The sequence below is a fragment of the Motacilla alba genome, chromosome 4 (assembly GCF_015832195.1).
Source record: "Motacilla alba alba isolate MOTALB_02 chromosome 4, Motacilla_alba_V1.0_pri, whole genome shotgun sequence".
NCBI lineage: Eukaryota > Metazoa > Chordata > Aves > Passeriformes > Motacillidae > Motacilla > Motacilla alba.
In genome coordinates, this window is record NC_052019.1 from 41,619,705 (window position 1) to 41,691,793 (window position 72,089).

Consider the following 72,089-nt stretch of genomic DNA (forward strand, 5'->3'; position numbering starts at 1 on the left):
TGTGCCTCTATATATGTATATATATGTATTTACATATATATATGATGTGTGCAAGACAGATGTGTTTATTTATAATACACAGATTTTCTGGTTCCATTTTTGTGCCACAGAATTATTTCTAAGCATCTTGGATGGATATAGTAGACCTGAAGAAGGATTCAGTGGTTCAAGTTTTGCAGTTCTAGCAGCACAGTTCTCCACCCTGCAGCTGGGATCAAACTGTACAGCACAGAGGAATTTCTGGGCAGATGGATCTGCTAGTTAGAGGCAGAATCCTAAACTCAGAACTCTTAAATAACTCTATTCTGCCAGTTCCACAGGCAAAGCCTTTAGAATTCTCCACTCATATTCCATCAGCCACAACAAAAAAGCTTGTACTGTAGTATTATTAATCTTTGTAAATGTGTTCAGATATTTAAAAGCATCTTCAGATATTTAAAAGCATCTCTTTTCACCTGAAAATTCCCCTGGCAGCTTCAGAGCGAGCATGCGATGGGCATTTCCATAGCACCTCACAGCCACATTGCATCCTCAGATAAGGATCAGAGCTTTAGGCTGGTGTGCTCCCATTCCATACAGTCTGACTGGAATTCCATTTTTAAGCAAACATTCCAAAGCATATTTTATTACACTTCTGTTAAAACATTTCAAATTTAAATGACAACAAAAAGAAAACATTTATTGCTGTAATACATAATAACAAGTGGATATTATTATTTTTAAGTACTTTAAAAACCCTAAGAACTAAAATAGTTCGATGATTACAGAGATATTAGTATGTGATTTTACAGTGTTTTAATCTATATTCATTTTATACACAAAATAAAGTTCATGAAACAGTAAGCAGCAACTCTGCTATGCATGTGTATTAGCTACAATTATCAGCCTGATCCATAAAATGCTGAGCACCCTCATACTTTGCCCAGTCAGTGTGAGAAGATGGCCAGCAGCCTTCTAGGATGGGGCCCAAACAATGCACTGGAAGGAATATGTGATGGCAATGACAATATTTTAATGGACATTTTCTTATGGAATCTCTAAGAAAATTAATTTTCATAGTCATTGATAAGCACCAGCTCACAACACTGCATGTGGCTGCATCACTTGCACATTACATTTCCTGACAAACTGCATATACAATACATCTAGAATTCTCAGTATAGAGAGAACTTGTAGCACTTACAAATTACCACAGGGAAAATACAGTTTATAGTAGCATTTCCAACAGTGACATTGCAACGTTACTTTAGCGATTATGCTCCTTATGCGAAGGAAAAATAAAAAGTAGTCAGTGACATACTTCCTGAAATTTTAATACTGGCTTTCAGGTGTTAACAATCTAAAGTGCTTTCATATTTCATACAGTTTTAAAAATTTTCAATTTATAACAAAAAAAAATCCAAATATTTATAAATTTATTCTATACATTTGTGAATGTACAATTTAGTCTATTCCTGTTTCCTCACCAAAAAAATTGGCATTGCCATCTCCCAAATCTCTCTTTTGAAACCAAGTCTGTGAGTTTGTTCCTTGAATATAAGCATCCAGAAAATAGCAAATTCCAGGGATATCACTTGGAAAATTTGGTGGAAGCTCCTCTCTTGAGCGCGGTGTGAAAACAAAACCTGGGTATTCCTTTAACAACCTAAAACAAAAATTAAACATATTGATTAAAATCAATCACTAAGAACTGCAGATATTCAATAATTCTTCATGTTTGGCAGGGAGAATCCAACTTAATTTTTATAGTTATTTACTGGAAATATAAAAATCATGTTTACATGGTAACCTTGATAACCTATTAACTTGTGCATCAATGCAAATAACAGTATCTCTTCTTTTTTTGTCTTGTCAATGTTTTGCATGTAGGTGCTATGTTGTTGTAAATATTTTCAAAAATTATTTAATGCTGAAAGCTAGGTCATATCCATTCACACATCAAATGCACCATAATTAGTATTTCAAAGAAGGGAATACTGTGAACCTTATTAATTAAACTATTCAGACCCTCTTATCAATTCTAATACTATTTGCTTTTTCACAGCTTGGAACAGAGACTGCTAATCTGTAGGGATAAATGTTGATAACTCTTACCAAAGCTTTCAAACAATTACTGCAATATACTGGAGTTGTGCAAGATGACAAAATGTTATCAACATGTCTTTAGAACTGGTGAATGAATCATCATTAAAAAAACACCAAACAAAAAGGAGGTTAACACCTCATACACTCAGAAAAAACCAAAAATAAAACAAAACAAAACAACAAATTCCACAACAACTGTAGTTTACCCATTAATCAAATTGCTTATTTTCTAGGGGTATGATTCAAAATGATTTTCCACATGAGTGGAATGGAAAAACAATCACTGTTGGCCAGCACTGCTTACGTTGACACACATAAGCACTGGTGATGCTATTGTTATCTCTGTGTTTTCAGAGTGCATGATCAAAAGGGTTACTTTCTCTGTGCTCTAATACCTGTGCTGGTTTTTCTAAGTCACCTATCCAAGATCATCTAAAGCTTGGCACCATCTATATCACATAACACATGCTGCAGGAGATGTTAGGAAGGATCCTGTGCAAAATTCTCTGTGTGCTGCTCGATGCAGAACCTTGCCACAAGGCATTATCAGATTTGTGGCAGTGGGTACAAGCTGAGTAGGAACAACGGAACACAGTCCAGGCTACAGTGAGGGTAGCAGAGCTTCCTTAAAAAGTAATAATAATTTATAATTTTCCTTATTTTACCCAGCCAAAAAAAGCAACAGGAAGATAACAGACTACTACAGTAACTACTGCAGGTGGACATTTTACATACTGCACTGTACCTGTAAGTCGTTGGGCTGACATTTATTTTTCTAGGTATACTGCAAGATTCAAACTTATTGGCAAGGGTCACATTATTTCCAAAAAGGCAATAACGAGGCATTTTAACCCCAACAACTCCAGCAAAGACGGATCCAGAATGAAGGCCAATACGCATCTTTAAACAAAAGAAAGAAAACAGCACTATTAGGTAAAATAGAATTGGTAAGGTCAATTTTATAAATTATTCTTCATTAAAAAAAAGAAAAAAGAATGAGCTACTAAATTAAACAGGGTTAGCAGAGTCTCCTTAAAATAGCTGTACTCTAGTCATTGCTGCTCATGGAGAGGGAACTAGCTGAACTTTATCTTGCACTGCATTTTTAGTCAATAACCCTACCATATCAAAATATGACTGTGAACTGCTGTGAACTTAGCTCATACTCAGATTTTCTCTGACAACTCTTACTGAGCTGCTGCTACTTTCTGTGGTTCTTTTTGGTGCTTTTTTTGAGCTATGTTCTTTTTCTCATGTTCATTATACATGTGTAGAGGTGTTTTCTTCAGAACAGCATTCTGACTAAATAATGGCACGATGTCATTAAATGTCAGAAAGCTTGTATGTCTACTCTGCATACTATTTTTTACATATCAAGAGAATATCATACCAGTACGAAAAAGTTGCAGTTTCTAACTTTGACTGTAAAAGCAGGAAAACCTGCAACAAAACCAAAATCCACCCACATTGTAAAGATGGCTGAAATATGTTCATTAAAATGCAAGTCTGATTCAAAGTATGCCATTTGCAGTCACACCTTTTTTTCTTGGCAATTGATATGTAAAATGACAGTAGATTGTGTGACAAATTTATTGCTTTGCACAATAGACAATGTTTTCATGAAGCATTTAAATAAAATAGATACATGCTTTCCTTAAAAATAGATAGTTTCCTTCTAAGAAGCTTCTCTTAGGTAATTACATAATATTACATTTTATCCTTATTTTAAAATAGTTTTTAAAATGTAGTAGAAGCATTTGCATGTAAATTATACATCTGTTATAATATTGCCAGGATATTTCCAGATTTTTTAAGTGTAATTTAATTTGATACTGCAAAATACAAAAAGAACAACATTTATTTATAATGCAATACTGCTTTTCTGTGTGATAAATGTGGAGCATATAATCCTCTTAATAACCATTTTCTTTTTCTTGAAGTACAAGTATTCCTTAATCTAAAATTAAAAAACCACAAAACCACTAAGCTTTCTGGAGGAACAAATGAACAGATAAATGTTAAATATTAGCAAATGAAAGACATAATGAACTGAAACACCTCTATTAAAAATAATAGGATGCCATTCCAGGCCATTTGAACTACATTGAAGGTCCCCATCATTTTTCATGCACACAAGCCTTTCTTTTTCTTTCTCAGTAAGAGATAATCCTATATGAAAATTTCAGTACATGTGTAAGTTCTCACTGAAAGGAAGCCATAAATATAATTACCACTGAATTTAACAGTTGCTTTGACAGCATTAACACCATTATTTTATGGTGGTTCAGTATCTTGACTGTGAAACAAGAACAGCAATGGAATCCTCTAAAGATGTGTGGATTACTACAATCAGAATGTCTTTGGGCACTCATATTCATAGCTTCTGCGTCAAAAGACCTGGAAGTCTAATTTGGAAAGAGGATTAGTCATTTCCTTAGAAAAGAGACTATTTCATGCCACTGACAGTTTTATTGCTACTGAGACAAGAACTGCAGCATGTCAGACTGCACCTATTCACTTCACTGCATTTGTCTTTTGGGTTGATTTTCAGATCTCTATTTTACCTTTACCGCTCCACAAAACTCTCATCCACAGATCTAAAAAGGTCAGCTTCTCCAGCCAAAGTCACTTGATTCCCCAAATTCTCTAAGTTAAGGCAATGATGTGAAATTTCCTTGAGACAAAATCCCAGAAAGCAACTAAACAAACAAAAAAGCTCAGTTTAACCAAATAAAATACAATAAAATATATGACCTTGATAGGCTCTCCATGGGGAGACACCACCTCGTCTGACAGTTCCATCATCTTCAGGGCCATCAGTGCTATTTGAACAGCATGCGTTTCACTTTCTTTGTGTAAGCCTCCAGCAACACAGTAGGCATCTCCAATAGTCTCCACCTAAAACAGGCATATTTGTTCCTTACTCTTAGACTGTTTAATAAATATAAAAGAACTGCCTAACTTCAGTAAGATTTGTAGCTACATACAATTCTTGACTAAGTCTTAGATTTCCTGCAAAATCATTTAAGTACCGGACAAATCCTGCAGTATCATGCAAAAGGAAAAAAATTGGACAACTTTTATTTATTGCTGGGCATAATTCTAAAATAGTTTTCCTTTTTCAGGCACCCCCAGCTACATTAAACACCTGTTTACTCCAGAGTTACAGCACTGTCATTGACATTGATTTTTAAAATTAACTGTTAAATTTTGATGGGTTTCTTTCTTGGCTGAATGAACAGCTGTTTGTGTTCACTTTTTTTGTTTCTTTGTTTGTTTTATGATTTATTTTGTCTTTCATTAGAAAAAGGTTTATAGCAAGATAATTTTTGGACCTCTATTATCTTCTGTCCCACTTAGTCTTAATTTCCTTTCCTGCCCCAGAATCCCAAAGAAAAGCAATGAATTGTGTACCTTGTAGACATCTAGCTCTCCACATTGGTAATCAAAGCGAGTATAAAGCTCATTAAGCATGGTGATAACCTGCATAGGTGAGCATTGGGAACAGATGGCAGTGAATCCAACAATGTCAGAAAAAAGCATTGTGACATTATTAAATTTCTTGGCTTGTACAACTTGTCCCTGCCACAGCTGCTGAGCAACCTCTCCAGGAAAAATTGAAAACAGAAGATCTACAGTCTTCTTCTTCTCTTCTTCAAGTGCTTGATGGGCCTGCTCAAGGGTTGCTTTTAGCTTTCCTAACCTCTTCTTCAGTCCATCCTGGGCTCTGGCCTGCTCTCCTATCAGAACAACATCTCTTAAAGCATTGTGAATGGGAATATCAGAGAGATACAATCCACGTCCTGTAAAATCTTCTAGTCTGTCCACACAGGGAGATCCCAAGAATAGAATGGCACTGGATTCAAAAATATAGATCATTTGGCCTTTAAGATCCATTACCTGAAACAGTTAAAGAAACAACAATTCATGCAAAACATGATGGCAATGGTCTAGAAGGAAGAAATTTTAGAGAAAATGCATTTTGCTAAAATGTAAGAAAATCAAGACTGATCCATAGTCCTTAAAGTTTTCTTTAGTTGATTAGAGAAAACATGGCTCTGAATCACAGAGCCATCAAGTAAGTTTATTTTTATTTAGTGTTCTGGTGCAAGAGGACCCCAACTTAAGGATAAACACCTAATTATGTCTGAGTATCAGTTTATCTTAGGGAGAAAAGAAAACCAAAAAGAATAATTTTGTGTATTATCAGCAGTTGATACAATGTGTTACTACATGGCCTCTGAATTTCTAGTAATAACTAGTTCATGCACCACTTTTTCCATAAGATAGTGAGAAAATCTGCTTCAGTTTTATCACAGGATGTTCAGTACTCACTGAAATTTAAAATTAAAGGCAGAAATGGCTAGAATATCCAATTTTAATAGTCTAGAAAAGAAAAATATTTTGTGTGGTTTTAAGTCCCTTCTGTAGTCAGTTGTGTAATGTGAAAGGTGATGCAGAGTTTAGCTTAACACAGCTCTGAAAGACCACTTTTTAAATAAAATCTGTTCCTTACAAATAGACATTTGCATATGCAAGTACATGCTGAATCAAAGCCAACTATACTACCCCTTGTAACCATTCTAGTCCAGAAATAGATCTGAGATGAAGTAGCTACAGCTTTTAAAAGTAGCTACATTTGTAACTGGGTAAAACTTAACCATTCCTCATTGAAGTTTTTAGAGTGCTGAGTCTGAGCTGGTAATTCATCCTGGAGTGCCTCAGGTGTAGATAAGCTGGGAATTCAGCTGGGAGCAGGAACGAATAAAAACAGTCATTGAATACTAGATGTTTTTTATTGTCCCAGGTCTTTTGTCACAGACCCAGCTTCAGCAAAGATAGTTGTAATCCCATCAGCTGCACCTAACTGGAACCTTTGGTGATTGTATCTGATGAAAACATCAGAGTATCAAAGATACCAAAACACCAAAGGCTGAATGGGCACAGAAAACATCTGTTTATTTTCCCCAAACCTAGAGCTGTTCCCAGATGACTCAGGGGCACTTTATTAAAGATTTTCCTGACACTGTCTTTGTGCTGAAGATGCCCTTACTCTCAGCAGCATGGTGTATCACTGGCTTTATGTCAGTATTCCAAATTATTGAAATAAATCAAATTTGTAGTCAGATTTTACTTCTGTATAAGCCCTAAAGCAGAGTTTTGACTGAACATTGGCTTCAGAATCTGAATTCAACTGCCCTAATTAAATGATTGTTATACAGTTGTATCAGATGTAGAAAATGCAAAATGCACCATGTTTTGTGGCTATTTTACCTCCATCTGATGAAAACAAATTCTTTGTAGAAGTAATGGTGATAAAAAGTCTCTTACCATGGATGGTTTCATATCAGTATTATCCCATCTTCTAACTCGTACAGTAAACTGCATATTTAGCATGGTCATTATTGCACTAAAAGTGCAGCTTACTTTGGGGGTAAGAATTTCAAAATACTCTTCAAAATTTGGCTTAGCTTGAAATTCTCTCCTGGTCAAAAGTCTTCTTATCCCGTTTCCAATTTGAAGAACTGACATATCCTTGTCAAACATAAAATGAAATGGGAAAGTCTTACAGAACACAGAAGCAGGAATCACAAGTGAAGACTGTGGTTTACATGGAGATAAGGAAGGTTTTGCACTTTTGACTTGTATAGAATACAGCAAATAAGGCTGATTAGCAAACTCAGTGCAGTCATTATGGAAACAAGGAGGCATGAGCATCACTTCCACCTCAGTTTCATACAAAATATGAGCTGCTGCTTTAATGATACCAGGTAGAATAAGACTTGTGATTTTCTTAGGAAAGAAATAATAAACATTTAAGAAGTCCTGATCTTTCTCCAGGCATAATATGGAGGCATCTTCAAGTCTGTCCTTTTTTCCTGCTTCTTGGCTGTGGCCACTCTGCTTCAGCAGAGTAGTGAAACTATTCAAGAAGTCCTTAAGGGTGCCTCCAATAACCCCTAATATGTGTTCATCCTCTTCATAGCATATTTTGAATAGCTCTTCACCAAGAGATTCCCGTAGAGACTCCACGGGAACACCTGCACAGAACCACATTTTAGTCAGAACTGCACTCATCATCCTGAATCGCATGCTAACCTCCCCACCTTTTTTCCAAAACAAGCAATCAATATCCTTCCCTGATATGGCATTGACACCTGAGGGCACTCTCATTTAGGAGTCCTGGAAACAACACCTGGAAATGGGGGGACAATTGGTTGTGGTTTAGAAAGATCCAAGATTCAGTGTTCTTTGTAGAGATGTAGACAAAATGGATGCAAGTTTTGGCACAATATTCAACTGAACTCCCTTAGTTTGAGCTAAATGAGTAAAACAAGAAGTTTAAAAACTAACATACAAATAAAATAAGATCTGCAGATCTATGTGTAATGCAGTACATTAAATGACCCTGGGAATATTCTGGAGCACTGAGGCCAATTGGCACTGAATGGCTCACACCATTGCCAGTGAATTTGTTTTACCCAGATAGCTGCATGCAAACTGACTGTTGGAAATGTTCCATTTCTCCAACTGTTACTGGGAATCCTTTGAAAAAGTATTGTCTCTCACAGACCAACTGTGTGCCTGGACCTGTTTAACAGTTTAAGTGTACAGAAGACCATATTTCAGGTCCAGGAAATCTTAATTTACGATAACAGATGTAGCCAGAGTCACATATTACAAATTATAGAGTTCTCTTCTGACACACAACAGTCTTCAGAAAATGAAGTACATATTAGTAACAAGACTAATTTATATAAAATATGTGATTATACATATATAGAGAACAGATATTCTATTTATATATATATATTTTATTAAACAAGCTTAAATTACCTGCTGCATTAGCATGATCACTGATTATTTTTTCAAAATCTTCTCTATCACCAGTTTTTCTGCAAAGATCATAAAAATATAATAAAACCCCTAAATTATCAAGATAAATGTGGCAAAGACAGTAAGTACAGAAGTTAACTTGTCTTTAAAGTGTATAGACCCTGTTCTGCTGATCAAATAGGAAGTTTTTAATTAATTCAAAAGGGGTCTTGGTAGGATCTTATATTATCTTATGTATTTCTGGTAAATTAAAAGTTTTGTGGTCTGAGCTCAAATTATGGACTTCAGCCAAATGCTATTGCCTGTCATTGTAACAGTCCTGGTTTTTTTGTTTGGTTTGTGTTTTTTTCTTGAAGCCAAAACTACATTTCCTAGCATATTGTAAAATATAGTTGGAATTTATATTCAAGCATTTTTTGGAATTACAGTGCATTTAATTCAAAAGAGGTCAGAATGCATTTCTGCTTTGAGAGGAAAAACAAGTAACTATTAACTACAAAATTACTTGTTCATTGGTAGTAATGCAGATATTTGACATAAAACTGCAGCCCTCTGAGTTCTCTGAGGACAATAAATGTCAAACTGAATGTTTGACTCCAAGTTATGAGAAAGACATATAGCTTAGATTAATCTTCATATAAGTAATAAACTCCTGATACATGCCTTCTGAATTTCTTCACTTGGAATATCATAGGTATATTTATAGGCAAAAGCAACACACACATTTAGATTTGTTTTACATTGGCATTATTGCCTCCTTCAGAATATCACAGTAATTTTTTCTTTTCAACTGATACTCCAGGGAAGCAACACATAATTAAAGAATGGGAAAACATTCATAGCAATAAGCCAGTCAGCAATTGCAAAGCACATCTGACCTGCTATCTTTGGTTCAGTCAATGTATGTAAAGTGCTTTAAAAATATCAAGTATAATTTAAAAGATACACTGCAATTATCTATTCTTATCATGGTGAGCAACAGTGTAGTTTCCAACTTGATTATTTTTCTTCACTTCAGAAAGCAGATTTAAACTGATGGGCTTATTTTTCCAGATGCATTCGATAAACTGGATCCTCAGTGTATCATGAGATGTGAAGAAATTCTAACTCTCTACAAGGCTCAAATGATTAATATTGGATTAGTACTAAGAAGTTCTGAAAATTGAGATGAGTTCCTCAGAAACAGAAACCAGAAGCCAAGTGAGCTCAGGAAAACATCCAAGTCAGTATCAGTAGTGTCTGAGTGTTCACTGTATCAGAAACCAAATTCTTTTGTATAATACTAATTGTATTTCAGATTCTTTCCCCAGGATTTTAGAAACACTGGGCTAGATCCATATACAACTGTATCTATTGTTCCATCTGTCAAGCAGTCTCCGAGCTCCTCCAAAGACCTTGCCTGCTTTGCTTCTCTGTACAATTTGCCCATTAAGTCAACTTTGTGAGTGATGTAAATATTTGCGAATATTTTAAAATAAACTAAATCATTACTAGCTAACATTACATGAAATGTTACACACCAATTTGACAAGATAATTGAATATAAATTCCAGAAGTCTTGATTCCCGGTCACCACCCCATTCCTGTCTGAAAAACATTATTGCAGTGAAGTTAGTTACCCATTACACTTACATACCTGGTTTCTTTTATTCTGTGTTTTGCAAGTGTTCTCTGCAGTGCAAGATTTAGCCTTTCAAACTGGGGAAAAAAATAAGTATGTCATATGTATCTATGTCATTGCTGAAAATTTAATCATGAGGTAACATTTTTATACACAGTATTTCTTTGCCACCCTTGGGACTAAAGTTTTTTTCAAGACAGTATTGTTGTTAGAAACAGTATGACACTTTTGTGGTTATGGGGTTTACTTTCTGTTCGTCTCTTCAGCTCCAGTACCACTGTAATTAAAATTAAAAAGTTAAGCCCCTCAGTAATTAAGCCCTTCAGTTCATGTGCACCAGTAGTAGCGTATTTTAAAAACAGTGATGTTCTTTAGCTCCAAAATTTCAGATGGCAATAAAGACAGTGCTGCTAAGAAATAAGTATAACTAACACATCTCTATTATTACAAATCCCACCCCCCAAAAAAACACTAAGTACTATGAATATAAAATTATTTTAAAGAAAAGAATAGTTTTCACTGTGTATGCCACAACATCCTCCAGATGAAAATCTAGTCATTGTAGACAGCCTTTATGAAAGGACTCTCTAATAAAAGAAACTTTAGGGCATAATGAATATTTGCCTTAAAATACTTCAATCCCATGATTCCATATCCCTTCTGCAGTTCCTAATTGGAACAGATGGAACATTTTCCAAATATGTGTATTTCAAATTATTAGGGCCTATAAAACTGTCATATGTATGTAGTCTCTGATATTCAAACCCCAAACTTCCCACACAGACAGGATCATCAAATAATACTATACTGGCATGACAGAACGCAGCTGTGAGGCTTTTCTTTGGTCCTCATTCCCTGAAGAAACTAGCAGCTTTCACTGCATCTTTTACTTTTTGCATTTCCAGGAGTTTGCACAACCAAAGAAAATATCACGTGAAAGAAAGGCATATTCTGGAAATATTTTCCAAGGAAAAATCTTAAGTGAATTAGATACATATCTATGTATATACTGTATACCATGTATATGAACACAACATAAATGACATCTGTGTAGAAACTAATACGGTAAGGGGCTTGCCATCCAATCCATTACTTATAAACGAGCAATGTTCTCCATATTTCTGTGAAGAAAGAAGCAAATTAAACAACAACATGCACTACATTATATCCCAAATTTAATCAAAAAGTTGTCTGGATGCACTTTGTCCTGGACTTCCAAGCATAGCTCGTTGGCTTCATGAGAAGTTCATGGTTCAACAGGGGTCATGATGCAGCCCCACTTTGGAGTTTCCAGTTGGAAGGAAGATGATGTTACACAATGGCATTTAAGTAAGGTAAATTTTCTAAGCAATGAAAAATATGTTTCTTAACAAGCAAATACCTTTTATGGAAAAATAGGATTAGGAAGATGCTTAGGGCTTGACCCCAAATCAGCATGAGGAACAGACTTGGACAAAGTTCTGATGCATATGATTTGAATAATTGTAAATAGCAACAATGATAACCTTGAATTTCAGTGGTTCCTAGGGTACATGCTCGTAATATCTTCACTTTACCAAGCTTTGTCCCAGATGATGAACTAGCCTTTCATCATTATGTAATAGCAACTGCATTCATTTATACCATTTTTTAAAGAGGAAAAGAAATACCAGGTATTAAAAATCCCACCAACAACGGTATACTGGAAAAGCAATACAGCAACCATGACACCCTGGAAAGGGTGCTTTGCCAGTTCATTTTTGGGTTACAGGTCTTTTCCTTTATAAATTTAAAGATCAGTTTAAAGGTTTAAAGGGATGCATTCCATCTATATAAATGCAGCAGAGGTAAAGAGATCTGCATAACCAGATCTGCAAATAGATTTAACAAAACTCCAGCACTCTAAGTAAGGTACATTGAATGTCCAAGTAATGGAATTGTAATTAAGTGAGTGTACAGAATTGTCCTTTTGCTATTTGTAGTCCCGATATGTCAGTCAGTTCCTTCAAACCTCCCACTGAATTTGAGACAAGGCCAAGAGCTGGATGTCAGAGAGCTGCATTTTTCATGTTCTTTTTACAGAGATAAACCATGGTATTCATCTCCACTCAAGCAAGCCTGGGCCTGTTTTCAGTTAAGTTGAACAGAGACATAAGAATATCTTTGTGGTAAATATGAACAGTAATGGTTTTAAAAATAGTATGACAGGAGGTTAGTATCACAGCAGATGGAAACATCTATTTTAATTTTTTTGTGATAATGACTAATGCACTTAGCAGTTTGGATTCAGTTAGGTGAACTGATGAGATGACCACATAATTTACATAATTAGGTAACAAGGCAGAATTTCTATTACTACATCTCTATGTTAAAAAATGGTACAAAAATAGATGGATTTAAAAAGAACAATTAAAAAGATCAGTGGAAGGTTGAAAATACAAGGTAAAAATAAGGGAAATAAAGTGGAAGGAATGGTGTGTACAACACAGATTGTGGCAAAATTATGTCCAGGAGGAATGGAAGTGGATTTAAACTATGGAGAACTACATAAGAACACAAACTTTTAAGTCAAAGCAACTTTCTAAGGGCTTACATCTAAAGGCAGGCATAGAATCTTTTCTAACATTTATAGTTGAATGCTATTAAAGTTTTATTTAGTATCTATTTACCTCAGGAAAGATTAGTTTGCAGATGCTTTCAGTTAGTGTGTGCAGGTAGACTCTACTTCTGCTCGTTTTCCTTTGTGGAAGGTTTCCTTGACCATCTTTTTCATGGACTTCTTTGCAGATGGGCAAAGCTGCTCTAGAGCTGTTTTCTGTGCAGTCCTTGTCATGTTCCTCAGTAATGTGACCTTGAGTCAGTAAGGAGAAAGGACATTCTCCTGTGATCTTCAAGTCTTTCAGTTTTGTACAGAACATACTGTACGAAGTCTCTCTCTTGAGATTAGGAGTACTTAGCTCTATGTTTACTAACAAGAGCAGAAGATGTCAGAATAATAAGTTGATAAGGCAATCACTGTGGAAGGTTATTGGTAGCTATAAATCACCACAGGAAAAATTTTCTGCCCCTACAAAACAAGAAAGAAAAAAAGAATTACAAACATTTATTTTCTCTTTTAAATTCTGACAATGTGCTTGTTTTATTTTAAGTACATTAAAATAATGGCTTTTTGAGGATTTAGCTCAGGAAAGCACTTACTCTTGTCCCATTTTAAGCATATAATATCTACTGACTTCAGTGCTTTGGGTAACTCAAGCTGCGTGCATGGTTACATTTTGTACGAGTTGAGACTCAAGTGATTAAGGTAGAGGACTTGTCTTACTGGACACATATTTAGTCACATTGATGGATGAGGTTTCTGAAAGAGTGGAATTCCAATGAGGAAACCTTTTTGATTCTTTATAAGTATCCATTGAAAACTATCTCATATGGTACAATGAAACAGATTAGTTATGAATACTCAAATCTAAAATTACTTGATGCCTAAGATATCCTTTATGTAACAGAGAAACATATGACTTAAGTTAGTGTGTGTACTTAAACAGTAAACCATCCAAGACCAAAGGTTAGAGTCTCTTGTAAAAACAACTGACTGGTGACAGCTCACATCTTGGGAATTTGACCACACAACTGCAGTTGCTTGGAAACAGTAAGGGATTTTTATGCTTTTGAGGGTGGTATTTTCCAAACAACACATTAAACTTTTAATTTTAATAATGGTTCCATTTGTTACAGGGCCAAAGCCCAGCTAGAATTTAATCTGACTACTGCTGTAAAACACAAAAATGTATTTACAAATACATCAGCAACAAAAGAAGAGTTAAGGAGAATCTCCATCCTTTACTGCATGCAGGAGGAAACATAGTGGCAAAGGACAAGGAAAAGGCTGAGGTACTCAGTGCCTTCTTTGCCTCAGTGTTTAATAGTGAGAACAGTTGCTCTCAGGACACCAAGACCCTGTGCTGGAAGACAGAGAGCAGAATGATGCTTCTATAAACCAGGAGAAAATGCCCAGTGGCCAGCTACACAATTTAAGATACACAAGTCCATGGTGAGATCACACCTTGAACCTTGCATCTAGCTCTGGGCCCCTCACTACAAGAAGGACATTGAGGTGCTGGAGCATGTCCAGAGAAGGGCAACGGATCTGGGGAAGGATCTGGGGTGCAAGTTTTATGAGGAGTAGCTGGAGAAGCTGGGTGTGTTTATCCTGAAGAAAAGGAGGCTCAGCCAAGACCTAACTGTTTTCAAAAGGAGGCTGCAGCAAGTTGAGGATCAGTCTGTTCTCTCAGGTAACAAGTGTCAAAGAAGAACCAGCCTCCAGTTTTAACAAGGGAGGTTTAGACTAGATATTAAGAAACATTTCTTCAAAGAAAGGGTGCTCAAAAATTGGAACAGGCTGCGCAGGGAAGCAGTAGAAACATCATCCTTGGAGGTATTTAAAAGATGTGTAGATGTGGCACTTAGGGACACAGTTTATTGAAGATGAAGATTTATTTTGGTTAGACAGTCTGAAAAAGGCTCTTTCTTTAATTTTCTATTGACTGTATCTCATTGAATCACATCCTCTCATCCTCATATAATACTCTTTAAAAATAATCCTTGAGAGCTTTTGGTGACTCTGGAAGCAGCTAAGTATTACATTTTTCTCTCTGGAGATACAACAACTACTTCTCTCAAAGGCACTACGGTTTTAATAAGCCTGTGCACGACACCATTTGTTTCTGCCCCTGGGACACCCTAAGGGCGTTTGGGGTCACACTGCAACTGTATCAGGGTTAAAAATAACTAATTCCCTGATACAGGTTATCAGCTGCTGCTTTTGAAACAGCTGGAATGAATGGCACAGCAGAGGAATGCTGCAGACACAGCACAAATGGCACGGATAAAAAGAGAAATAGGCAGGAGCTACTTTGATTGGACCTGCTGCTGAGAAAAATATTTGGCAGAAAAGCCCTTTCTAAAGCATTCTGTAATACTGATGGTGTCAGGCCAGGCTCTAGGGGACATCTATCAAAATTAACGCCTTATTTTAAGAATCAATAAACACAATGCTAAGAACAAGGGGCTGAGGAATGTTTACATAACATTTTATATTTCTGATTTCAGTTTTTACACAGAAACTCATTTGTTTCTGCTGCATGGACATCAGCAATACTTCATTTTTTTATTGCTGAATAACACTGGGTAGCAAATAAGGCAGTGAAAAATTTAAAGCAAGAATCACATTCCAAATACATAAATATACATAATACTTTATACTGTAAGTGTTGTTATAGATACATAGATAGATATTTTTATTCAGAAGCCATTACATACCACATATTACTACACTAAGAAAGAAAAGCAGAAACCCCCCATATTTTATGTAGTTGGACTGATGTGTGTACTGAAGTTAAATACACATATATACTTGCACAATTGTCAAACCTAAAATGGATCTTACATTTATACTCAGATGCTTTGCTGGATTTGGGCCTTAAATTTCAAGATAAATTTTGAATTAATAAAATAACTACTAAAATTTCTTAGGTCAAGTATATCAGCAGTTTAAAAGGAAAAAAAAGACTCTGAAATATATTTTTGTAAAAGAATGTAGAATTAAACATTTTAAACATCTCCCAGGGAATGCAACACTGCAAATGCATATGCTGTTATTGAAACAGACTTAAGAAAAAGTTTCTCAGTGAAGAATAGAAGAGTGAATTAATGGCTAAATTAGATAGCAACAAATGTGTACTGCATTTGCACTAACCTAAGAACCAAGAAAGTGAATGACCTCATCAATTATCAATGAGTTTTCAGTTTCTTTGGATGTTTTTTCTTGATGATTAAGTTATTTCTCAGTTTTTAGAAAACTATAATCTGGAAGTATTTACATGCTAGCATATTGTATATTAAGTAAGTCACATTTATTGTGATAGGAGAAATACCCAGGCAGGTAGAATCAGTTCAGAAAAGGAAGTGATGCCATTGTTTTACACCTGAAGTCTCCAGAAGCTGCCAAGTAGGAAGAAGAGATCCCAGAAGATGGTCATGGGACAAGACTTTTTCAGGGGCAAAATGGGTACTAATGTGAAGATCCCTGAGTTGACAAAGCTCCTGGACATGCAGCTACTGTGTCTGCAGCTTCTTTTTGTGATGCCACCCTGTGTGCTGCAAGACATCTACATTCAGCCTCATCCTGCCCCGGTGGGGACTGGAATCTTTGCCCTTGATCTGCAGACTACTTCGGGCTCCTGATAGTTGCTAGTTATGAATATATCATAAATTATTTGGAAGAATGTGGATATCCATGATGTTTCTAGCAGTAATACGGTTGTACAAAACCCATATCAGATCTTTAAAGTCAAATAATGAAGACACAATTCCTAAAGAGAGTTTTCTGTAGAACCATTTTCTAAGCATCCTGAAGTTCTTGTTTTCCCAGAAACAAACTGTATGGCTCTTTGATAACAGAGATCTCAGTTCAAAATCATTATCAATTTAACAGGTATAACAATTTTCAAGCAGTGGTCAGTTCAAAACTCTTCCTGACCTCTGCAATGACAAAACCCCCTAAATCACATCTCTAAATAAACAAAGTGGAAAACTTAATTCCATGACACTTTAGAGGATTCAAATACTGAAAAAAACGCTCTGTGTCTTCTTTAATTAAAACATCAATTTTGCATCTGGTATCCTAAGTGCATCTTGCACTTAATTTAAGTAATGTTCAGAAAAAAAGTCTATTGTATTACAGGAAAATCTGTCTCACTCATATGGTAATTAGACAGTGATGTTAAAGGTCTGACAGGAGAAAGATGATCAATTCCCAGTGTGGAGATTACAGAAGGAATTTCAGCAGTATGATGGACCTTAAAAAGGTATGAGAAAGATGATACTATACATCACAGGTTAAGTCAAACATCTGCAGATGTGTTTCAGGAATGAGGGACACCAGCCCTCCCACTGTTCACCATGTCTTTAGATGTTTTCTGACTATAACAAAAGAAAAAAAAAAAGAAAAATGAAAACAGTTTCTGTTTTTCTGTTTTTGATTCCTCTCCAAACATGGTTTGAGAGAGGTCATCCCAGGGGAACAGCAGTGTCTAATGTGAATTCTCCATCTCTGCCATATTAATTGATGTTGTAGTTACCTTGGGAAACAAATTGAAAATTAAAATTAAATAATCTGCTGTGAGATCAAACTACAAGGAACCAATTTATTTAGCGTCTCACTGAGTACAACATGGCACTGTGCCACTCAGAAAAATGAAGATAACTTTACATAGTATAGTCATAGCTGCAGAATAACTTAACAGTGCTCAAAATGCTCTGTACAAACATTTTTTTCTAAGTTTACATCTATACATGTCTCACAGTCAAAAACGCATTCCTCTCTGTTTATTTTTACTGTCTGCTTCTGAATATTTTCTTTATTACAACATTTCTTGACATTGTCATGCAATATAGATCAATGAATCAATCATACAGTAAAATCCCTAATATTAACACAGCCATTTATAAAAATTAAGCAATACCACTTGTCAACAGTACTAAAGGTAGTTTATAATCTTAATTATGGACATGACACAAAAATTAAAAGCAATATTAAATACTTTTATCTTTTGACAAGCAGAGTCCTTCACTCAGAATAAGACAGAATATGGTATGACGGTATGTCATTTTTAAATTTTAAATCATACCTATCACTTTGTTAGGTGAACCGCTGCATGTTGAGGAATAATTTTAAAAAAAATCTGTTTTGCCAGAGTCAAAAGATATCACTGACTGAATCTAACTTTCTCTAGTACAAGAGTGATTGCAGCACGTGCAGGAATGGTGTGGAAGCCTTTGCCTCCACAGAAGCAGCTATTAACTTCTGCCTTTATGTAAGAACGGGGTTTGCTATTCCCACTCACCTCTGATCTCTGTGGGGTGCAGAAATCATTGCCTTTTGCCCCTTGCCAATCAGTGCCTCTGAAGAGAGCAAGGCAGGAACTGTTCTTTTTTTGCACAGGCAAAACACAGCCAGCTTCTAGTGAGACAGGTAAGGATCCAGCACCCTCCCTATCATGAGTAGCAGCTCATTTCTGTTTCAGCTCCTGTGTCTTTCAGCTGACAAACACAGCTAAAATAACTAAATATTATAATTTTGTCTTAGTAATATTAAGTACAATATCTGCATATTATTTTTTCTATTTCAAGTGCTGTGGATAGCAAAATCAAAGCCCTGGTGATTGGTCCATTTCCAAGGATCTTAAGGTTATTTCTAGAATACTAAGAAGAAAACACCACAAGTCCAAATCAATATATAAGCTCATACTTTAAGAAGTGAAAGTAAGTATTTATTAGTCTTATTAAATCCTGTTCAAATAAGTTAACCTTTCATTGTTTGCTTCACTGTTAGTTTAAACATGTCCTGGGTACATACACCTTCAAAGCATTAATTTGTTTGGATATTGCAAAGCCAAGGAGTTGAGGTCTAGAAACCCCTTAATACATGTGACCATTCAATCCTAAATCATTACCACCTTGTGTAGACATAGGCTTTACTTAATTTACAAAGTAGTACTTTTCTTTCCTGAAAGATTCTAGGCTTTTTCACAGTACATATTTCTGCTACCTGAGCAAAGGCAATAACTGATGAAAAGATTGTTATCCCTTCTACAGATCAGGATCCGACATGATATGGAACAGTGGACTCCACAATAATTTACTGGTGCCCAAGAAATTACTAGAATCAGCAACCTAAAATTCCACTCCAGTTTCCAAAATGAATATGCCTTGCCAGGCATTAACTTTCCTGCTTGTTCAGCCAAAATCTCTACCCTCCTTTCTTTCACGTCAATCCTTGTTCCAGTCTATCTTTACCTCAGAGCCCTTTAAGAGTAGTCTTTTACCATTTTGTTCCTCAAAGCACTAAAATTGCCATTGTGTGCTGTGCAAGCCCCATTCCAGTGTTCTCACCCTCTGTTTAGGGCTATTTCTAAGACAAGTAGAGACAAAATGTTTCTGTAAGTCACAGCATACCTTTGATAACAAGGAAATACCATAGCACACCATAGAACTTACTGAATTAATGAAATTACAGTGATTACAAAATGAAATAAAAGATAGTAAAGCAGCTATGATAAAATAATACAAATCAGATCATACAAATCATTGTTTTAACAGTCCAAACAAATTAGTAAATCCAAGTTCACTGTTGTAACTCATCCCAGTGACTGTCCTATATGACTATATAACTGCTTAGGGCAAGTAAAAAATCTAGACCTTGCTTATAAGAAATCCTTCTCCCCAAATAATGTGGTATTTCCTCATCTTTCCACCTTTTTTTTTTTTTCTGTATAAATTGTTTTAAGAGGCAGAGAAACACAATCAAGTGTTTTCCTCTGTGCTCCAAGTTGAATAGATTGTGATTTGCAACATTAGACAGCTACCAAGCCAGGAGTTTAAGAAAATAATTACCTTTGTTTTCTGAGAAAAAACAAATTATCTATTTTTCTATCTTGTCATCATCTTGAAAACAAGTTTCACAGAATACATGTCAACTTTTAAATTACTAATATTTCTTATTTTAAGGTCATGAGACAGACATTTCTTCTGCTTAAAAATATTAGCATTTGTGTAATAACACCAAACACTATATATTAATATTGAAACTAATGTTCTTGAATACAGGGCAAAACCCTCATTTTAAAGTATCACTGAATTTCTTATACTGGTTTTGTGACTGACTCATTTCCCTGTAATGGTCTGAAGCAAGTCCCTGGATCCAAATATACCCCTGGGAAAAGCCCAGACTCCAGATGTGAAAGTTATATTGCAGCCACATCTCTGGTTTCAATTAAAAGCACAGGGGGAACCTTAATTACTACACCCATGTTTTGGCATGTAGCTAAAGGAAAGACCGATTCCCAAAATGCTGCTGATAAAATACATATTTGACTTTTTAAGTATCACATTAAGTACTTTCATAGGGTAAATATTTTCCTGTGCTAGGACCAAATAACAGGGAGGCATGCTGAGAAGGCAGCGTGGGAAAAATATTATTTTCCTGTGAGTCAAAACCTCTGTGAAAACACTCCCCAGCAAGCCCAGCAGGCAGGCTCACAGCACCTGATCCTCTGCTCCCTCCGTCACACGCTCAGGATGAAAAGGCAGCCCTGGACTCCAGCACATCCGCAGCCCTGGCCCGCAGCATGGCTGGAACCCCAGCTGAGCAACCCCCGAAAGCCACGGCCCTCTTGCACCGCAGGAGCACTGGAGCGGCACTGCTCACGGCCAGTTTCACTGAGGCAGAGATAAAGATACCTCAACAAAAACTAGAGACCTGCTGTATGTAACCGTGATGCATTATTCAGGTTTTGGGCTGGCATTTTGGTTTTGCTTTTTTGAGAAATCCCAATACTGAACTGACATAACTGATGAGACCTCGCATGATCCGGCTGCCCGGATGAGGAAGCACTTGAAGAAGAGGAGCTGCTGCAGTGAGGGCAAGCAATCCAAAGCATCTGGAAATTATTCTCACACTTTAAAAGAATATATTTTTAAATATAGCATAATCTACACTTGCAGTCCCTGGAAGTACAATACTTTTTATCCATAAAACTTGTAAGAGAAAAGCTATGAAAAATAAATTTATGTCTTCTTTTCAAGAATTAAAACTCATCCTGAGGACATGCAGTGGTCGTGACAGTCTGCAGGAGTTAAATGTAAAGATCAAAGTGTTGCCCACAGCCAGTGGAATTTAATTAGAATCCACAAAAGAAGAAGCACTGATGGTCTAGAACATGAAGTCATTTTTAATTGTTGTGCTTACTGATTCCTTTCAAATACCTACTTACAGCTCAATCTCTCAAATTTAGCAATGCATAGCACTTTACTCATTTAACTTGACCTTTAACTTTACATGTCTGCAAAATCTGATTTTTATTTATTTCGTAGATCAAAAAATGCTTTTAAGGAGCAAATAAACTAAAAAATAATAGTAATTATTTTGAGATAAAAGTGAAATCCAGTAACCTTTATCCCATACCATTAGTGAAATCTTTAGCTAGCATTCATGACTTAGCCAGCATTGCTGCATCTCTTTTTTAATAAATGAAACAACAAACTGTTTAACAACTCCAAATTTCTAAAGCACGAAGTAACTTCTCGTTGAGTACCATGGTCCGGATTAACTGGTAAACATCTTTCAGAGATGATAAAAAATATCCCCTACTTCTTGAAAGACTCTTATCTTGCTGAGATTTGTACCTGCAAGTACTCCTGCTGAAGCTGATGTAACAGTTTACGCAACTGACATACAGGTTTACATAAATATTATTTTCCCAAATACACTGGAGCATGGTAGAGCAATATAAAACATTGATTGTAGTGTCTAAAGACAGGGCATATAGTTAAATATTCCCTTTGTGTTCACAGCTTTAAATTATAATGAAAAGCAAGTTTTATAAATAAAAGCAGTAAAAGTATTATAAATAAAAGTACTAAAAGTTTCCATGGACTCCACAGATCTTAGAGAAGTGTCTGAAAACTAGGTCTGTAGAAAGAAAAGTGTTTCATTAGCAGATTTCAGTTGCAGAGTTTTCTGACTGGGTATTTGCCACCTGTCACTTCTGTTTACAATGCCTACAAAATCATTTTCATGCTGAAAATCACTGACAACTACCTTTCATATTTATTCAGAGCTAAGCACTCAGGCCAGCTCCTGTTGAAGTCAACAGCAGGTTTCTGGATATAGCAGGAATAGGATTAAACCCAAAAGGTCTGTCACTGCTGTCACTGAAATACTGATTTGCATGTTTTCTTATTTTTAAACAAAATATGACCTTGGCTTTTTAATGTTGGGTTTTTGCAGCTAAGTGTGCAGATGCAACAATCACAGAACTGAGGTCATTTAAGATTACAGAAAGGTTAAAAACTATGCATGGGAAGGTAATAACAGGAACTTGTAATTAGCAAAAATGGTTTGTCCTGCATATTTGAGGTTATGTACTTGTACTTTTTCTGAAAAAAAATATTGATTTAAGATGTGTAATCAACCCAAATGGATGGTTGAAGGGATGTTTCCATAGCCATCATACAGATACTGATTTGGCTTTAGGTAGGTCCCTGCCCAAAAAAAAAAAAAAAGCAGCTCTGAAGAAGCAGAGAAATCAGCTACTTCTCCAATTGTTCTCTTCCATGGTATTTGCAGAGCAGGACCAAGAGGCACCTTCCTTTTTGATTAAATGCCTACAGATGGTTTCTGCTGCAAAACATGTTTAAAATTAATTGGAATTGCTGATTTAGCCCATGTGCACTGTAAATTATCACCTTCTTTTTTTATTTCACTGATTGGCCTGTCATTTTGCACACAATGGTACAGGCACATACAGTTATTCATAGCCCACCTCTTTCAAAATCTGCTCTTCTAAAAAAGATTTGAGTACACAAAAGCATCTTACCTTTGAAAAGATTATCAGCACATCCAGAGAGACTGAATGCTCTAGGAATACATTACAATACCACTTTGGGTATCTTGTTTAGGTGCTTTCTGATACTCTTCTGCAAAATACAGCAGATATGATATGCATTTAAAGCAGAGAAAGGTAGGTAAATACATGAATTTCTATTGTCCTTAAAAACACAGGCTTCCTTTTCCATTAAAATGATGAAGCTAAGTAAAGATGACAGCTTCTGTAAAATATTGAGCTTGCACGTGTGGTATTAAGAGAAATTAATCTTGTTAATCACAACAAATAAGCACTTAATGACTAACATTAGCCTGTTGTTAGTGTATACCATTTGTGTAACAAAACTAAAGATTAAATAAATCCAGAGGCAGATTTTGGCTTCCTGTTGAATGTTCAATCTGAGATGCTTGTTATTGTCTCCAGTGCAATCACTGAAGTTACCACAACTATTGCTCTTTCAAATCCTTCCGTTCCATTTATTCAACACTTCTTTTAAGCATGTGAATGAAATCAAATTGCACAGAGTGTTTTTCAGATTACTTTTGCACAGGAAAAGTCAGCACATGTAAATGAGAGCAGCAGGGAGAAGGAATGCAAGATTAACTCAGAGAGAACTGCCATGTTCACCACGTATTCTGTAATATCTTCCCCTTGGCCCTGGCAGCAGTTTGAGGGGAAGAGTGAGGGGCAAATGTGGCCCTATGGAAAAGTAAACTGAAAATATTTATGGGAGATTCAGCTTTGACATATCTAAATCATAGCAAAGATATTGAGACGTAGAAATGTGAGCTCCTTTATGAAGAAACTTCTCAAGTCATTAAAATGTAGCTTCTGGTTTTAATAATAGACACAGTGAAAATCACAGGATCATTGAGGTATTGATCATGACACCAAGGAAAATAAAAGATTTATAATGCTACATTTCCAAATCCTCACTAGTGACAAACAATAAAACAGGCATATCCTTATAGCTAAAATATATAAAATAGTAGAAGCCTTGGTCAGTGCTGCTCCTCCAGTTAGAACAGATACATTTAGAAAGACTTAGCATGTTTCAAGCTATGCATTATACAGATTCAAGTATATTAGCTGTTGAATTGCAGCCTCTTGTAACAATACCAAAGTTGAATATTCAAATAGAACAAAAATACTATCCAGTTTTTTGAAACTCTGTTTCAGTTTGGGAACAACAATTGGCACAATCTTTGTGCCATTTGTGTGTTAATAAAGAAGTAAAAACTTCCTATATTATTTTCTAGTATTTTGTTTAAAATGGCATTGATTTGGAACATTGATTTGGAACATAAAGGCTAGATGTCCATTGTTACCAATTTAAAGTTTCAGTTCACAATTTTACATTTTATTTTTTTACGGATATTTCACTTTTGATTTACACTATGTCTATAAGGAACCTCTTTTCTCTCTCCATCAGGCCTTTTGAAATACCAGTTAGTGCTGCACATGTTGAGATCCCAGGATGGAAGGATTACTTAACCAGCTTCCTTCAAGGCCCTGACCTGCATTCCAGTGAGGCAGCATGGAAGTGCACAGGGGTCAGCAGCCACCCATAAACACAAGGAGACCTTCCTCCCACTGCCACCACAGAAGGTAAGGAACTGTACGGGCACCCAGCTCTTAGTTCAAGATGTGGCAATTTATGATTCAGTGCTGGGAGGCTTTGGGCTTCAGTCCTCATGCAAAATGAGGACACAACACAGCTAAGCATCTTGGTCTGGAGGAGCTCCCAAACAGGAGCAACAGACAAAGAAAAGTAGCAACAGAGTCATCTCAGATTACTTTGTTGAGAACCTAAACTAAAATCAAATGTTATTGATAAACATCTTTGTCTCAACACTTCAGCTACCCACAGACCTTAGGTTCACTTTAAGTGTAGGGACTGTGCCACACCAAAGGTCCTTCAAGGACAATTTCCCACCAAAATGTTAATGAATAACATATGAATTCTGTATGTGCTGTTTTTTAAATCTGTAAAATGGAAATCCACCACTGAACACCTGTTTTCTTTCATTATATTAAGAAACTACATTCATTTACTAAATGGAGCCATATAACAGGATGTCGTCAACTTGCTGTGTTGCATACTAGTTCTGTGAATAACAACTCCAAGCAGAAAAGAACACAATTCAGCTGTTTCAGAGGTGAAAGAGCAGAGCAACTGGCTAGTGAACTGCAGCAGAAAAGCTAAAAATGAACCAAAATCAAATTCTAGCCATATCAAGTGCATATGTACTCAGAGGAGTACTTCAAATAGGTTTTGAATGTTATTTCAGTATTATCTTGAAGAGATAGACTCCTTTGCCTAGACAGTTAAAATTATTGTTCTCTGGACCCTTGAAAAAAGAAATCATGTAACAAATAATGGGTTCCACCTCTGTACTTGTTTACATACTCAGAAACAGGATGCTACATTGCAAGTTCCCCATTTTCTGAGGGAGTAAAGGCTGAGAAGCCATGAGAATAGCTGGGGCAGACAGAGGGAATGTGATGCACGAGTTCCTGGAGGATGTAAACCACAGACTTAAGTTTAAGGACAAAGAAAGGTAGTATCTCCTTCACAAAGAATTTCCTGCCAATATGAAGACAACATTTTTAAAGCATTTTGGCATTCTAGAGCATTTTGAAGCACCACGAATCTTGCAGAGTGCACTCTCAACAGGTAAAAATAACACAGGGAGGAAAGAAAGGCTGCTGCACTTGCACTGTGTATAGTCTTCCTTTATATCGGGTCAGAAATATTTGACATTTCTGCTTACACTTTAGGTGATGTGGAAAATATAAAACATTTATTTTAAATACTTGGACCTGACAAGCTTTAACAACACACAAGCACTAACTTTACAAGTATCTTGTGACAATGGAGAAATTAAATTCTCACAGTACCACAAGTACCATTGCAGCATATTCACATTTCAAACCTTTGCTCTGGGTTTTCAACTCTGTTTCTAACAGGCAACTAAATCCCACGATGCCCATAGTATGTTAAACTGATGTTAGGATTGCATTCCTAAGTAATGCAGTTTCTTTGCTAAAAGACAGAGTGCCAAACCTAAGTTTAAAGATCGAAATGCATTTATTAATATTTTACTAAAGATCATGAGTGTTTACCATTACTTTAGTGTAACAGTTGGGGAAAAAAAAACACTGAGTATTTGTCATATAAACCCATATAGCTGCCTTTTTGAGCATATTTATTCCAGCATTAAATAGATCAGCCATTTACAACATATTAACTTACAACAATGGCAATAAAATCTAACTATTTTCTTAGATGCCTTTCTGCCACTACCACTCTCTTATTTACCATCTTATTTTTCCATATACCAATTTCCTGCTAACAAAATTCTGCCCACAACACAGGCAGGGATAGATATTCTATTTTCGTTTTTGCTACAGGTAAATCATACCCCTGTATCCTTTCAGTAGTCCTTGTTTTTCACTGTTTCAAAGCCTATTTGAAAAGATACTTTTTCCTTTTAATTCCCCTCTATCGTTTGAACCCATTTTTGCTTAGAACTTATGATTACTTAGAACTTCAAATAACTTTCAAAGAGAAACTCAAAGGAAGATATCATGAAACCGCATTTCATATATTAAGCAACCATCAAAGCCAGTTTTTATTGGCATTTCTGAGTCCCTGTCTCTAATCTGCTACGAGAATAGTCAGTGACATGATGCCCACCCACCTCTATCTCATGCATGGTATAGCTGCACACTTCAAACTGTGACTAGCCATGCCTCTGTTGGTTCTAAAATTTACTGTTGTTATGGTCAGTGACTTTTTCCACATATAGTTGACAATCATGCTGCCTCTCCCACAGATGAGGAGCATGTGACATACAGGGCTAAGTCCAAACCTGATCAAAGATGATACTAATTTTCAGATCAGCAACAGACTTTCAGTGTCACACTACAAATGTGGTCTCTGTCTCATGAGCACATCAAAAGGTTTTGCAAACTGTGCCTAACTTGAGATGAAGACTGGTGTCCTCTGTGTTATTTCTTTGCCACCACACAACCAAATGTTTTTGTCTTCAAAGGGAAATATATTTCATTACCTTTCAACATCCATGAAGGTCTCACTATTTAGTCAGCAAGATCACGACTTACGAAAATTCTTAAAGAACTTCTATTTACACTTAAATACTGGTATTTAACCTTCTGTGAGGTCATCCTTGGGCAGGTTGCTTAGCAGAGAAATAGTGCCATTTCTCTGATACCCTGCATTCTACTCTCTCTCTCTCTCTATTGCTGTTGGTAGGCCTATTACTTGCTTATTTTAACCGAGAAGGCTCCAATTAAGACCAGGGCCATACAGAAATACACAGCAAAAGATGATGTCTGACCTGAAGGGTTTGCCCTATGAATGGCTAAGACAGAAAAATGGGATATTAAAGGAGCATAACTATGCCTTCTTTATAAGTGGGGGAATAAGGCATGCTAGAGATCACAAAAAGAAGACAGCAGCCAGGCTAAGTAGTGAATCCAGATGTCTTAGCACAAGTTAAGAGATTGCACAAGTTTGTTGGGCAGTTTAGTAGATCTGAGTGATTTAGGAAAGTCATGTTTGACCTTATAAAAATTGGCAGCCAGATTTTAAAAGCAGCAATGGGATGAAAACACTTTACATAGTAAAATTCTAATAGATTTTGCAGGTAGGATTCATAAAAGGATGCAGGTGCTAAATATACATGCAGAACAAGGAAGGTATCCTCATACTAAATCTTCATGGCAAACACACAGCAAGTTTAATGTTATTCTGTTACTTCTGAAGGCTTCATAATTCCTTAAAGGAAATGCATTTCCCCTTGGCTGGTTTTTAATAGCATGCAACTTGTTTGGGAACTTTAACTGTATCAAAACAAGCATTTCATCCAAGCTATAATTAATTTTTTCTGTCACAGTTTTTGAGAAAAAAAAAATTAGTTCCCCATTGACCAAAAGCCTTGCTAAGTTACTTAAGCCACAACACTCTCTCTCTCCATAACATTCTTCCCATGGGGAAATTCTAAAATCCTACCTCTAAATATGCCTCGTGAGCTCTAAGGACTAAGGGCTCCATTTTCACTAAAATTTCAGAAGTGTATCAGTCCACCAAAGATTTCTCTCATCATGAAGGCAAATGGTTTTGCACTTTCAGCTTGCCAGTGCAAAGAGACAAGAGACAGCTATGAAGACAATTTCAGCAAAAACAACAAAAAAGGAGATTTAAAGTTAGATTGATACATGCTTTCTCTGAAGACCTGGAAATTTTGCCATTTTTAGCATTTCTATTTAAAACAGGAACGGCAACGAGTATTTTAGGGTCCTGGATGCCAGCAGTCAGGGCTAGGGAGAAACACAGCTATTCGTGTAAACAGATCCCCCCACCATTAACCAGAAGGCAGCACCTGAGCATATTGTCTTGTGTTTTCAAATCATAGAAATCCTTATGAGCAAACATAAAATGCCAATTTTTCCCAGTAACAAACTAGAAATGTTGCTGAGGTGTTCCTCTGTATTCAGGCTTTTACTAAAGCTCTTTTGTGTGTGAAGAGTTTCTGTATTTGCCGAGGAGGGCAATCAGCTTTCCCTGAACAATTTTTGCCAGTCTGCATCTGTATCAAGTGCCAAGTGAAATGCAAGGTTAAAATGAAATTAAATACAGATTTACTTTGGTTAGCATTAGAAAGGCAGTCATCACTGCACAACACACTTCTGTCTATTGAGAAACTTGGTTTTTTGCTATTATTTATTAAAAGTGGAGAGTTTAGCAGCAACTACTGTACATGGCATCACAGAAACCACAAGTTTTACTGCACTCTCTGGAATCAGTGACATTCAAGAATTACACCAGGAGGATTCCCACAAAATACATTTTTTCCCAAAAGCATGATGCATTTTTGTTCTGAATAACTCAGAACTGGGTTGAGGAACAGATTCACTTAATAAATGTATGTTTCTTTCAATGTCCATTTGTGGAGGGGGAAATAATCAAAGAATTTTAGCATGCGGCCTTCTAACAATAAATTTTAACTTTATTCCCAGGGAGGCAATTGGATGACTTGCATGGGATATTCCCTGCAGCTCTCTAATACAAACAGCTGTCCAAGGGCTAGATTCCACAATGCTTGATAACATCTTTGGAAGTGGTTCCAGTCTCCTCCAAGATGATACACACGTCCTGTTTCTAGATTACAACTACACAATTGAAGCTCTCTTCCTGAGCCACTGCATGGCTGACCTATTTTCTGTATGGACTTAGCTGAAACAATCAATGGGCATAGCCAAGCGTGAAGTGCAAGGCATAGCCAAACCATCCCAAGGGAGGGTTCCAGACAGCTCCATGCCCCACAGCCCCCTGCAGGAGTGCAAGTCTCCAGGCATTTCTCCCCTTGCCTTAGGGCAGAGAAAAAGTGGCCTTGTCACTCAAGCAGGGACAGCACAGCATTCTGTTCACAGGCAGATACAGATGCATAGGAAGTAGAGACAGGGGCTCTCATGAAGGAAATACCCTCTAAGAAATAACACAAGACCACAGCTTGGTTATCATCTGAGCTTAGTGCCCCCCCTGAAAGGAATTACCCTCCTGGGGTTGACTTGCACAAGGGGGTTCATTTGAATGCTTCTGCTAGCAGGTCACCATTCTCTTGGAACAGCTACTTTGAGTGTGAACAGTGAATATGCAAGAAGAAAATCAATTCACAAATTGACTTTAAGTAATACAAAGGAACTAATTTAAAGAGTCAGAGCAGTAAAATCAAGAATAATGTGTACCACAACACTGCCAAGTTCAAGTAGCTGGGAGAGTGCTTAAAAGTAGCAGTAAAGGCCTGAACCATGGAAGGGGGCATTTGAATCAAATGAGAATGTCAGTTAAAATACAATTAATCTCAATTAAATCTGAAAGCAGTAATATTCTTAGCAAGGGCATCTATTCCACTTAACAAAACTATCATATAACAGGAAACATTAATAAAAAACAACTGGAAGTGAGTATCACAGAATACTATGCTCTGATGGCTGGAATTCTCCTAAAGACTGAAGGCCTGTGGAGGCCCTGAAGCTCACAGAAGTGCCTGGGGTCAGAATCAATGAACAGGACGTGGTGAGGCCTCTCCGTGGTGAAGTACAATTCATCTGTAGGGATCGTATTTGCTCTGGCTTAGGTCATGAAGCAGCAGAACAGTGAAACGTGCACTCCTACAAAAAGGCATTCGATATCAGCTTGCTCTCAACACCACATCTACAAAAATAAATATCCTGTGTGGTGAGCCACTTCCTAGCACTGACCTACAACTGCCATCACCCGATTAGGACAACCAAAAAAATGGAAGAACAGCATGTCACCAAATGAGCTGCAGTCAGTACCTATGGCACAAGTAAAAGGCTTACCTATAGATATTAACATGTTTTTTTCAGTTGTCTCAAAGCATGTGAATCTATAAACAAAAACCTTACACAAAATCAGCTTTTTCTAGGAATTTTTGCTGCCTTTATTAGTAAAAATTAATTTATTGTTTACATCATAGCCCTAGTCAATTTAAGCACATGCTTAAATCCTATTGTAATTTTAAAATTAAATAGATACTAACATTCTGCCCTGAACAGTGTTGATTTGTTGAACAAAAGCCAATGCATTGAACTGACTTAAAAATATAATATGTTTAATGACAAACTTGAACCTCCATGTGTCATACAACTACTCATGGAAGACACCGAATATACATCACACATACAATATACAAACATCATACAGCCGTATCTCAAATGGTGAAGACATGCTAGAAAGAATATTCAAAGTAATGTCAAATATGAGATTTGGCCCTAATTTAACTTCAAATGCTAAAAATCTTAATTGCAATGGCAAACATCAACATAAATGAGTAAATTTTAACACATGAGTAAATTTTAACACACAAAGACAATAAAGGTCTTCAAAAAGTAAATAGTACAAAAAGTGCAAGGAATCCCAGCAAAGAAACTCTCATGGCAGGTCTCCAATGGCGCCCAAATTTCATTTGTTAATAAAATGTGCAATCTGAAATGTAATGATTTCTAAATAACATTACAATAAAATAATTTAAATCATGTCCTGTAGTTTCCAGGAATTTTTTAAAATAAGATTTCTTTTTACCCATACAGAACTTCTCTTAAATTATTAAGCTTTTATAAAGAAAAAATATTTTTTTTTCTTTATAAAAACCTGTTGCTAGTCTACAAAGTAGATAAAAAATACAGCCAGTACCACCTTATACATATTTCCTTGTGGATAATTTAGAATGTAGCATATTCTTGCTTAGATTACTGAGGTGCTTGATTTTTCATTTTTGGGGATTTTTTTAAAGTACAATATGATTTATAGGATTTTTTGTTAACTACTCATTTCAGTTAAAAGGAAAATAGCTGTGTTTGCTACAAATTCTATCTTGGCTTCTTGGACTACTTATTCTGAGTCTTGGTATTTTTTTTTAGAATTTTAAACAGATGGCATTCATACTCATAATAGCACTGATATTTTATCTTTTGTAGCATGACATAACCAGGTTTTTACTGCTACTGATATTTGGCATATTAGATTTTATTATCAACTCTTACTTATGTTTTGATTTCACTATGGGATCTGTTTTGAAACAGACTATCATAGAAGGCTAAGGACAGATTTTTTAAAGAAAGCATTAATCCCAGTAAAACAAATATACTCAACTTGAGTACTTACTTTTATGGACCATGACTTCTCATTTTTAGTGTTTTATTAAAAATTTGATTAATTTGAGTACTCAGCAAGTGAACCAGTGGAAGAGAGGGCAGCGAGACCTCGGTGAGACATTTTATTGGTGTCAAAAACTGAAAAAAAACCACTCTAGAACTAAATTCCTTACCTTCTCCTCCAATGTTTGCCTTATGATCTTGCATTGTCATGACTCACAATAGCTGCAAGCTACATATTTCCACAGAAAAAGGAAGTACAACCAGGAAATGTGGAAATCTGAAAACGTGCTTTTCTTCTCTCTCCTTCTATACTTTTTCTGCCTGATTTGGATCAGCATGATTTCAGCAAATACAAAGTTTTTATATCACTGTTACAGTACTCCTCGTGCTTCCTGACAGTCACCTGGTTCATTTAAGGTTCTTGCTACTGGCAAAGTGAAGAGAACAGTCATCAGAACGTATGGCCATATGTAGCAGCCCAGAGCAACACAATCCAAGCAAGAAACTTCTCTACAATTCTCTTCCCTACAAAGACAACATTTGTAACACATTTGCATTCACTCTCTGGATGCCTGAATTGCTTATCTTCTCTGATTAATTATGTAAAGTGGTCTGTTACAGGAATCTCTTCCCAGTACAGCCTGTCACCACCTTTTGTTCCTGACCCTAGAAAAGTATTAGACCATTTATATGATTTAAAGTGTATGTTTCCTTACGACTACTTTTTGTAGTTTAGAAACAAATCATCTTAATTCTAACTACAAGAAAAGGGAGTGGCTCCATTGGGAGTTTTGTCTTAGGAAAAATTCTAAGATTAGACCACTTCCAAATAAGTAAAACACTGTGTTCTATTCATACAAATATAATTAAACTCTTACACTTGTTATGAAAAAACTTCCTTTGTTACATTATTCTCTAGCTCTGTATTCTCAGACTTAATAACAGAAAATCCAAGTGAATAAAAATGTTGGTTTTCCTACTAGCATTCCAAATAGCAAATGTCTGACCATCTCTCTTTAGAGCAAGCCACATGCAGCACAGTGTAACCTGTAGTCCAGTGGAAGTGAAAAGCCCAAATACAGCATTACAGACAAACTGCATCCTGGCTTATGACTTTTTCCCTGTTAAATCATCCTTCAAACTTAGAAAGCCATCTTACTACATCCCCAGAATAAGTGACCAGCTCTGAAAATAGAGCCATTTTAGAAGCAGCATTAGATCAAGCTTGAGACATAAGATATTTAAAAGATGCATAAAAGCATTCCTTTATATATGAGAGAAAAAGTTTTCAAGTGTCTCATGATTATAGATGGTGATGATTTTATTAAGGGAATACTAAACATAGGCTAGTAATGCCCACTGAGCTTTAGCCACAGAAACAAACCTATTCCCTCAGAAAAGGGATTACGAGCCTAAAGTCTTGAAGAAATGGAAAGAAGAGGGAGAAAATTGACTGAAAAACTGCTAATCATCATGAATGCAACACAGTTTAGGGGTTCATTTATGCTTCCTACGAGAAAGAAATAATTAGAATAGCAGATGCAGAGATGAAGTTATTGATAGAGCAGCAAGTATGTGATGAAATATCAGCTTGGTGTCTAATTCATGAGGTGGAATGACATAAATTGCTCTGAAAACCGGGTAAGAAACCTTACCTAAGCATAACGCAGTAACACCAGCCTGAATGGGTTTAATTAGCTCGACGAGCATCAGCAGTTCGCGAATTCTTAGAAAGCCTCACAATGCACAAAGGCCGCCGGAGTACCGCTCGTGGCTGGAGCTCTCAGCGGGCTCCCCGAGCGCTTCCAGCCCCGAAACGATCCCTGTTTCGCTCCCGCCCATGTCTGGCTCGGGGCACGGCGCACACGGGGCTCGGGGCGCTGAGGGGAGAGGGCTTTCCGCGACCCCCGCCCGCTGCCGGGGCTCAGCACCGATCTCCGCCCGGCCGGAGAGAGCCCCGGCCCCGGCCGCGCCCCGCGCTCACGGCCGGGCGCCCCGTCCCAGCGCTGTCCAGGGTCCCCGCCGCCCCTCTCCGCGCCCCGGGCGCCGCTCGCTCGCTCCCTCCCTGCCTCCGTCACTCACCATGGCGCGGGATGCCCGCGGCCGCAGCCCCGCCGAGGGGCTCTGGGCAGGCGCCGCTGCCGCTCCCCGGCGCCGCCAAGGTGTATTTGGGGAGCGGGCGCGGCGCGGCGGCGGCGGGGCCCGGCGGGAGGGGCCTCCCCGCGGGCCCAATCAGGGCGGCGGCGGGGCGGGGGCGGCGGCCGGGGGCGGTGCGATGGGCCCGCCGGGCCGGGCCGGGCAGGGCAGAGCCGTGCCAGAGCCGTGCCAGAGCCGTGCCAGAGCCGTGCCAGAGCCGTGCCGGTCCCGTTGAGCGCCGCCGGCGCGGAACGGAGCGGAGCGGCCCCTGCGCGGGGACCGCCGGAGGCGCGGAATGCCGGGGCTGCGAGCGGGACGCGGGCTGCCCGGTACCCCCCGCCCCGCCGGTGCCCCCTCGCCTTGCGGCCCCCACGGGTTTAGGCTTCAAGAAATGTCAGTCGGCGCAGTCGGGAGCTTCTGTCTGCGGCTTCCGCGCGAGTAGAGCCTGTGTCACTGGGGGCACGGCGCTGTGGTTACTGACGTCTTTTCCACACCAGTATCCTTCCACATACCCTTCTGTTCGAAAACGTGTGCTGCCATATTTGTTTTATTCGCATTTTCTCTAGCACGGCTTATTTTTACTTATTGCTAGGGATATTCCGTGCAATATGTGATATATACCTTTTTTACTGTAGCCTTGCGGTGCTACTATTTAAGCTCATACCTAAGCAATGAAAGAAGGGAAATGCCTTTCCAGATAAGCACAGAATAAAAAGAATTGTTTCTACAACATCAGCATATCAGATGGCCAACTTCAATTTAGAGCATAAATTCGTAAAACGCTCCTTGTAGAGTTGCCCAGGTCTGAAATTGTGCTCTTAATTCTTGCATGCCGCCAGAATGATAAGTCAGCATATTTTAAATCATTACCAAAGCATTTTCATGGTATTCTCACTGGATGGAACCAATGGATATTTTTTGGAAGCCCAGGAGGATAATAATTTTGTCGGGCTTGGACAATTAGCAGTGACTGAGTTCACAGTAGGAACAGTTGCCTTATCAAGTCACATGGAAGCAAACAGAAAATTTCACCAGGAAAAACAGCTGTTGTAAGCTGAAGGATGAGTTTGGCGGAGGACCATACCTACACAGCAAAAGAGGAGGGGTATTATTTCTTGTGGCTCACTGACTGTTGTACCTTAATAAGCTTGTGTGGAAGCAAGTGTCGAAATCAACCAAAACAAAAGTAGCAAATCTCCAAGTGGTTTTGAACAAACCAACTTTACACAAGAGAGGGTATCAAACTTAAGGTGTGAACGTTTTGTTGCCTCCCTGTCAGAACTGAAAGATGGTTTAATAAATATATCTGCTTCACACCATGCTTCCCTGCTTGCCATATTAAAAGAAGAGAAATCTGTCAGCTAAAGAAGTGATTAATTCCTTCAGCCACCAGTTAGTCAACTGAAAATAATCTGCCAAAGCCCAATTTGTTGCCATTTCTGAAGTCATTGACAAGCAATATGAAACTTCGGTGATAAATAGCATAGGACTTTGTGTACCTCATAAAAATACTGTATTAATAGATAATGCATTGATGCAGTGTCTTGCCTTCAAAAACAAAAATTAGTCTCATGGCAAGGTGTGGCCCCTCATTTGCAAACTACCCTAACTCTCACTTTTCAGTCTCACTTTTCTTGCCTCGGGGAACCAGACATTTCTTGGGAAAAAAAAAAATAAAGTAGAAACAGCTTCTGAGCAACTGATAGAAGTGAATTCCATTATCAGGTTTCAGTACCAAAAGGAGTAAGAGCTTCTGTTGCACAGAGAGTTCCTATTCCAGGATGTGCCATGCAGATTTAGATACGATGACCACTGCGGTGTCAACCTGCTGTGACCAGGGTGACAAACAAGAGCAGGGCAAGAACAGTGAATGTGGACATTTGGTGAGGAACTGAATCATCAGCAGACAAAAGTCTCCCATAGTTCTTGGAAAGCCACTGTTCATCCCTGTCACTTGTTATGTGTGTACTAGCAATAACTTGCAAACCTGCACCAAATAAAACAATGAACATGCTTATGAACAGGATCTTTGCAGTGAATATTTGAAAGAATAGTATGTCAAGTTATATTAATTGAAGTATTAGTACAAGGCAGTATTCATTTTACTTCAGTCGTTGGAAAGTTAGTTCTCCAAACAAAATTAGCTTAGATAAATTCCTTCCATAAGATCCATAAGATCCTACAAATACCAAAAAAGATATCACGTTTTATTTAAGGAACACTTATGTCACACTTTAAAATGGCAACATTTTCCTAATTTTCTTCTATAAAATAAAGTTCTTTTTTTGACCAATAAGATGGAAAGATTGTATTATATGTAATGGTGCTAAGATATATGTATAATCAAATATAAGGGCATCATAATTCAGAGCATAATTAACACTCCTAAACTGCCATTTACTGGCATCTGCTGTATTTAAATCAAGTTCTCAAATCAGATGTCTTCAAAGAGGCACCTCTCAAATGTATCATCTCCCCCATGGCAACTGAAATTTCTGAAAATACAGAAAGCTGCAGCCCAGAGCTGTGGTGCTGAGCAGCTGATGGCTGAGCCTGGATGGCTTCAGGCACCAGCATCATGGGGCTGGAGATGCTGGCAGATAACAGAATGGCAGAAAGAACGAGGTTGGAATCACCTCTGGATTTGAGCTAATCCAACCCTGCTTCTCACAGCAGGCTGAACTAGAACACGTTGTTCAGCATGGTGTCCAGCCAAATTTCTAGTGTCTTCAAGGATGGAGATTCCATAACAACATATTTAAACATCACGTTCCAGTGTTTGACAACCTTCACAGCAAAAAAAAAAAAAAAAAAAAAAATTCCCATATTTAAAAGGAATTTCCTGTATTTCAGTTTGTGAAATACACATCCTCCTGTCTTTACACAGGATGCCACTGGGAAGAGTCCAGTTCCCTATTCTTTTCTCTTCCATTAGATATTTATACCTGTGGATAAGATCTCCAGGAGCCTCCCTTTCCTTAGTCTGAACAGTCACAGCTGTGTCCTCCTCTCCTTGTACATCAGATGCTGCTGTCCCTTAACCATTTTAGCAGCCCTTTGCTGCACTTGCTGCAGTAAGTCCAAATCTCTCCCTTGGGAGAGCCCAGGGGAGCCCAGGCTTAAACCTAGAAATTCAGATGTGCTTTGCCAGTATTGAGTGGAAGCATTACCTCCAGCCACCTGCTGGCTGTGCTCTCCCTAATGCAGGCCGTGTAATGTTCATGGCAGCCTAAAATGATCCTATTTGCATTTACCACTGACACTAGAAATTGCACTGCTGCAAATGTGCAGTGCTCCAGGTAGAAGTCTGCTTGGCTGTAGTGCTCATTTATGTTTTCGCTTGTGAAGTCAATCTGGTCAATCAGAGTCCTCATGAATTCCCTGCCTCAGTTCACCTCTAATTGGTGAATTATTGAACCCAGGGGTGATGTGACTGTGCTTTGCATCTTTTTCAAGTAATGGACAAACTAATTCTTGCCTTAACTATAATTCATGGCTTTGTAGCTTTGATTCTTTTTCTTTCTTTCTTTTTTTTTTTTTAATACATCATGCTTCTTGTTTGAAATTGTAATTTCTATCCCACTGTGTAATGATGCATTTTCAGGATTGCCATGTAATGGTGTTTGTTGGAGTCTCCCATGAGAAACACATTACCTTTTCACTCCAGTGCAGAGGAGTTGCACACAACACAGAAAGGTGACAGTGACAGTCACCTAATCCACGGCACAGGTAATCAAACTGGGGTTTACACAACAGGGGGTGAGAAGTAAGCTTGAAGATGGATGAAAAATTTGAAAAACTGAAAAAAACTCTGTATCATTCACTGTGCATTTTTAAGAACCTTCTAAGATCAATCTAGGTGCCAAAAGGTGTGATGCCATCTGAAGAGTTAATTTAGTCTTGTACTATCTAAAAAAACACATTAACTGAGATTAATTGTGTGGTTTTGATATCTCTGCCACCTGGTTAATATTCTCTTACTGGTTCTTGCTATAGGAAGTTGAAAACACTGTGGAAGACATACTACCACTGATATGCCTAAAGGCATCTTACCAAATTGCATCAAATTCAGAAGAAGTTTCAGTGATTTATCCACACCTAACTCAATATGTCCCTGTCTGGACATGTTAAATCCTCTCAGTTAGAAATCACTCTTACTTAAGGTTCATAAATTCCTTCTTCAGGAATGTGTCTCATGCTGTTTGAAAATATACAAAAAGGGTACCAATGCTAGATGTTTTACCTTCAGTCTTTTTCACTGAAAGACCCCCTTTTCAAATAGTACCTGCCATTTTCACAGTTATTCAGCCATGATCAGTCAGATCTGAGTATTGATCAGGATTAATGTCTGTATTTTCAACAAAGAAAGTTTTGCAAAATTTCAAGTCTGCCTTGAAGAAGGGTTTTTTTCAATTAATTAATACAAGCACAGGTTCCCTCTTCTTTCATGGACTTCATACACCTGCAAGCAAGCTTTCCTGGAACACAAACTTTCTGAGGACAAAAAGGATTTTTTGTTTCTGTTGCAAGTTTTCTTGGTAAACTGCTGTTTCCTGGAGGGTAGATTAGATTTACTATGTGTGTTCTAACAGTATGTCTGTATCACAGTATTTCTGTGTACAGAAACACAGTCTTGTGAAGTTCTCACAGTAAATTACCATGGAGAGTCACAGGGATGTTACAGAAGTTGTAACAGCAGTGACAGATAAATAGGATTCTTGGTTTTCATTTTCATTGGAAGATAGAGGCAGTCAGACTTCCTGTGGAAACATCTTCCAGCTGGATTTGCTTTCTTGCCCAACATTCTTATTTTTAGTTGAAAGATGGGTCTAATCCTTTTTGTACTGATCGAGTATTAATACCTCTTTTTAGGCAAGGAAGCAGTGATATTTGGCCAGATGATAAAATTATTTCATTTATTAAGTCATATTTAGGAAACTATCAATTTTAAATACAAGTTCCATCTTGGGTAATTGAAAAAAATCTTTGCATCCTCCTCTAATTTAAATTGTTATGGCATCCTTCCTGTCCTGAGTGAGTTGTTATGAAATCTTTGTCCTGTGTTGTACTAAACACTGGCTATGCTTATGATGTGTGATCCTGAACAACTTTTCAGTTCCCTGCTGCAGGTGCACGACCTGGCAACACCCTGACTTTGTCATGGACTAGCTCTGCAAATGGATTCTTTCCCACTGTGGCTTGATTTCCATTAAAGGCAGCCTAGGCAGGTAGGCAGGCAGGCTGGCAGCAGGAAAGCAGCTGCAGAGTGCTTCACGAGGGAGCACGAAGCTCAGGGAATTAGGAGTGCAGGGAGCAAACATCATAAAGTGCATGTACACTGCAACACATTTCAGCCTTTTTCACATTTTATAATCACATTAGGGAATTGATTCCTGTAGGCATAAGAATTCAAATCTAGCAAAAGTTTAGTAACTAAATAAGCTCAGTTTTGGGAAGTGTTTGGTTTCTATACTGTAGTCCACTGCTGTGGACTTTCTCTGCTACCCTTTTTTCACAGTCTCTGAATATGAGCTTAATTCAGCTGTGAAAATGATGTGAGAAGAAAAAAAAACCCTGTGGACAAATTTGCAGTCACATTTGAGGCATTCAAATTATATGCTGTTTTGGCAATATTGAAAATAAGTTCAAGTATAATTCTTGTGCATAAAGTAGTTCTCATTCAATATTTCAGTGTCTGATCTTCTAAATTAGATAAAGTTTTGTAATTATGTAGCTATAAAAATTGCTCATTCGCTTTTTATTAAGAAGGTTCTGGTTTCCAGCCATTTTTTACTTGTTTGGATGCTGTGAGGGGACAAATGTATGCTAACATCCTAGTTCCTATACATATTCTCTCTCAATTTTCTATAGAAAGTATTGCTCATGAAAATATTTTTGAACAAGTTCAGGAAGTTCCTCTTTTAGATACTGTTATGCAAACATCTGGATCTACCCTTGATTTTGTGGGGAGCTATTGTGAGTAGTTAAAGGGACACTATTCTGGAAATCCTACAGGAAATCCTATTTTCAAAAGAAAATGGAATACAGTACTGTATTTTCATCACTGGAAAGGCAAGAGCATTTGCAAACAAAATTAGTTTGACCTCTGTTTTGCAAATGTTAGTTTGTATAGATAAATATTTCTCTTTTATTCTAATTACTTACCATGACAAATGCTTACTGACTGGCAAACCAGTATGGTAGGTATGGGTTTCTTCTTTTCAGTTTTTATTCCTGGATCATTTTGGTTTGCAACTTCTTAGCATGGTCTGCACAGAGTTAAAATCTAATGGGCTACTTACAGAGCAAAGGTGTTATCATCATCAGAATCTAGCTCTCAGCAGTTGCTACTGAATTCTGGAAATTTTGAATAGGCTCATCATACTACTGGAAACCGATTGGAGTTAGTTTTCTAACTCATCATAAAATAGCCTGCAATACCTCCCCCCCACTGCCCTATTAAACTATGATGTTTGATATTAGTAAATGCAAATAAATATTAAGCTACAGTGACCTCATTAATCTCAAATTATCTAGTCAGACAAATCATGACTAGATAATGAAAACTTAGCTCAAAATTTATAGGGTGAAAAAAACAGTTGTGGCTTTTTCATGTTGGGATTTTGTTTTGGTTTTTTTGCTTTGCCTTGTTTTTTGTTTGTTTGTGGGGGGGTTTTTTTAGGAAAAATAGATAAATAATAAATAAGGAACCTCTGTTACAGGACTACACACATGCAGGCAGTTCTATTTTCTTCTCTGGGAGAGCTCAAAAAATGGAAACTGCAATATTAAGGAAATTCCTACTTTTTTTATTCCTCCTGCCTGTCAGACCTTTCTTTTTTTCTCCTTTTAATTTTTCTGCTCCTCACCTCCTATTCCTTTTTCCTTTTTTTTTTTTTTTTTTTTTTTAATACTTCCCAGCAATAGTGAAGGGTACTGTCCAGTAGCTTTCCTCTTCTTTTATTGCTTTTTAATTTCCTTCTGCCTTCCCTGGTAAGGAATAAAAAATTTATTGTGGGGAGATAGGAATGGACTGGCTTACAGAGAACTAAGACAGAGACTGCCCCTCCCGCCTCTCTGCACAGCAGAAGTAGAGCACTTCTTATGAAATAACACCAGGAAAGAGGTATTCCAATAATTTTTGTGAAGCCCAGTGCATTGTGTCAGCTGAGCACTGATGGTGTAAGAACAACCACATATTAACTAGCTTAAGACTGACTATAGATGAAAGTGTATTATCACCTGAATTAGACATTTTAAGCATATTTAACATTGATTTCCTATAAAATAAAAAGTTGATTTCTTACTGCCTCCCCCTCAAGTATAAAGGTGTCTTTTCGTCATTCTTAAACTTCCTACAGTAATTTTTTTCTACATCTTGGCAGAAACCTTCTATTTTATGTTAAATGAGAACATTTGTCATTATCCCTTCACCTCTCACTTATATTCATAACAAAGAATTAGTTCCTTGCAGAGCATATTGTCCTATAATGAGCCTGACACTCCTTTTGTTCTGCAGACCTTTCCATGGAATAAGTCTATGAGTAGATTCTTTGTATTAAATCAGTACAAAGTAGCATGCTCTCAGTTTTGAATAGCTAAATATGATAATAAGACAACAAAAGAATGAAATCTGAAATTGACTTAATACAATGACTAGAAACAGAATAAGAAAAAGAGAAAAGAAGCTAAGTTCTGAAAAATCCAGCAAAAAAGCTACCTGGCAAAAGAAAAAAATATATGTAAGAATAAGAAAATTTGTGAATTTCATAAAAGAGAAGCACCACTGAGTGATTTTATTATTTTGCCCCCGAATTTCCAAGTCCATCCATATTAGCTGTTCTATGAAAATTTCCACTGCTAGATTACACCAAATGCCACTGCTCTTGCTGCCACATAGGTATTAATAACTATGTGCCTGCACTGCCCAGGCTTGTTCTGTTCAAACTAACACTCATAAGGTTGATGGGGAGAAATTAAAAAGCTTCTAAAGCGGTTTTTGATTTTGCTATTCATATAGTAACTAGTTTATGAAAAAGGTCTTGAAAGTTAGACCTCTGTGATAGAGGAGTTTTGCACAGATGGATCATGCATCCTTAAATCTGAAGTAAAAATATCCTTCACCCAGCAGAGTAAAAGGCATTCTTCCTCAGAGTAAAGATCATATGCACCTGTTAGCCTCATCACTTCCCCTAGGACTTATTCAGTATCACTAGGTTTAACATGATTTTCCTGAGGTAGTTCCTTAGGTAGAAAGATATTAAGAAAGCAGAGCCTAACGTACATTTTAATATATTTGTAATAATTTCAAATTAAATACTTTACATTAGTGAGCAAAAACCCACAAAGCACATGCATGGTTTTGCAGACACTTGCACCAATGCTCACTGTCCTCCTACACACCCACGTGCTGCCATCAGCATCACCCATGACATTTCCTGTAACAGAACCACAGCTCCTTTACCATGAGTCTGAATTAAAAACAAACAAACAAACAAACAATCATTTACTTTTAAACCTGTTTTAAAAGCGAAAATGTGGATGATGGAAAAACCCTTTGATGGGTATTCAGGAAGGGTTTGTTCTGTTGCCAGTTGCTAATATTCCCTCTAAGGAAATGAGCATGCTTCAAAGGCATCATGGGCAGCATCACTGTGTACTAAGTTATTTACAAAGCTATGGATTTTTCAGTTAGAAAGGAACTATATAAATATCACTGTAGCTTAACTAGTATAATTTGTAGGTGGTATCTTAAAGATTGTCTCTTTATAAAAGCTTTTCTAACCTCAGAAGTGTATTTCATTATTTTTCCTGATTAAGAAAAGCACAAATAGATATCACAAAACAAACTATGAAAAGGCAAGGGAAAAACAAAACCAAAACCAAAAAAAAGAGAATAATTTTATGGTCCTGGTCTGACTGTCCTGGTCTCCTTCAGTTTGATTTTTCAGTCAAAAGACTAAACCAGACCTTGTTAATAAGCCTGTCCAACATGCATCCAAATAAGGAAGAATTTTCAGGACCAGGGAGAAAAGATTCAAAAGATTGCTTACCTGCCATTCTTTCTAAAAAAATTTGCTTAATTTAGTAAGCTTTATAATGAAACATAACTTCACAGGTTCTGCAGGTGATGGTACATTTGTTTGAACAGCTGCAGCAACATGACCTTGTCAGTGATTTAATTTTTAATTTTTCTGGTTTTAATATGTAATTGAATTGCAAATTGAATTAAGCCATAAATGTTTCATTGTATTGAAATCTAAAAACACATATGTCTTGAATGCTATCAGTCAAAATAATAAAAAAAAATCTGGACTTTCTAAAAGGGATTGTTCTGATAAAAAAAAAAAAATTTGCTTGTTTTGGTATACAGACTGGCCACAACTTATGCTGTTGGACTGAAATGCTGCACCTGGTTCTCTTGCAAAAGAAATTTTTGTATTATTTGGTTTAGACTGTATAATGAAATAGCTAAAATAAAAGATGTTCTAAAGTAGTTTGAGAATTTTTATCCACTTCTTTTTTACCCAGGTGCTCTATCGTTTATTTATACTCTTTGGTTGCATTTTTAAGTTTGTAATTACTCTGTGAATTTTCCTAGTTAACATCTGATTGAACTAGGCAATCTTACAAGCCAGCCTGCTTGTGTGTAGTGAAAACATGTCTACAATCAGATTATCATTTAAATAGTATAATCCCAACACTTACCTACACTCAGCCTGACAAAATCTGCTCTCCCTGTTTGTATAGCATACCCTTAGCCAAGCTCTTGTTCCTTTACTCACATGTGTACATAGACAATCCAGTTTCTGGACAAGTCCATTATGGATGGATTATTTATGACAGCTTCTAAATGTTCATGGGTAAAAATATTATCTACTTACTGCATTTCATGAATGAGCTGAAAATGTGAACATTTGCCATAATCATCCTTTTTTCCTAGCAGCCACAGCTTTAGAATTGCCAAAACTGAAATGTTGTTACATTTCTTCCTTTCTTTCAATCTTAATGTTGTCAGAGAGCTAACAATAACAAAAAGATCTCAAGGTTAGACAACTCATATGCATAGGAATTCTAAGCAGAGGTCAACTTCCCTCCATCTGCTTTACTTCTATTTCAGTTTTATGAATCACCTCAATGCACAAACTGCTGCTGTCCCGCAGGAGGTTTTGTCATTTGTGACATGGAAGAGCCTCTTCTTAATATCAAAACAACAGGTGTTGGTGTCCTGTTGTAGAAATACATGGGAAACTTCTGAAATAGGTTACTAGAGTAGGCTTTGGTATGCAGTTGGGTACCAGCCTCTCTTTGAGGGTCTGTAAAGCAACTGCTGGAATGACTCACTGGCTTCAGGAGGAATTTCAAAGCATCCAAATGGACCTTCCTGCCCTGGGTCCAAGCATGGCACTGACTTATTCATTCTCAGTAACACCAAGGATCCCTCCCAGGTCTATCCACACACATGGAGCTTAATGTAGCATTTCAAGAGTTTGTTAGTGAAGGAGGTCAATACAAGTCTCATTCACCAAGCCAGACTACTGCCAAGCTCTTCATTGAAGCTTCTGTAGGATTAGAACAGCTAATTGCCGTAGCCATCAAATATATTATCTCTTAGTATGCTGTGCATTAATAGAAGAATTTTTCATTTCAAATCGTTATTATATTAAATCAACAAGAAATTTATTTTAAAGAGCATGATATATTTTCTGAAATGATTCTTATTGCCTTTTTGCAGGCAATTCATCTTGCCCATATTGCAGGCTGAAAGAAAAACAATAAAATCACAAACCACTGAAAGTTTAGCAATAGGTGTTGTTTATAGGGCATGTGCCTGCTGATCTCTGAAATTTAAAAACTCTCTGTCTTACCTATAAAGAATACTAGGTTTTATGGAAAATACTGATTACCTAATATGTGAGTCATAGCTTAGGTTTCTGTTAAGTAACAGACATTTTTATCCAGTGGAATCTTTATTATCACTGGTATACCAGAACAAAAAAGTATAATTGTCAGAGTTTTGGCTGAATTTAATAGGACACAGATTTACTAGAAGCAGAAAAAGTAGGAATTAAACAGAACTGACAGAAAATGGGAAGTGTGAAAAGGAGGGAGGAGAAGAAATAATTCTGATTATTTTTAGTTCTGCTCTTTGATCTCCTCTATTGACTCTGTCAAATATCACCAGCAGAAAAATTATGTATAAAATCTCACAGAAAGAAGAAAGCAAACATAGGTTAAATATAGATACAATGTAAAGAGGGAATTTATTGTAATTTTTGCTCCCTGCTGCAGTTTAACACATAGATAGACATATTTTTGAAATATTTTTCAGAAAGGGCTGCTTAATACAGTTTTATGGTCACTGAACTTCTTACATATTAGAAAAGCTCAATCTCTAACCTCCCGAGGGAATGGCACATAGGCAACTACTTTTTAAACATGATTAGGGAAATACACTCAGTTGTGTCATGGAAGTTTAGGAAATGCAGTTGTGTATTTGGGACAAATCCTGGCTTTTTACAATGCAGCAGATTGATCATCTGATTGTGACTGCCTCACCCCTGGCTGCTCTGTTTCCCTCTTGCCCTCCCTTGCCTTGGACTTCTCAAGCTTCTACTCACCAGAGGAATGTTCTCCTCCTCCAATCCACATCTTCACAGACATATCTCTTCTCATCTTATCTAGATGAAAGACTAATGTTCTTCTCCCTTGTTTCCTCTAAAGAAGTGGGATACAACATGACAACAGTATCATGTATTGCAATATCGTGCAGTACATTGTGTCTCAGGTTCCAAGTAAAACAATTTTTCCATATGAATTCTCTTTTTCCAAAAGGTGATTCACTGTGTCTTACTCTCATATGCAGACTCGGAGCAATGTTTACATTTCTTTTATGCATGAGAATAAATATGCACATTGTAATGTGCTTTTTTCTGTGTAAGGGAATATTTCACAGGATTGAATGTAGCTTGTCTTATGTAATGGGTTGACAGGCATTGTCTAAAGCAATTTAACTTTCCTGTCCCTAAATGATACCAGAAAAATTAATTTATTTGTTGCTTCAAAGGAAATATTTTTTACTTCTGCAGTCCTTAATGTAGACAAACCCTTGCTTTTATCATCTGAAGTAGAATAATTTGAAACATATTTGAAGTACATATGCTAATATTGTTCAGTATTTTGTAAATGAATTGTATACACAAATGTACAATGTAATATTCCTGACGTGACATGTAGGAGTGGGTATTGGGAGCTATAGCACAGGATGAGCCGAGTCACAACCAAACAAAAAAATGTAATTTCTGGTTCATGAAAAAGGCTGCTGCTTATGGACTAAGCTCATGTTAGTAGCCTAGCTTCACACTCAGCTACCATTATCACTATATTCAAAAGCAAGAAGTATAGAAAGCTGAGGTGCAAAACTCTCTTCACACTACTGGCATGCTGGCTTCAAGGGCAGTCATGACATACACAGAGAAGGCAGATGTAAGGCAACATGTAAATTCAGTATCTACTCTCACTGTTTGATTTCTACTGGATGCCATTCTTCATTCCCTTCAATAGTGCTACTCCTGGGATAGATGGATGGTACACAAGAAAGATTGTCTCTTAGATAATAAATATGTATTTATTCAACTGCTTTTCTTTAGCTCTTTACCTTAAATATTAAGGAAAAAGTTTACAAATGCTAGAGAAATTAGCTTTGTTACAAAGCAAAATTGAAATTTAAATATTTTGGCTATTTGATATATTCTTTCTATGCAAACTTGTGAAAATAAATTTGTGCCATCCAAATTTCATGATTTTTTTTTGTTTTTTGATGTATTGATATGTTAGTTAGCATGCATTTTTATGCCTATAAAAATGTTGATGAGTATAGAAAGAAATATTAGTCTCCAATTTCCATAGATCTTATTAGAAGCTGAAGATAAGGATTTCTGAGATTAACCCTTTCTTCTCCAAGTAGTCTTACCTCTTATTCCCTATCTCAGTGTTGGAACTCTTAAAATCCCCTTTTCATGCTGTCCACATGTCCACAAAACATGACCTGACATTGAAGGAGTATCCCTGTCATATTGCCTGGTGCAAAGCTCTATGGCTTCATATAAAGACCTTTCCATATAAACATCTTTCCATGTAAAGAACGATCAAGTACTTTTTCAAGCCTTCTCTTGAAAATAAAAACAAAAAACTTGACTTCTTTACCTGTTTGGTAACAGGAGGGGACATCCTTCTTGCACCGATGTATGTCTGTGTTAATGCTTCTCTGTCAGGCACTCAATGACCCTGAGACTGCTGGTTTCAGTTCTGTACAAAGTTGCAGTTCAGCTGAAGCTTCTTCATTTGCCATGCTTGAACAAGTTCAAGGTTGTAGCTCCTGCCCTGCTGAAACTGATGTCAGTGAGACCAGGATCAGACCTCTGTATTAGTATAGACTTGGATAACACTGGCAAGAGATGGAGAAAAACAAAACAAGAAACTTATTTTTCCCCCTTTTTTGGTAGCTCAGTCAAATCTGATTATTTTAATCATTATTTAGCATAATTTCACCAATTTGGAGCTGATTTGGCACTTGTACAGGTGCCATATGTGTTTCCAAGACCTATAAATTCTAATTGCCCTTGCATAGGGGATCTGACATAAACTGTTTCCAGCTTCAAATCAGGCTTGGCAGCTGGGACATACGCTCCAAATTTCTATCCCTTCTGGGGGGTAAAGGGAACTATAAGCCCCCTAATCAGTGCTCTGAGAGATGTCCCTGCCCTGCCAACAGGGAAAGCCAAAAACTTCCTTCGGCCAAAATGTCGTCACTGTCAGCTGGCTGTCACTGTATCTTCCTATATTGCTGTGGTTGCTAAAATGAGTAACAGTGAGTTATATAAGCTTCCACTTTACTAAAACTATGAAACTTGAAAATAAAGGATTGGTTCATCAGTTTTTTAAGATCCCTGTCTAGAAGGCGATAAACTTCCTGTTTCTCCCAAGAAGGTTGTTTTGGCTGCCCCAAAATGGCAGATGAAGCCAGTGTACAATGAACAGAAGGAGACTGTCAGTCTGAATTTTTGGGTCCTATGAACTATGCCAGCTTGACAGTCCTCTGCTTCCTCACTACACTTGTGTTTCTCTCCCTTTCCCAGGTAGAGGAAATGAATTAGGGGGAGGAGTGAATGTTTTATGTGGGAACGTAGTGAAAAATAAGAGCAGAGTATCACATAAAATTTCAAAAGAGTAAGTTGCCACCAGTGTTATATTCTCCTCCTCTTTTGAGCATTGCAAAGTATTAACTAGACAGCATTTATAAAAGGTATTTATTTCTAAAGAAGAAAGAAAAGGACAAAAGATAAGAAATACTGTGTTAGTCGGTGACTGTTATGCATTCTGAAAGGCTTCATGGAGGCTGAGTTAAAAATGGAGGCTTTTATTTCCTTCCATCACAACAATGGAAAAATCTTTTGCCATTCTGGTAAACCTGTGTGAGATAAAAGCAAGAAAGAAATAAAAGAATTTCACTTCCTTGAGTACTTGGGTCCATCTGGGGACTCTAGTTTTTATTATATAAGAGAGGGGGGAAAAATATAGTAATATAAATATTTTAGTTCACATTGTTCTTTCTTTCTTTCTTTCTTTCTTTCTTTCTTTCTTTCTTTCTTTCTTTCTTTCTTTCTTTCTCTTTCTTTCTAAGAATAAATTTCATGCTACAAGGCAAAGTAAAAAGTGGAAGGCAATAGGTCAGATCTCCTTCTATGTTCCAGTGACATACTGAAATAAGCCTTACTGTTTATCCTTCTTACATCCTCCTGAAACAAATCTTTATTAATTCTCTGTTTGAAATAGAACACAATGTGTGTCCTCATAATGGGCCATATCCTGCTATCAATATTTTAACAGATCCCCCACGGACTGTAATGTGGAGTCTGTTAAAAAATTGATGGCACCATTATGCTCATCTGCAAGTATATTTATAATTAAATTATTTTTCTTTGAATTCATTCAAATTTCTGTCTATGAGAAAATAAAGTGCCCTGGTTAAACTAATTAATTGTGAACACATTGTGTTGTGTTTATTTTGGTAATGTTTGCTTCAGTCTGAAAACCTGTCAGAAATGTTCATGCTTTCCTGCTATGGATTAACACACAAAAGTTCAGCAGCTTAGTACGGATTCCAAAGACAAATTACAGCAAAAGTAATTTGCTCTGATTATAGGAAGCAATTGTTATAACTAAGTATAATATATGTACAAGTCGAGCCTTGTTGAATAAAGCTGCATAAAAGAGAGGAAGGAAGGCTAGAAATTGCAGAACAGTAAACTCATGATAAAAACTGAAATAGAAGAATTTATGAAAAATTCCTATTTTTGACCTGACTTCCATCAAGGTTCAGAGAGCTGGGAAATAAAGTATATGAAGTTTCAGCAAATATCATAGAATCTCCACTGAAGAAGAATGTGCTTTAGAAAATAATTCTCTATGCCATTTAAAAATTAAACAAACAAATTTATTGCAAAATATATACTGCAATTTATTTTAGGGGGAAGACTTTCCAAAATAAGAGAGAGATTAGGGTTCTGGGTTGTATTGCATTGGACTAAGCCTTTTAGCTGTTGTTTTCCTTTATTAACTGCCTGAATTTCTTTTTTCTGAGTATTTCCCACCACTGAGATAAGGAATTAATGAATTGCTAGCTGAATTTGAGCCCATTCTATCTTTCTTTGTGTTCTCTTTGTTTCTCTTGGTAGCTTTTTGAGGTTTTCTTTCCTTCCCTTCCTTTAGTGCTTTGCAGCTCTTGGAAATCTTTTAATTTGCTCATTTCAGAAACCACCTGGAAGATAAGTCTTGGTGACTATCAATGCACAAGATGATCAAAAGTTTTATGAATATGATACGTTTAATTTTTTTCATCATATGTGCTAGATAAAAGTTAGTTTTTTAGACTTTCACACTGCATAAATACATATATAAATCTGTTTCCCTTTTTTAAGTGTTCAGAAACAGTATATCATTAGAGTGGATGCATATATCTACAAATAAGGTTTATACATACATTTTTAAGGACCTAATTTTGAATGGCTAGATTTTTATGTGTCTGTCTGAAAGTTTTTTCAGCCCATAACAAAAAACAGGATAAGCCAACTGAGCAAAATAGAAGAATAGAAAGAATATCACGCTTCTGCAGTCTTTTACAGAATATGGGAAGCTTTGGGCTAGGCCTTCTAAAATACTGAGTATATCTCCCACACAAACAATTGTGTGGAGCATTCTAGACAACTTGATTTTAAGCAGAAAATCTCTTCTTTCCACAAAGTTTCTGACAGGAACGGAAAATGGCAGTTTATGAATGATGATTTCTTGTAAACAGAACGGAAAACTGCTTCACAGCCTCCTGTCTTTACCATATTAAAGCTGGGCCTTGATATCCCTTCTTGGGTGCATCAGGAGAACATGTACAGCATTTCTTTTTATGCTGCATTCCAATCATTATTCAGTAAATATTGCTAGAAGGATCTGTTGCAGTGACAGCATTCAGTTTTGCTATTGTTCATCCACAGTGTGACAATCTATGTATGTGTTTTGCCAAGGTCCTTACTCCCAAAATCAGATTTAACTTTTCTATGGAAACTAGCCTAGTAATTTATGAGAGAACAGGAGGCAAGCAAAATTCTTCTCATCTGTATTTCTCAGCAGTAAATCAAAATAAACATACAAGTTTAGGAACTGTTTCTCTTGTTTTTTGCAGTTCTGCAGGACCAGTGTTTTATAAGTAGTTGCTTCATTAATTCTTTGGTCTTGCAAACCAGGGAAGACACACAGAAGCTTAAAATGTTTTCGTATTTATGTATAGAGTTTATAAATACATGTATATCTGCTTATGTCTAGAAAATTATCTAACCCATTCAGGCCACTTAAATGAACCCTGTTTTCAACAAATTAAAGGATCCAATATCCCATAGTAGATGAAAAAGCTCTCTCTTTTTACAACTGCACAAATGTCAGCTGCTCAAAATGGGCAGAATGACTAAAGGATAATTCTCTGTTCCCCACCCTGGTGCCTGAGAAGTGCTGCAGTGTGGGTGGTGTACTCTTGCCATGTATTTTTGGGCCACCAGTATGAGACATACCACTCAGAAAATCACAAAAATATTTGCATCGATGTCTTTTTATGGAGTCTTTATCTTTATTTAGCTCTTTCAGTCTGCTGCTTGGTGTAAACCTGCAATATGAGAAAATATCTTGAAAAAGTTAAAAAAAAAAAACCAAAACCAAACCCACTTCCAAAATTAAATTTACACAACACAGGGAGGGTGAACATGCCCAGTCTGGTTTGTTTATAATTACTTTTGGCAGATCTGCTTACAAGTGCTATATGCTGATATATCTCATTGATAAGAGACACCACAGTAAGAAACAGAACATGCAGGATTTTTCACAACAGGGGAAAATTTTTCATAAAATAGAGGACAATTTTTCATAAAAGGGGATTGAACTTAGCATTGTCCCATTTGCATCTTTACAGCTTAAAGATGAACTTGGTGTTTATGCTGTGACACAATGTTAAGTCACTAAATAAAAAAAAAAATTAATTGTAGTTTTAAGGCCAATGCACCAGTGTTTGTTATTGTTGAGACACAGATTTTTTTTCCATGTGTAAATTTTGCACTAACATCATAAAATTGATTGAGGATGATCTTTAATACTATTTAGGAACATTTAGGGGACATTATACATGTCACATAAACTATTAGACTTTCTATATTTAGTAAAGGCACTAAGTTTCTGGAATAAAGCTGATCCTACTAGCTGCATGATGCTAAACCACGCTTCAGTATCATTTAAATGAACCATAATTACAGTTGCAGTTGAATCCCAACACCTGCCTTAGCTGATTACAGTAAAAAAAAAAAAAATCAACAAATAAGCATAGCTTCAAAGGAATAAAATTAAACCTACCAAATCCCTATGACTGCTCCAGCAAAGCTGTGGAAAACAGATTAGAAAAGAGCTCAGAGATATGTTGTGAGGCAGACAATATAATATTCCTTTTGTATTACATGGTAGAGCAGAGAAGCTTTAAAGCATGAGCCTCAAACTGGCAGTTCAGCTGGTGTTGAATTGTCCTTGGCTGGAGCAACACCAAGAAAACAGGTTTTGCATCTCTCCTGGTCCTCTCTCCCATATATATTCAGGTTGGCATAGCCTACAATCTTCTGATGCCATCATGTAGACACCATGTAGAGGTAGAAGAGGGCACAAAGAAAGCATCCAAGTTTCCTGTATTTACTGCCTCCTGAGATTGATTTTGGTCTGTTTGAAGCAAAATTGCATGCTTCAGATGTGAAGTAGAAAGAATCTTATTAACCATTCTTGTAATTGTTATAAGAGAGTTAACACTAGTGTTATTTAGCACACAATGTTAATTTATTGATAGCCATACATTTATCTTTTAATGCACCAGTCTAGAAAACACTATGGATTTTATCAGGGCAGTGCTTTTTTTTTTTTTTTTAAGAATCTGATGCAGATTCTGCATATCAATCATGTCTTAAATTGTCAGCTCTTATTCTAAACTTAACATTCAAGCAACACAGCAAAACCACCTTTGTTCTGAACTCAGTGGGATGTGAAATGCCAGCATGGCAGAAAAATACCATTTCTTCATGTAGAAACAGACCATCAGACCATCAAAGATGTCAGGATTAATATGAAGTGGGCTGTCAGAAGTACTATCTGCACTGAAAAAGCAGCTAAACAGATTTCAAAATGGCAGCTAAATGCTTTTTTCTTTTAAAGTATTAAAGACCAGCTATAAGCTCATTTCCGTATCAGGGGTAAAAACTATGCCATCTGGTAGGACAAGAAAGTTTTCAGGCTCTAGTCACAGTGAATGGAGTTGGCTCTGCTGAAGACTGTGTATACTGCACATGGCAGTACAATGTAGCATTTCCAGAGTTGTATATAAAAGCAGGGCCTTGAGTACTGGGAGGCATGAAGCCACATTAGTTAAGATTTCTGCTTGGATTAATACATACTGCTTTTCAACTTAGGGTTGATGTATTAAAATTCCAATTGGATTATCTTCAATAATGGAAATGTTGCTATAGTGCTTCTAGTTCCCAGTCTAATGCCAGCATGACTCTGTGCTGGGATATCCTGAAGCTGATTTCATAGGCAAAATTAATACAGATCATCCTTTTGAGTATGTGCTACTCCAGTTATGTAAGAGGAAATTTACCTACACACAAGTAATCTGAAGAAGTCTGTCGCTTGTCACAAACCCAGATGGAGAGTGTTGCAGAGGAATTGCCAAGGCACTATCTCATGGGAACTATTAGCCCTTCCTGCACACAAGGAAAAAAAAAAGTGTGAAAATGACACTTAGGTGCTCCAAAGATACTGAAAAACTGGAGTGTAAAGCCACCAGAACATTTGGCAGGCTGGTGCACATATGTGAAAAGCTGATAGACTTTAATTTGTTCAGTCTGGAGAAGAGGAGGTTCATGAGGGTCTCACTGGTTTCTTTATTGCTTCATGGACATCTATACAGGAGATGGAGCCAGAACTTTCACAGTGTAGATTTCAAAAAGTATCAAGATAGCAGAAACAAACTTCATCAAGGTTATCAAACACATGATAGTGAAAGGAAAACTTCTTCACAGTAAGTGTGGTCAAAAGTTTTAAATCAGATGTGAGCATCTAGGGGAGTATATCCCATCTGCATGTTTTACATGTAAACTATGTGAACAGTTGCTATAGTGTCTCAATTCTGGTAACAGACTTTCTCCTATCAGAATGTAAAGACAAATTAGTAAAGTAACTATCACTAGCAGATGAAAAATAATTATGTATGTCATTAATATTTAGAATTCTTATCCTAAAAAAAATTCTCATGTTTTAATACAAATATGTGGGTATTTTTGGTTTTCCTAAGGATGAATTGATTTGAAAAAATACTGTCTAAACAAAAAGTGTTGAAAGTATTTTCTTTTGAAATACAAAGGCTTTTGGTACAAAGTATTTATCCACAAACTGGTTTGAAAGCCTTTTTTGTTTTTTAAGTTGTCGTAGAGCCAAATTCTGCTTATAGAGTGAAGCAGGTGGCTACACTGGAGTCAGCATATATGAAGTCATTGAAAAGTTTATAAACTTATAATGTTACAATTCGGTTCAAACTTTTTAGCACTTCTGCCTAGAATTTTTCAACAAATCATTAAATAATCTCAATGCAAAGCTTTATTCTAACTGCTTTTTGATGTGTTTTGTAGAGCAGCTGACTGGTGCTCAGCATGTAACAGTAATGAGTGGCTGACTTTGCAGTATGATCAGCAACCATTGTTTTTTGAGATAAAAGGCCCCTTGGGCTCAGCCTTGCAAAGTGCACAGTATTCTGGCTGCAGTTCTGCCAACTTGGTCAACACATACATGGTATTAAACATCTGAGTCAGCTCCCAAAAATAATGAGGTTGCGCTAGCATTCAAAGACAAGCACACACTAAAACGTCTCTCTGAGCACAGCACACACCATCCTGCAGGACTGGCTTAATACCTGATGTGCTTATGCATGAGCATCAACTTGTCAGCTGCTCTACTAAACCACAGTTTTACTCCTAGCAGAATGGCTGACAGCAGCTTGGGAAATACGAGTTATAATACGTGTCAGGAATTCGTGTTACTGCTTGCTAAGAAAATGAAAGAGGTCATACCCACAGTTGATACTGATGTGCAAGCATAATCAATTGTCTGTATTGTAGGTTCATACAGCACTGATCAAGTCAGAGGCTTCCTGCAGGTTAACAGCTAGCTGATAGTCCAAGGTCATTTACAGTTACAGTGAGAAAGATAAGTTTGATAGTGTTGCAGCTACAGTGCTAGAAATACATGCTCTCCAGAGCAATGCTTGAAAACAGAAACACTGTGGTTGAATACTCCCTCACAGCCAAAGGGTGAAGACTGCTGTCCAGTGAAGTCAGATCCTTCTTCCCTGGAATATATATATATATATATATATATATATAAAAGCCATGATTTTTGGCGCTTTTACAGAGCTGCAGCTTGTTTTTCCTCAGTTTTGTCTTTTATTTAAGAGATGCATGACTGCATCAGACCAAAACAGACTACTTGTAAGTAACATAAAGTCTTTTACTGTCATATTACTTGCTGCTCTTACTGCAAGCTTTAAAAGTGAACCACATCATTACTCCTCATCAGTTTATTTTATAAACCAACCCCAACTTCACATACAATAATATTGAAAGAACCACGCAAAGCCAGCTTTTTCGTCAGGTGTTTCCAACAGGCAGTGCAAAGACTTAAAATATTTTACTGGCATTACTGAAATCTGTAACTGATGAGATATAGATTATGTGAGTTGCTGCAGTACGGGGTGCCTTTCTGTCCTACCCTGCAAGGGCGGGCTGCATGTCCTGCAGTAAGGCTGAGGGTTGCTGTGCACGCTCCTCCTTTAGCACATTGGCCAGGGCACGCTTCCTGAGGGTGCATTATAAATGTGCTCTCAAATTTGAAGAGCATGGTGATGAATTAGGATATACACTACAGAAGAGGGTGCTGACTCTAAGTTAGCAAGTCACAGACCTTTGCTGCTGACTCCACCATCCATTAAGAAAATGCTTGATCTCTCTCTCTCTCTCTCTCATCTGACATCTGACATTTCAGAGTACACTGTGGGAAAGAGAAGTTCCAATTGAAATTCAAGCCAAGTAAAACAGAAGAGAAAAATGCATTCTGTGAACTGAAAAACTGGGTTAGAGGTTTGCATAGATGGAAGGTGCTCCAAAGGGTCAAACTTTTGAAATCCTTCATACAGTTTGACAAATAACTAAAAATAACAATGAACTTAAAATTTCCATTTTGTTTTTTTAACTTTTGCAGTTCTGCTACAACTTAGGATATTTACCACTGTTTAAAATAAATAACTTTTCCATAATATGATTTAAAAGAAAATAAAACAAACTCCTAACAACCCACCTTAAGTCAATTGGCTAAGAAAAACAGTGTACTTACTTATTTCAATATAATATACATATATTTTTGAATATTTTAATATCCCCAAGTACATTTCTATGCCTATAGCTATAGAAATAGCTAACAATAGAATAGCTATATAATAATACATATTAGCTAATAAATATAATAAATATGTAGCTAATAATAGCTAAATAGCTATGTAATATCGCTTCTAGGCTATTGCTGTGTCTGTAGTGGATACTGATGACAGAATTTGAGAGCAATTATAGAATATCACCAAATTAGCTGGAATACACACACTGAGTTGTCTGAGAAAAGCTACTTAATAAATCTGTAGGAAATTTCACGGTGATTGCTAAAAATCTGCAAGGGAAACACTATAGCACATTTGTGGCAATGAGACATATTGAATAATGTACATTCTGAATATTTTTTTCCTGTGATTTGTAGCTTTTATTTACTGACTAATTGTGCAGCAGACCTCAGAGATAGTAAAATGAAAAAAAAAATATTGGCAGAGCCCCTGCTCATATTGCTGATGGATGGCATGCATAAGGATTAAGAAATAGGATTTCTATGATTATTTTAATTTGCTAATATACTAAATTTAAAACAGAAAAATATGGCTGGGCAAGGAATTCTGAATCTGCTAGTGTTTATTTAGGGTTGCAAGTTCAAGGGCAGTTCTTGGGTCTTATTCTTTATTTGCCAAGAAATGTTGCACCAAATGATCCTTGATATCTTCCAACCTGGTATTCTGTTTCTATTTTATGATTTTCTATTAGTATAGGGATCATGTCAGAATACCTCTGGCCTTGAAATGAATTGGTATTTGTTTACACTGACAGCTATGACTGACCCGAAAATCTTCCTCAAACCCATACTCAAAGATCATTAATATAAGAACTCCTTCACAGTGCCCCTGGTAAACCACCTGGTATCAGGCAAACAACATTCCTATTTGTCAAATTTTTAGAATTTATGTGTTAGACTTTAGTGGAGTGCAGGATGCTTTTAAGTATTAACATAGCAGTTCAATCTTGCAGCACTTCTCTTCCCTGCCCCTTCTCAAAGCTGTTTTAAGTGGACACAACTCAGAAAGGGAAAGGAGTCACCCAGCCTCGGACTGATGACTGAAAGAGTCTCACCATGAGAGTTTAACCATATCACAAAGAGGATGAGGGCACTGGAGACATCACTAAAGAGGAAACCTGAGGGAGCTGGGCCTGTTCAGCCTTGACAAGCGATGCTTGAAGAAGAGGGGATCTTATCAAGGCATAAAAATACTTTAAGGGCAGGTGTTCAGAGACTGGGACCAGACTCTTTCCAAGGGTGCCCAGTGACAGGATAAGGGGTGATGAGCACAAACTGAAACGCAGAAAGTTCCGTCTGAAAATGAGTAAAAAAATTCTTTTCTTTGAGGGTGACAGCACTGGAACTGGCTGCCCAGAGAGGCTGTGGAGTCTTCTGTGGAGATACTCAAAGACCATTTGGATGCAATCCTGTACAACCTGGTGAAACTGCTTCAGCAGGATGGTTGGGCTAGATGATCTCCAGAGGACTTTTCCAATCCCACCCATTCTGTGATTTACTGAGAAGGGAAAAATGCAAAATAAAGTCTTTGCATGAGGGAAAAATGCAAGAAAAGCTTTGTCTAAGCAAAGACAAATTTATGTTTACATAATTTTTCATTCAGTCAGGTACACAAACAATGCTACTTAAAATAATTTAAACTAGTTAAAAATAATACTACTTAACAAAACCCAGAGAAGACAGCATTGAAATTGTGCTCAGAAAGACTACTTGTTCTGTCTTTTTTCATTTTTCATCAGGAATATCAAAACACTGCATTTCTTTTCCTATTGTTTGACTTGAATTAGAAGACTGTATTTCATTTGACTGTCTCCAAAGGTTTAAAATTTGTCACTTCAATTCTTTCAGGGGTGAGGGAGAGGTCTGCAATGGTGCCACAGATATCTTGTTATGGAAGAAAATGTCTGATTTATTTCCTCTGTATTGGCATTCCTGGTTGAACTACTGCCTTCAATAAAGCTAGGGCAGATTACTCTCTGCCTGAGCATCAGAGTACACAGGAGAGTCAGCACAGCTGACTGTGAGTCCTGGAAGAAGAAAACACTTTGATTTTAGTACACCTGGGCTGCTCAGGGGCTGTAGCTGAGTCAGTGTTCCTCTCACCATCTTTGGCACAGACAAAATGTGTCTGTGGCAGCAGTAACTTGGTGCGTGTTGACATCGCCTGTCAAATCCAGGAAACACCTGGGAGGGAGCACACAGAGTTCTCTGTTGCCATGGCTACCTGCACTGCCATCCTCTAAAACCAGTGTCAGTATTTTGGTCTTTTGTTCATGTCTGCAGTGGAATAAACCTGAAAATAATAACAAAAAGTAAGTTTCATTTCACATGCTTGTTGTACTCTGGATTATGGGAAGTTATGAAACCATCATTTGTCTTAAAAAAGAAAAATCACCGTGCAAGGCACTAAAATGCCAGAGTTGATTTCCACTTTAGTTTAAATTGCATAAATTGTTTATTCAAGATTTGCAAACATTGTTTCTTGATTACAACTGTATTTTTCACTTGCAGCTCCTCAAACATGACATGATTAAATATAACAGGAGTATCATTCAACCCACATAAAAATAATCATAATCTGACAAAGTGTTAAGTAAACTTTATTAGTCCTTTTGACAGACCAAGTGAGACTATCCAGAAGCTTTCTTAAGATATTGTGTAGTAGAGCCTCTTAAGGAAAGAATTTGCTGAAGCTGATATAGCAATATGTAGTCAGAGAGGGATAGAGGGCCTTTGGGGTGACATAAGATGAGAAAATATAAAAATGTGAAACTGATTATAAAAACATGAAAGAGGAACCGCCTTTTAAGTTGTTTCTGAAGTGTTAGGCTTTAACAGTTCCTAGACTCATGACAGGAAGCAGCCATGGGAATACAAAATTTGATTAATTCTACAGAAAGCTGTCATCAGTGGTCTGCATATTTGGTAGCTAATTGATTTTTATAATCCAAAACTTGAGGGCTAGCTAAGAGAGCAAGACTCTATGACCAGGACACAGAGACAAGGGGCCTGTGCAACAGAGTTCTGCCTTCCTGTGCGGACTATGAAGCTGGGACAATCCCTCTTCTGCTGCAACACTATACTACAATGTAGTCAGTAGATTTATAGTCAGTATATTTGTATATTTGGTTTTATCTCTTTTGAACATTAGAAGTAGTCTGATAATTTACATTTTTATAAGTCAGAATAAAAAATGGCAATTTTCAAAAATAAACGTATTCTGGACCTCATCTGTAACCTGCCTAATTTGCTGCTTTTTAAGTATTCATCTCTTAGTTTAAGTATTAAGACTCAATTAGATTGGATTCTATTGGGTAAAATCCTGGGAAACTGTGATTTTAGAGTATCATCAGTGTACATAAAACAGCTCAGAATAAAACAAAGTACCAGCCATATAATTGACTTGTTGAGGTATTTAGGGAAATAAAGATATATTATATCATAGCAGAAACTCAAGTCTGATGGTCACACTGGAGGATATCAGATTTTTAAATAACTCTTCACAGTCTTTATGGAAAATCTCATAGAAAGTTTTCTGAAATTTTCTGCTGATTCTTTCTAAACCTTGGATTTTTTTTCAACCCAAGCTCCTACTTCCTATTTCCTGGGTCATTGTCTCAGTAAAAATGAATAAAGCTGGACAGTAACCAGCTGAGTACTTGCACAAGCCTGCTGATATTTGAAGTAAGTGAGGGAAATACACAAGAAAATACACTAAGAGCATTTAAAAATTTACACCTTCAGGCAAGTCTATGTCCTCTGCTGCTTTAACATCTAAGTCTAGCACTAAAACCTGAATTTCCTACCCTATCTATAGTATAAAGCATGTCAGTATAATCAGTTTCAGGAAAAAAAAGAAATTGACTCACAGAGTCAGGTTTTACTTTGCCTCTGACAGAGTTGTGCAGTGCATATGTCACTGTAAACTTGTCTCAAGACAGTTCCATATGTGGTTTAGGGAATTTAAAATAACTATAGTTGAATCAAAGGGTTTTGATAGCAGCTATTATGACATGATATTTCAGTGAAAAAATTACTGGTAAGAACCGGGGAAAGGTTTTCACAATAACTAGATGTAGTAATAAAAGCAGCTGGCACAGAAACACAGCATTTTAATCTCCCTACAGTTATTTTTGCACTTAAGTGCCCCCCAGCCCAGCAGGTAATGGGCAGATCCAAAAGCAAGCAGTTTGCCTCCTCAGAGGCATGGATAAAAACCTGGCTGGTTTATACCTGCAGTTTGTGGGACTGCTTCATTCCTGGAGCACTCTGCAAGGCACCAGGTCAAAGATTGTTGAGATTAAATCCAGCCCCCCAGCAAGGGCTGTCAACTCTTTCATGTAAAAATGACATTGACTGTTCCTGTGGAAATGAGCTGCCTGTGAATGAGGATCAAATATCAGAGACTTACTTTCTGCTTCCAGTTATTGATCAAATATATCTGGAAACTTGAATCCAATCAGTATTTCCTACTAATAATTAATGTTTCCTACTAAGTCAAAATGTAACATCTTCAGTTTAGCAAAACTGCTATTCAGGGACAGAAAATTCACTTTTAATGTATAAATTTAGGGTATTGGCTGGAGCTTCATTCCAAAATCACAAATCCTGAATAACTGCACCTGATAGCAAAGGTTGCATACCATCATACAAGCAATGAGTAAGTGAAAACTCACAGTGAGAAAAGAGAAAGGTGCATAGTAATTTGGAATGGCTAAGAACATAAAAAATTACCGACTTGTGTGGAAAAAATTAGGCAGTTTTGTCCCATAGTACCATTTTTTCCCATTTGGTTCACACAAGATATAGGAATTTTATTTACAGAAATGAGTTTGAGGTTAGAACTACAAAGAAACTTCATGACATGTATTTGGTAGCTTTGGAAAGATGGGGCTCATCAGTGACTGGTACAGGGTGGAACCTGCCTGGGGTTGTTGAACACTGCCAGCACTACAGTGATCATATTCCAGAGAATAAGCATTGGAAATGGGATAAGGGGAATAGAACTAACACTGCTTCCACTGCCTGTGCAAACATCCTTACTGAAGCTCATAGCAGAAGGCATATAAAATAGCTTTGATGATCAGGCTATATATATTTATCTATGACATTTCTCTGTCAGAGGATCAAATGATTATACTAAACAAAACTGTGAGTGGTATCTATTTTCACATCTATATTAAGAATATGTAGCAATGCATGCCAGGATTTCTCAGTTTTCATTTATTGTTTTGACATCAGCAAGCAAAAGTGGGTGTCTTACACCACCATATGACAAACAGCAGATGATATTGCATGGTCACTGTGGAAACTGAATTTCTGAAAAAGAGGTTCATATTTGTACTTTTTTAATGAGGATAAACCACAACATTTTTTTCAGTGTGCCTACTGTAACTTTGCTGCCAGATTGCCAGAGTTACAAGTAAAATGAAGGTGCAAAAAATAGCTGGGATCCTTTTCTTTTCTTTTCTTTTCTTTTCTTTTCTTTTCTTTTCTTTTCTTTTCTTTTCTTTTCTTTTCTTTTCTTTTCTTTTCTTTTCTGAAGTCATTAACATCATTCAAAGTTTAAAAACTATAATATTCTACAGGGAAGAAACAGACTTTCCAGCAAGAAGGTGACAGTTCACTTGGCAAAAGTACATTAAGGACAACAGAAAGCACTCACTAGTTTTGATGGGAAATGGTCACCTGATACAGGAACTAGATTCAAAAATACACATTTTCCTTCACTTGGGATGCACTAGGTATTGATTCAGTAGTGGTGTCCAAAGACAGTGAATAGGCTGATGGTGTAGTTATGGAATAGGTTGTTCACCATACAGGAAGGTCAGTAGCATTGCAATAAAGGCACAACACTGAAGAGAAAATATTCCCTGATGGGGAATACGGACTCCACACTGGCCAAGAAAGTGTTAGGGGCTGCTTTAGATTTAAATAACACTCTCCTATTTACCTTTAAAATTATTGCAGAGGAGAGGTATCAGTCCAGTTGACAGAGGCTGAAAGAAGTCTCTGTCCTTAGCTGGTGCCTTTGTGACTGTCCTTAGCTGGTGCCTTTGTGACATTTTGGGGTGCATGAGCACGGCCAGGTTTTCTTATCAATCAGCTGCTGCCAGCTGTGGCTGCATAGGTATGGAGTGTTTCTGTCGCTGCATGGGACTGGGCTTCTCGACACAGGGTTGTGGTGATTCAGTGATGCAGCTCCACTGCAGGGAACTGAAAAGGCAGATATGAGCATTACACTTGGAAGAGGATGTCTGCAGAGCAGTCTGCAATTACATTTTAACAATGTGATGTGACCATCTCCACTGTGGCCAGCTGCTTTGTTTGTCCCTCTTTTGGTGAGTCTTTTTTATCACATTGAGCCAGATAAGGCCAAAGCCCTGTTGTATGGAATCTGCATCTATGCTGTTGAATGTGATGCTGAGCTGGTAGAAAGAAGAAAGGGGTGTCAATGGGATATGCCTCTTTGGCAGGGCAGTCTCTGAGGAGCTGGATCAATTCTTCAGTGGTGTGGTAATGCATGCCTCTGGTGTCTCAAGTAAAAGCTCCTTGCAGTGATGCAGGGTCATGTATATGTGCACTGAAGAATTTTTAGAGTCAAAGCATGTAGCTCTGTAATTCACTTTGGTGCTTGTCCACGGCTGTAGCCACATTTCTCTTCACAGAGAAAAGTGAGGCACAACTTCCCCAGGATATTTTCTGGGATACACTGATTCTCTGAACCTCAGAGAAAGAAAAACCAATTCCTATCTCATTTACTGCTCCTCTTGTTCACAAGTGGAATGCATTGTGGAAGATTGTTTACCTGAAGGGAATTGGTAATTGGATTCTGGTGTGAGTGTTTTGATTCACTGACCAACTGAATCCATGTGTGTGTGTCAGGACTGTTGGCTGACAGTCATGAGATTTTGGGCAGTTGAGTTGGGTGCTTGTGCAGATTCAGTTTAGATGTAATGTAATATAATATAGAATAATATAGTATAATAAAGTAATTAATTATCCTTCTGATATCAATGGAGTCAGATGCTTCACTCTCTCCCCATCGTTGGGGTTGCCCTGCTTTCGGATACACTGCAGGAGGAAAAATATTCCTATTTATGGACTGAGATTTCTTTTATGCTGCACATAGATTGCTGGGGCTCATGAAAAAGAAAAATAGAACCAAAAACCCAATACAATGAAGAGACAAACAAGGCAAAACAAACAAAAAAATCACCAAAAAACCCCAAAACAAGAACAAAAAAACCCAACCAACCAATCAAACAAACAAACAAAAGTAAAAAGAAAAAGTATGAAGGATTCTTCATATGTAAAGAACTTGCTATAAATTCTTTAGAATTATTTGGTGGCAGAACTGTTTTCCAATCTTTCCCAGCATCTTCAGAAAAGAAATCTGTGTGAAAAGTGGTACCACAAGGTTTCAGGCAAGTATTAGCACTCTAGAAGTGGCTTTTTTATTTTTTAATCACTGCACTGAATATCTACAGTTTTGAAAAAATAAAAAAATGCAGTAATTTGAGCTTTCCTATCAGTAGCAATTTTATGGCAACTGCCTGGTGACCATTAATTCAACATTTCATTTGGATGTGACTTTGTCCTTTTTTTTGCAAGCAGTTTATGTCTTAAAATCTGTTTGACAGAACCAACAAAGACCAAAAAGGAAGCATTACCCTTATTTCAACTCTCAATAATGGTATGATGGATTAGAAGATGTGAAGATATTTAAGCCTTTAATTTGACAAATTATGCACCCACCACTGCATATTAAATGTTAAGCAGTAGCTCTGAACGTGGCCTTTCATTAAGATTGTGCTTTACTTAGTAAATATCTGATGTGTGCCATCTTAGATGGAGTAGCTCACTGCAAATTTCTTTTGCTTCTAAAGGAGTTAAAAGGCTAAATAGCCTTAACAGTAATTTGGAACACAGCTCTGCTATCCCAGACTTGCTTAAGATGTATCCTGCCATGGGTGGTAAAGAGCATTCTGAAATGTAGCAGCTAACAAAGACCTGCAGCAAATTAAGGACAGACCAGACATCTTATATTTTTAATGAGTGCCACAGGGCTCATAAGAGTTAGGTAATAAAACACAGGGATAGGAGAGTTGGTCTGAAGGGGAACTAGAAATGTAAATTCTCTCTAAGTCTTTAACTATTATATTCCGACAACTTGCTCAATCCCTCAAGTCCATTACACATTATTTTTGACTTTAAGATCATTGCAGACACAGCTATGCTACAACAGTCCAAATCTATCTGTTTTTAGCCAACTCCAGCCACTTCTTTCATGTGTCTTGTAGCAGATGATAACCCTTTTTTTCATAGCCAAGGGGCTAGACCAGAAAGTCAACCTAGTGTCAGATCATCCTGGACCTGGAGGCATTCCAATTCAAATTTTCCTCTTTGCATTAGAATGTAGGAAAGACATTCTGTGCTGTTCTTGTGAGCCAGCGAAGGCTTCCTAAAGATACGGAAAGCCCCATATCTCTCCTGAAGAAGACACCAAGGTTGTCACCATGGGAACATGATGAAGGAGAGAAAGTTAAGAGATACGGACTCTAGCTGGCTCACAGAATGATGTTGCTCCTTGTCCACCTATTAAGAACTTTGTTTCTTTTTTAATACCAATGGGCAATGTATGTATGTGTTGAGTAAATGTAAATATCTTGAAGAACTATAAAAGTAACCGGTTGCTCTAATAAACTCTCTCTATGAACCCTTCTGATGGAGTCGTGGTACTTGCGCCGTGTCGCCCTGTATAGCGACATTAGAATACTATTCTCACAAGCTATATCCTCTGTTATTCTGAGACAGATGCTTTTTTCCCCTGGTTGAACTGAGCCACAGTGCAGGAAACTCCATTGGATCAGTGTGTCCCAAGATGAAAGCTGTTTTACATTACGCAGTAGATTAATGTGGACTGCTCCAAGTGCAAGAGCAATTTATGCTGGGCTGTACTTTATTCACAACTAATGGCCACAGTTACCAAAACTTTACTTCTGGTCCTTCAGCGTTATTTTTTAAATTTTTTAGATTTGCAAATCCTGATTTTTTTCAGTACAAAACTGTGCTGACATTGCTTGCAGGCTACATTCACTCAGACCAAAGGAATAGGTAGCTATTTGTTAAACCTTTTAATAGAAGAGTGTTTGAGGTTTGGTGTACACCGGACATGTTACTGGCAGGCAAATTTGATCTCTGGTTTGTATCATGTATAATAGGCTGCTCTATTATGACTGTAGTATAGCTGTGCCTATGCAACTGTGGTTGTGTCCTGTTTAGGCTGTGAACATTCTGCTTTTGCTTGTGGACATATTGATTCACTCTGAGTCATTCCCTCTCCTGTCAGAGTTGCCAACAGTGATAATTACTCTGAAAACAAACAGAACTGGGTTCAAGGCTGCCACATTTTATTCTGTGGTTTCTGAGGCAGGCAATCAAATATGAGAAGATACATGCCAGCCCTGTGATTCTCCTGGGGAAAGTTTGGCCACTTACACCACAGAGGCATTTCGAATGCTTCTGAACCTTGCTAATACATTCCCAAAGGAACCCAGAGCTGTAAGAGGGGCAGGAGGCTGAAACCAGGCTATTGTAAGATACACACTTTTGTGATTCCTCTTAAGTTGATCATTTTATGAGTCTTTAAACCAATTAAGGTGGTTTTTCTTTCCTAGCAGAACTCTGACTGGAGGACTGTCCCATTCCTTTGCTACTGAAAATGGTAAGAAACTTTCATCTTATTTCCTGAATTTATGCAGAGCCTGAAGTTATGCAGAGCATGTTTTGGCTTTTTAAATTTTCCTCCGCTGTTAATGTAGTTCTCATATAATTTTGGTAGTTCTTTTCTTCCCTGGTATTACATGACACATCAGGAAGTATGTCTAAAAAGAGCACTCAGCTTTTGCTGTGCAAAGTTAAGTAAACCAATCTAATATCTGCCTCCCTGGACACTGTATCCCATCCCATCACTAATTCTGACACCAGGTTTGCATACGTGCCATAACTAAAACTCTATCAGTCTCAAAAATGTGTTTTAATCTTGGTAAATTAAGGAGTTGGTTCTTTGCCTATCTCTGCCGTTTCACAAGCTTATTCTCACACCCATCATATGCCAAACTCACTGATTATGCAGCCATCCACAAACGGTTGTGCTCAGGCTCATATGGAAACTGAGGCACGTATGGAACATAAGCTCAAGCTGCAGTATATACATAATAGCCTTCCATATTCACTGACAAATATCAGTATAATAAATCATCCAGGGTTTTATCATTCTGCATAGCAAGCAGAATTTTAGGTTTGCAGAAGTAAATGTTTGTTAGGATTAAAAGCAGCACGCTTGAGACCTGTGTTGTTGAATTTCACTCTGAATCTATTAATTTATCTCAGGCTGCCTGCCTGCCAGTCAGGTAGACCTACCACTTCAAAGAAGTCTACAGATTTTGTCTCGCTCCATGAATCTCTTTCTATCATTCCTTAACATCTTACCTTTCAGATTCAGTTATGAGTTTCACTAAAAAAAAAAAAAAAAAAAAAAAAAAAAAAGGAAAAGAAAGAAAAAAGAAGCAAGGGAAGTAGCAATATTGGAGAATGTCACTAGAAATAGTTCTCAAAAAAAATGGCATTTTTTTTACCATCCTTGTGGGATATATTTTCTAAAATGATCAGTAAACTTTAGGGTTGAATTATGTGTGTGAGTTTTAAAGCTAAAAGAAGGCAAGAAAGTATCTTTTTTATCCCTCCACCAGGTAAAAATAGAACTCTGTTGTATCTGTTGATTGAAAAGTGTATGTTAATGACCATCATGAGAGAACTATTGTTCCGCTTAAAGGAAAAATCTTAAAGGGTCTGGAACAGAAAAGTTAATACTCATATTCATATTGAATAAGTCCTTTCAGATTTGCTCCAACATGTTAGACTGTCACCTCATGTGCATAGCACAGCATGTGCACATCCTTACACTAAATTGAAGGGAGTTCAGTGTGTAATTCCTTTACAAAAGTAATTGCACTGTACTGCAGCCAAAGTTGAGCAGAATGTTGGCATTGTATCAAGTTACATATTCAGAATAATGAAATTCAGTGAAAAAATACAAGTTGCTGTGTTTGACAGGATGGATGATATTCAAAGTCTATGAAAAGTAGAGCTGAATGTGATAGCCTTGGTTCTTGATTCTGCAGCTAGCTTGGAAATTTGGACAGAACACTGTAAAAAGCAGCTATGGCTTGGCTCTTTTCTTTAGTCAGTTAACTGCATAAATGCCCATGGACTATGTTCCCATATTTCACACATAATTTTGCTACAGCTCAGGATAAATGCAGAAATCCAAAGGAAGGCTGTAAAGCACATGCAGAGGAAATACTTGCTAGAGTAACTAATGAAAAGGCTGAATATTATTCTGGTTAAAGCACCAACTTCCCAGTTTCCGTTCCTGCTATCTTATTGGTGATTTGCAAAGTTCTGACTCTAAATGTGAAGATAGAAGTTGCAGAAAATACTGGTGCTTGATCATCAATAGTAGCAATAAACTAATATCCAGGAAGAGAGCAAAAGGCAGCGGTGTGTGTTGGGTTGACCCTGGCTGGATGTCATGTACCCAGTAACCCAACTCTATCACTACCCTCTACATCTGGACAGGGCAGAGAAAATAAAACAAAAGGCTCATGACCTGAGGAGGGCCAGACATGATTCACCAATTATCATAGCGGGCAAAGCAGGTTCGCCTTGGGGAAATTAATTGACCTTATGACCAATCAAAATCAGAGCAGCATAATGAGAAGCAGAGCAAATCTTAAAACCCCTCACTCCTTCCTCCTGCCCAGCTCTACCTCCTCCTCCACAGTGGCTCAGGAAGGGAGGGAATAGGGGTTATGGTCAGCTTATCACAGATTGTTTCTGCAACTGCTCATGGAGAGGAGTCCTTGCCCTGCTCCAACGTGGGGTCCCTCCCACAGCAGACAGTTCTCCATGAACTGCTCCAGTGTGAGACAATCCTATTAGTTACTATTAGACAATCCAATAGCTGTTATTAAGCACCATCGAGGGTGCACTTGTGCATGAGTGTTGATCGTGGACATGGGAAAAAGAGGAAAAAGTAGCATTGCTCATATGACAGATATAGGACTCATACAGCATGTATAGCCACACAGATAGCCTGAGTGATAGATAGTAAATGCATTGTGTGTTGGTTATAATTCAATTCAGATTTATTCCTGAGGGAATACTTTAGTATTCTGAAAAGTTATATACTTCATGTGTAAAGGGACTGATACCCTATGTAAGAGAGTATCTATTTATGCACAAATGCAGTAAATTTGAGCAATGTGAATTCCAATAAAAGAATAGGAAGTGGGACTATTTCTTGCTTGAATTATTTACCACATGGTATGTATTAACACCATAGTTGCCAGAATATATTTATTGTGGCCTCCAAGCTTTCCACTTAAACAAAGAATAAAGTCAAACATTGAGGAAGAAAAGAGGAATAGAGATTTTAGGTAAGCTAGTCCTAAATATTAACATATATAGTATGTGTTTAATATAATATAGTATAATATTAACATATATTAATATATCTAAAACTTCACACATGGTGCATTAATTGAATAGTTACCTACTAAAGCAGTAAGAAACAAGATGGCAAATACAGGGAGCAGATGTTTATAAATCACTGAGAAGCAGGAATGTTTTTCATTTTCTAAGCAACATTAACCTCCTTTTTTATATAAAGTTACAGGGCCAGGATTGACAAATCCTGTTGCCAAATATTTTACATCTTTCAGAAGCAGACAAACAGACACGTCCAAAAAATTTTGTAATACTGGACTTTATCAGAATGTGGTGACTTTAATTGTAGATTGGGCCTTGTGCACCTGTCAGGGCTTGCTGTCTTTCTCGTGTGGAAACACAGACATGAAGGAGAGTGAAGTAAAGGAAACCCAGCATAAACCCAGTCTCACTTCACCCTGTGCACCATAGGGTATGCATGAGAGCTCTGCACTTGGTGTTTGGTAGAGAACCTGGGTTTACTCTTAACTCTTGTGGCATTAACAAAATAGCAAAGCATCTCTTTGCAGATGCAGAACCCAAATATATTTTAGAATCTGCCACAGAGTACCTGTTTACAAAGAATATTTGGATGACCTGTAGGTCTTGAGTTTTTCAAATGAGTTTCGAAGGGCTGTGAAAAAGAGGGGGCTGACCATGTCTCCATTCTGCTACACTCAGTATTTTTGGCATTTCCTGCCCACTAAATGCCTGAAGCTGGAAAAGGCTGTTATCTTTCCTACCAGTGACCTCTTCCTAAAATTTGTAAACTTATAAATAACATATCTAACATATATAACATAAAGACAAAAGGTTAGTCTTTAGAAAGGAAAATTTGCTTTAATCTTTGAAGAATCTACATCACAGACTGAAGAACTCTTCTGGCACATTACAGGAAGATACTCTTCCTTCTGTGGTATGAGACTGTCTGCTGAGGTGCTAATATTGCCCTTCAAAAGGCAACAACCCCCAGGGGACCCTCTCCAAGTGAACTGAGCTGTGTCCCCACAGCCTTGGTATGGAGAGAAGTCTCTGACTCTCCTTCCAGCCAGCAGGAAGTGCTGAATGTGACTGTAAATAAAAGTATCTTCTGGGATTCCTAATGCCCCATGTCCTGTACAGGAGAACCTTGGGCCTTCATTTACCTCCAGGGTACAAGGAAAACTATCCCTAAGAAAGCTGCAATCTAACACTAAAATAAACTACTGTATTAAAACATTAAGTTCAAATGTTGAACTTTTAAATAGTTTGTGAGACTGGTGGAAGATCCCAGTATGTTCTGTGCTTTGTGAGCTGGCAGAAGCCACTCTGTTTGTAGTTGGATCCTTTGTGCTTGTACACAACCAGTAAGTACGTGGTGTGATGTTGCTTCTCTCTGGGATGCAAGAGAAGTTTGTTATCTGTTTTGTAACAAAACTAATAAATGTTTACAGACAAACTTGCACCAGTTAAAATAAACTGCCTTAGTGTTACATCATTCATTATATCACTGCAGCTCCTCTGTATACAAGTTCCCAGACAGATATTTTTAGGAAAGTGAAGATTCATTGCAAAAGTAATTATTTTCACTATTCTATATTAACATGCAATTGAGAAATAAAAGAAAACTATTAGCATGGTCAGATTGTCCTGTGAGACAAGTATAATTTCACCAATGGAAAAATTGAGTATTCCGTTATTATCCCTGTAAATATATTCTGAAATTATCTCAAAATAACCTAATTGTTAGAAAAGTTGATGACAATCAACTGCATTCAGAGCAATGTGAGCTATTCAGAAAATATTAATTTCCTTTTAAATCCTAAATTGATCTGTCTCGTTCAGGCTGCAGTCCAGATCGCCCTTAAAAACCCATTATCTTTCTCTTGATTTTTTTTTTTTTGTTACTTGTATTTTGTTGACAGAGATGTCAAAAAATCTGCTTTAGAGTTTAATTCCATTATGTCAATATCCCTCTTTCAAATAATCACTGAGTTGACAGACATCAATAATTTAGCAAGTATCTGAGAGGAATATTTAGAAATATGTCAATATCACCCATTGTTCAAAGCCTCTAAAAATCCCTGAGGGCAGGGTAGATCTGATTTGTGTGAAGACTGAGAGGAAGAAAATTATGTCACCTAAACCAATGATGTTTGTTCCAAGCAAATTACAGAGTCATTGTGTTTCAAACATTCAGCAACAGAATAATTATGTTTCCATTTGGGCTGTGAAGGCAGGATTACTTCTGCTTTGCCATAGTTCCAAATCCCATTTCCAGTGATATCTAGGCTATTCATATTCTAATTCTTGGAATTGCTCATATTCTGTGCAAGTGCTTTCACATTTCTATTAGAAGTAACAGAAAATAGATTACCAATAGAGCTTTAATCATTATTATAATATATCATTTTCTGTCTAGGTTCCTTAAGCATATCAGCCTTAGGTATGAATGAGAAAAGCTTTTAAAAATTCAGGGTACAATCTATTGCATACAACAGTGTGTTCAACAAAATTATGAACCAACAGAAAAAAAATTTCTTAGAGCCATCATGTCCATTAGTCGGAACTTTTACAGTAATGTGAAAAGAAGACTTGGGAGTCAATTTGAAATATGGCTCAAAGATAGTTCTCTTTTTTTATCACTGCAAGACAATTCCATTTTAGACCATTGGTAGATCTCTCTTTGGAAAAACCTTAGAATCATGCTGATGTTCAAAGTGAATCAAAATAGGATCAAATTCAAATTCACCTAAAAATATATCAACTGAATGAAGCATACACATGTTAACTGATGCCTTAATTCTTGCACTCAGATCTATGCTTTCATAATTCAGAGCATTTTGAAATCCATAAACAGTTAGAATTTCTTTATGCTTGTTTTTATGTCCATTATTTGTGCAAAGCAGTATTAGGTCTCAAGGTTAATAGGTGCCTGTGACAGACTCATTGCTTTCCCTGTCATTACCACTCACTCAGTTTAACCTTCTCATTGAAGGGTGTTTTTAGGATTCAACAAAAGACAGCTGCAGTAACAGTATGTGACCTTCCTCCCCACTTTAGTTTGCCTTCCTTTCTTTCTTATTTCTCTGCTACAGATATGTGTTCCATGCTCATCTGCAAATCACTTGATCTTCTAGCTGTTTGGCTAGTTTCTGTATTATACAGACTGTGTTTAATTTTGCTGTTCAAGTTCTTCTCTCTTATTCCCTTCTTCTTCCTGTACTTAGGAAGGACTTAGGAATTTGACTCCAACTAGCAAATAGCTTGCCTTGTACTAGGAAGTCAATTTATTTTGTTCTGTGTCAGACAACTGTGCACGAACCATGAAACATCTTGCTTGGTATCTTGCTTCAAAGTTTCATTGTATGCAATAGTACAGTCAAATAACAAAAAACATCAAAAGTTGTGTTAGATACAGCTTTGAAAAATACTGAAATAAGATTTCTTTCGAAAAAGTCTTATTAGATTTCAAACTTACCAAGCAAAAAACCTCAAGTTTTACAAGGTTTCTTGTAAAAACCACACTTGACTCTAACCTAGATATTATTGCCTACTCTTGTTGAAAATACCTGTATTGTCTGAGATTATCTTAATTACTATCTTGTTCATATCAGAGATTCCCAAAGCACAGAAGAAGCACAGCAGCACAACAGAATGTTTCCACTCATTTG

The 72,089-nt window shown here is 37.1% G+C and overlaps 1 protein-coding gene across 3 annotated transcripts; it reads right to left on the reverse strand.

Moving 5' to 3' along the window:
• Positions 1–595: 595 nt before the first annotated feature.
• GUCY1A1 (guanylate cyclase 1 soluble subunit alpha 1) lies at positions 596–33,904 on the reverse strand. 3 transcript variants are annotated; one of them, XM_038135604.1, is made up of 10 exons: positions 33,760–33,895; positions 22,960–23,059; positions 13,192–13,589; positions 10,559–10,620; positions 8,923–8,981; positions 7,417–8,126; positions 5,500–5,985; positions 4,840–4,983; positions 2,831–2,985; positions 1,353–1,645 (listed from the first exon to the last, which is right to left on the reverse strand). In XM_038135604.1, the coding sequence occupies exons 3-10, from the start codon at positions 13,438–13,440 to the stop codon at positions 1,444–1,446; spliced, it is 2,067 nt and encodes a 688-aa protein (XP_037991532.1). In that variant the 5' UTR covers positions 13,441–13,589; positions 22,960–23,059; positions 33,760–33,895; the 3' UTR covers positions 1,353–1,443. The 3 variants fall into 3 exon arrangements, with proteins under 3 accessions (XP_037991531.1, XP_037991532.1, XP_037991534.1); XM_038135603.1 differs by lacking the exon at positions 22,960–23,059 and having other exon boundaries at positions 596–1,645; positions 33,760–33,904; XM_038135606.1 differs by lacking the exons at positions 22,960–23,059; positions 33,760–33,895 and adding an exon at positions 33,333–33,695.
• Between the last annotated feature and the right edge of the window lie 38,185 nt (positions 33,905–72,089).

Excerpts from the sequence above, each read along its gene's own strand:
- GUCY1A1 (XM_038135603.1), bottom strand. The coding sequence starts at position 13,440 with ATGTTCTGTACAAAACTGAAAGACTTGAAGATCACAGGAGAATGTCCT. Across the intron at positions 8,982-10,558 it reads CACAGAATAAAAGAAACCAG|AAAAACTGGTGATAGAGAAG; the intron begins GTATGTAAGTGT and ends TGATCTTTGCAG. Across the intron at positions 8,127-8,922 it reads TGATCATGCTAATGCAGCAG|GTGTTCCCGTGGAGTCTCTA; the intron begins GTAATTTAAGCT and ends GGTTCTGTGCAG.